The sequence below is a fragment of the Dreissena polymorpha genome, chromosome 1 (assembly GCF_020536995.1).
Source record: "Dreissena polymorpha isolate Duluth1 chromosome 1, UMN_Dpol_1.0, whole genome shotgun sequence".
In the NCBI taxonomy this organism is placed as follows: domain Eukaryota; kingdom Metazoa; phylum Mollusca; class Bivalvia; order Myida; family Dreissenidae; genus Dreissena; species Dreissena polymorpha.
In genome coordinates this window covers 208,479,657-208,551,745 of record NC_068355.1, presented here as the reverse complement: position 1 = coordinate 208,551,745, position 72,089 = coordinate 208,479,657, and the positions used below count along the sequence as shown (strand labels likewise).

At 35.4% G+C, this 72,089-nt stretch overlaps 2 protein-coding genes and 1 long non-coding RNA gene across 3 annotated transcripts; 1 reads left to right on the top strand and 2 right to left on the bottom strand.

Annotated features, from left to right (window-relative positions):
• Positions 1-28,655: 28,655 nt before the first annotated feature.
• On the bottom strand, positions 28,656-40,162 carry LOC127866098 (NAD(P) transhydrogenase, mitochondrial-like). Its single transcript, XM_052406502.1, is given in 12 exon segments — positions 28,656-29,897; positions 30,870-31,081; positions 31,517-31,687; positions 32,134-32,224; positions 32,639-32,790; positions 33,739-33,927; positions 34,750-34,908; positions 34,911-34,994; positions 35,320-35,427; positions 36,885-37,064; positions 38,213-38,331; positions 40,137-40,162. Coding segments are annotated over 12 exon segments (1,641 nt in total). The 3' UTR covers positions 28,656-29,747.
• Positions 40,163-43,492: 3,330 nt separating this feature from the next.
• On the bottom strand, positions 43,493-44,575 carry LOC127866093 (psychosine receptor-like). Its single transcript, XM_052406488.1, has one exon. It carries the CDS (start codon positions 44,573-44,575, stop codon positions 43,493-43,495), a length of 1,083 nt encoding a protein of 360 aa, XP_052262448.1.
• Positions 44,576-46,274: 1,699 nt separating this feature from the next.
• On the top strand, positions 46,275-47,005 carry LOC127864809 (uncharacterized). The gene is made up of 2 exons (XR_008042294.1): positions 46,275-46,700; positions 46,850-47,005. It is a non-coding gene; the product is annotated as an uncharacterized LOC127864809 (long non-coding RNA).
• The last annotated feature ends 25,084 nt before the right edge of the window (positions 47,006-72,089 follow it).

Genomic DNA, 72,089 nt, shown 5'->3' with positions numbered 1-72,089 from the left:
TGGATTTGTGTTGTTCCTCTTCAACAGAGAAATCAAATGCTCAACGATGATTCATGTGTCTAAATCAGAAATTATTTTAAAAAATCCATACATTTTTATGTTGAAGAAATGATGTTACATAAATACATACAGACTATAAGAAACATGACAGTGTTATGTATGCAGACTTACCCAAAGTAACCATTTAGTCATAAGACTTCCATCGAAACTCAAGTAATTAGGCAGATACTTTCTATTTCTAGCAACAGTGACCTTGACAATTTTGTTGACTGGCCCAAGTACTAGCGAATGCTAGGTTTGCATGTAAATAACATTTAAATAACATTGACTTTGACCTTGACGAGCCTCATATTCAGTCTATTCAATCTTACTATTAAGAGTTTCATCAAGACGCGCTCATGCAAACAAGTTTTTTTATCGGAAATCAATTATTAAAAAGCTAGCTACATTATGTTGGCGAATTTGAACCCTATTTTCGTAGTCCATCATGCGGTCTGGCTGGTCGTAGTCCATCATGCGATCTGGCTGGTAAACAGATTTGGCTAAGATATAATGCTCATACAAATTGTATCAATGTTTGTAGATGATAAAATTAAAACTATGTAAAATAGAGAGCGGATAATGTGTATGCTGCGTTTTATGTTATAATTATTGAGTCCTTCATGCAATCTGCCTGGTTATTTAACTTGCCTAGTTTATTTTTACCACACGCATTTTCACCAAATTTCGGGGTTGTACTGTTTGAAATATTGAGCGGGTATTATGTTCCTTGAAGCTGCCGCCCGCCGCGAACTGCCCGACTAAGACCGCAAATGATCCAATAATACGCCCTTTTGAACAGGCGTATTAAGAAACAGTATCAGACATGTATTTAATGATTTATCTACGTATACAAGGTAGTAGGATCTTAAATGGTTTTGAATCAATGCGTAAAACCCATTCAACCATTGCATGACAGATCTATGAAATATTGCAAGACTGTGTTCACAATGACGTAAACCTTTCCTATCATATTGCAATATTTACACCAAAAGCGAACGTATAAGTGAACTACATAACATTACAGGTTTATTTTTAGTGAAACTGTCCAAACAATAACCGAGTGAAAGCGGATATAGTATTGACACCTGTTCAACGAATGGTTTGTAATGTTTGTGAAGCATTTTATGCTTGATATTATTATTAGTATTATTAATTTCTTTATTCAGTGTAACTAGTTCAGATATTGTTTTAATCTAAATAACTTTTCCTGTATAAAAGTGATTGTCGTGTGCTTCATTTCGTGTTCTAAAATCACGGTAATATTTGTAGTACTCTTTACAGTGTACGAATATATATTTAATTCAATATCCTTGAGTTGTTTTGTAAACAATAGCAATACAATTCTGCATACTTTATTGTGCACCTTGCTATGAAAAACAACAACATATTTCATAAAAAATCGTTTTCACTATGTTTGAATGATGGTTATGTGCAGTTTCATCCGTATTGTACATATTACTGTACAGCGGCAGTGTATTTACATGAAATGAACACTTTCTTTACGTAACTTAAATATGTAATTTTAAATTATGTGTTTTCATACAAAGACATTAATGCACCATTTTACATTTTCTTGACTGATATGAGATGTGTTTTGAATTATAGCTGCTGAAATCTGACCTTTCGCTGAGCATTACTTGCCTTAATAGAATATCAATAATATGTATTTAATGCTTTTATTGAGGGGATTGGTGTATGATTCAAGATGCGAACACACAACCTGTTGATTTTTTTTCTTGGTCATAGCTTATGAACAGTACATTGCTAATTAAATTAATTTTAGAATTGCATCGTATGTTTTAATTGGAAATAGTGGGCTTTCGTGAGATTGACATGTTGTGTTCATTGTATGCTACCTCGCTATTTTATATATAGCAAAACAATATTCACGCCTGGTCCGTTTGATCTTTCTGATACAACATGATATGAATTTAACGTCAGTATTATTTGAAATAATGCAATGGCAATTACGTGTTTTATTCGCGCGATAAGGTAAATACTAAGCAGTATAAGTTTAAATATAAAGGTACAAATATGAGTACATGAAACATATATACACACACACATATATAATTGATGTTTAAGATATGAATAGTCTTCATTGTTGTAAATTTATTACATATCAATCTTGAGTAAATATTATTAGTAAAGCAGATAATTTTTGTATACATGGAATCTGTTTGGGTCTTTTAAACACTCAAATGGTTATACATTTCCTATATGTAAAACGCTAACTCGGTAGTGTATAATAGCTTTAATTTATATATAAACCCGATCATAAGTGTGTACTGTGAGTTTTAAACCGTGGTGGTATCCTTCTATATATAGCTACGACAAATATGCATTAAAATAGCATATGGGGTATTTGATTTACGTTTCGCGTTAGTAGTTTCATTAAATGCAATTGAGACCGCTTTAGACTTTACTATTAAGTGATTTACTTCAAAAATGTGAATACTGAATTAAAGAGTCTCGTGTAATGCGTATTTTGAATAGGTCATTTCAAATCATGTGGTATAACAATTGCCCAATATTGAAACTAGTGACCTTATTTTTAACTTCACTTGACCCGGTTTTATAATATGCCGAGATAATATGGTGAAGGAAACCATTCAAACTAAAATTCACTTGATTATATTATTCTTTATCTCACTTAATCCAAATTTTAAGAATACCGTGATACTGCCAATACAAATATTCTTACAAAGTTGTATCATGGTTGAGTCCTGTATGTGGTTTCTTAAGTGGTAACACGTTTTTTTCTATGATGAACTTTGGCCAAGTGTTATCAAGATTGGTTAGAGAATGGATCACACAGAATGTCATCTTCAGCATTCACTGAGCGCCACTCGTCGTCACTCTTTCAACCACAATGTAGAAATGCTGTTGGACTATGTACTTGAACGGCAGAACCCATACACAGGACGGTCAGTGTTCCGTTGACAAAGTGGTTGCTGTACGGCTTCTCAAATGAATTGAAAATGGTAAACGTATTTACCGTGCATACAGGCAGGAGAGAATAGTTGAGAAAGCCAAAAAACTCAGTTCCATTATTTCAAAGAGAAAGCTTCCCAAGTTCACTGACCATCTTAAACAGTTATTATTGACACCAAAGGCTATTATTAAGGAACGGAAAGCCCCGTCATCCAACGAAATGGTAGATGCACAGAGGAGCATGTGCATTGCAAAGGAAGGAGGCATGTCCCTCAAGCAGATATAATATCCCATGTTAATAAGTCAAAACTTATTGAGGAGATTGAATCTAGACTGAACATCACTAAATGGAGTCGGGAATCTCTTCTTCCCACTCATGGCATTGTGGACTTCATGTCTAAGATGCGACATATGCCACTTGCATAATTTTATACTCTGGGTGGTGTCATCAGCTCAGCATTAAGCATATGTGAGGGGCCAGAGTACATTCATCTTGTACAAGACTCATACGTTGAAATGTCTTTAAAGGATGGTGAACGGTTGCAGCACGGAAACGAAGCAAAAGGTATTGCAATTATTGACATGAGCAGAGACACACCAATCCCACAACATCTTAATAATTTATGGGCATCCAAGGAAAATAAGCGTAATCTTCAACTATTGGTTAGGGATGTAATGTGCAATGACGTCTGTTCCAACCCTATCATTGCAAGTTCAGTTGTCTCTGACAATGAAGCTCTTCCAGCAATTGGTAATGAAGTCATTCCTGAACTGTTAAACTGGATTTTGAGGAGGCCGATGCTAGGGTATTGGCTCACGTTGAGTTGGCTGCTCGTATCAAACAGTGCCAAATAGCTGTTGTGATGTCAAACAACACTGACAGCTTTGCATTATTGTTTCACTTCACTTCATATTTTCAGACACCCGGTATGAAAGAAATATGGCAGCAGTATGGTACTGGTAAGAAGCGTCGATTGTTTCTGTTGCATCAGGCAATTTCTCGACTTGGGTCACTGCAGGCAAAGACAATGATAAAGGCTCACATATTGACAGGCGACGACTGCGTGAATAAAGTGGGAACCAAGCATGCAGCTGTGACCTCTGACCCAGAACAATTTTTTATTGAATGTTCGAAAGACTGATACCTTGTCAGAGCAGGATGAAGTATTAGCAGAACAATATCTGGTAAGCGTCTGGGCAGGTGCCAGACTGACGAATACTGCGGAAACATGTGATCATATCCGACAAGAGAACTATACCAGTGCTAGTGCTGGACCTGATTGCCTACCTCCTTCAAGATGTGTAATCAAAGGGCATATTCGTAGAGGAGCCTTTCTAATACATAGGGTATGTAAACTGCTTATAAATAGTGATGGTCCCGAGAAACGGCTGGCAACAGTTAAACATGGTAGATGGGAGGAGCACCTTGGAATTCTGTTGCCCACAAAGTGCCTGAAGCCTTTACCATGAAGCTTGCTGATATTGTGAAAGCGTACTGGAAAGTGCGATACTCGGCATTGTCCGTTCCGTGCTGCTGGGGTGCTTTGCATCACATTTTGTTATGGTAAAGTGGACAATTAACCTTGTGGAAACCTGACTTGAAATGACTAACTGTGGATCTGTATGTAATCTATGTGAAACAAAGTATTTTTATACCTATTTAAATGAGAATGATTTCATGTTGATGAGTTATGTGCGTTTTTGCTATAATACCATATGGAATAAGATGTAAGCTCGTTAGCCTGTCCCTAGGACTGGAGATAACTCAGTGATTACCCAACCAACACATGACATTGGTTCAAAGTCTTCCCGTCATCAAATAGATATTACGTCGGTTAGACTTTGAGCCAACGTTGAACAAATATCACGGGTTTACTTGTTAAGGGGTTTGGTCATTATCACATTTTCATACCATCTGCATATGGGTTTGAGTCCCGCTCACTTTAGTATTTTTCCAACGAATGTGAAAATTTTCAATTTACTAGTCACTTATCTGTGAGTACAACATGCGTAAATTATCTTAATGTGCCAACATTACGTAAAACGTGCACAACAATATTGTAATTGAATTAATTACGTCAAAATTTGTCACATTAAAGTTTATACACTGGCTTTTACTGTCCAAGGTAAACTCAAGGTCGTTGATGTTTCATATGACCTTGTACTTGACCTTTCCGGACCAATTACACTCCATATTTAGCAAGACCTCTTATAACTTACCAAAAATATATAATTTAGAGGTAAAACATTTGATTTTACTCCAAAAGGCAATTTTTTTTTCAACATCACCGTCGGCGGCCATATTGGAGTTTGGTATTTTTAGGCTCCTGGCAGTGTGACGGACAAGCACCTCGGTGATTGATCATGTATAAGGACTAATTAACTCACATCAAGTGAGAAAATCTACCAACCCAATTTTGCAAACGGGACTTCAGACCTAGTCCTGCACTATTAAGGGAAAATAACTCTAATCTACAAGTTGGCAACATATTGTCGAGTTACTGACCTTTGTGTGTCATAATGCATATTTTACTACATACTAAATGTTTTGATATTTTCAATAAACATTCGTACATGTTGTTGTTTTTTAATTAAAATACCGCAGCGATTGCTACACATGACATTCTTGACCCATTTGATTTTTGTAAGTGAACTTTATCTGCATATAATAAGCAATGTAACGAAACATTTAAACATAGTTTCTATTCCATTCCAATTTAATATTAAAAACGCTATATTTATTCTATTTTAATCAAACATGTCATCTATGGAATCTCTTTATATGCAATTAAATACTTTTTTTTCAATACACATGTATATGTGTTGCTATGAATCATTTACTGAATGTAAATCATTTGGGGGAGAGAATGAAATCCATGTACTGTCAATGTGTACAATGCCCCAATTAAATAAATAGAATACTAACAATGTGTTTTAATTATTTTTATTAAATAAAATATCATGAATCAATAATGAATAATCAAAAATATCTGAAAGTAAAATTATGTCTTTTTCCACAGAAATTGTATCAAAATATGTAACTAGTGCAATACTACAAGCATTGCAAATAGATTTGAATGGTATATGAATTTTTTTTAATTTGAACAAAATCTTCAAATATTATCTCTGAAATATCGGACACGTAATGTACACAATCATCATTAAAATGGCAAAATAATACATTATGACTATTTCATTGCAACATTAACTTTTGCTTAAACTCGGAATCAATTTACAACTTCTGGATATTATCAGTACTTAAAGGATTACCAAAAATAATATTAATGGGCAGCTATGACACAACTTAACATCTTCTTGTACGGGAACCGACCTATGACCAGCATCTGAGTAAACCGATGTTCGTCATCTAGCATAGAGGTACACATGGATCCTTGTCATGAAAATGTCGCACGAAATGGATCATAAACACATGGGTATCAACAAATAAGGGATTTGCATTTTATAAACTTACTGTTACTATATATTTATATTTAAATTGAGGCTGCATTTTTTAAGAAAAAAATGATTGCGCCTTTTTCAAGTTTTCCAATAAATGTTATCTGATGAAAAACAGTGTTTAAGTTGTATGCAAATAGCATGAAACAAAATATCGTTATGCATCGAAACAGTATGCATGTTAAATTCCACCATGTGCATACCGTGCCAGCCCTATTGGTGACACCGTATTGTATAGCTTATATTATGGGTCTTGAGAAGTCAGGTAACCGAGCATGATAATGGTAATCTTGAATTATCTCCATCTAAATATGAATGTCAAAGCCGACAGTCTTTACAATACAATTATTGGATAAACGTGTTCATCATTGTACAGAACAAACAACAATTATTTTAACTTGTCAATAATACTCCAATGTAAACGTCTTCCAGCTGTTGATTTTAACGATACTCCCATCTAAACGTCTTCTGGCTGTTGATGTGTAGTCGACTAAGGACATCAGTCTGCAGTCCAGAGGTAGCAGTTGTAGATATAACAACTCGGACTCGGGATTGGTTCCAGCACTCAACAGGATCGAAGATATATAGTTGTGTCTATTTGAAATGTATTGTATATTGTTAAAATATTTCAGTACAAGCTTGAATTCAGTTTGAAAAAAATCACGACAAACCAACTGTTTTTGGTGAACCAAGTCATCTACACATATGTCTATTATATAGCTTATTTTGATATGTTTACACAGATATCCAGCTGTGTTAATTTTTTCATTCTTGCAACTAGACTAATGTACTTTCTACTGTGTTTTCGTAATTGTGTGTGTATTAACATCACATTAGCATAACTATTATGATAATAGATGCCCATGATCATGAATATTGATCTACAGAAAAAATATTGCAATAACATGTGTATTAGTTGTGTCCCTTTTTTATTTTTTACCATGTGTATTTATTACTATAAGTGTGTGACTTCCTTAACGGAAACACACACAATAATCTATCTGACCGTCAAGTAGTGCTGTTATGGGCTTACATATTCACAGCTGATCGTTCCTACAGGAGCTTGTTGTAAAAAGTAGAGTGATAAAGAGTTTTCTACTTTTTAATTTCGAGACTTTTCCACTCAATCTAATCTTTTGGTTAATATTTATTAACTTAACCTTATGAAGCCTTGTTAAATATGTTGATACCTAATTAGTGTCTTCGCATTCAAATGTGTATGATGTTTATTTTAGATGAGTGATAATACATGAATTAAACAGACAATATAATCAAAGTACTCGAAGTATTGGTGGGGCGATTTTGCTCAAATTTTGTTTTCGTTAAAACACTATACATCGTGATGCCAACCAATCAGCTTGTTTAAAGAAAACAGATGTAAGTAAGGAAGGGTGACAGGCTGTCAACATTATATGATTCAACTATGGCGGTTAAATGTAAATGCTGCTTTTGAAAACAAGGCATTGTCGTATTTGCCAATTGATGGCTAAACTGCGATGATATTATACACTTAACCAGTTCCAAACTTGAAATAGATTTGATACGGCAAATGTTAGGTTTTGAGCATTGGATACTAAAGGTCAATTTCAACCAGGGTTCAATGTTAAAAAGCCAATCCAATTCCAAACTAGTAATACATTTGTTAAAGACACGAATTGCAGTAATTTCTATTTAGTACAGTTAGGTTTCTGGTTCGTTCTTGTCTAAGTACACGGGCTTTCGTGTGTGTCAAAGTATAAAGGTAATCCATTCAGTATTCCAATGTTAGTTTTTGAACAATTGGCTACTATAGGTCAATATCAACCAGGGGTTAAGCTACAAAAGTCAACATAAAGGTCTTGTCCACAGGGGTGTTCTGTCCAAGAATTAAGGAAATTATTCATGTCCACACAATGTATTATTCAAAAAGATCCAATTATTTCCCAAAGCTTTGACATCTTATGATTGGTCAATTTTTGCAACGATAAATACCGATGTAATTTGTCAGTGTTTTTGTGGCGCATTAATACCATGCGATAGGAGCTATTTTGTTTGCGAATGTAGAATCTGGGGATGCAAAGGGGTTGGTTGCAGTAACGGACTTATTTCTCCGGTATTGTATATAATGTTACCTAAGGGGCGAATTGAAGAAGGCAATCGCCCAAAACAAAAAGCTTTTTGTATTGACCCGATTTTGAATCAGCGTATTGATTCCAATTAGCATTACATTAATTGCAATAATTGTAGCAACACTTTTAAATAATATGGATTTAATATTAGCATGTGTGCATGGGCAACAGTATTTAATAATAAAAACAGTTTGGTCGAATATAACTTCAATTGTAAGTATATAAAACATATTGCGCACCTCTATGTATAATATCAACTTACTTTTATTGAACCGTTTAAATAATGCATTAGTGAAAATGTCACTTGTTTCAATTGAACTGTCAATATATTAAATCATGTTTAATAATATGACCTTAATACAACGATAATTAAAATTTAGCTTACATGACATTTTTTTACTATTTAAGTACATATTTTCCTTAAACTGCATGCATGTTTTGAACAATGTAAGTTGTATTGAACACAATCAAATAAACGTTTAATTAATCAGGTTATACATTAGAATTTGAGACACGTATCTTAATAAAAACAATTTAAAGCGTTCCTTTCCCTTACACGTCATCTTATATTGAAGTGTGAAAACCTAGAGAATAAACAGTCGAAAATACCTTTTGATCCGACATTCAGTTACGAGTGATTTAAAGATATTTATTAAATCCAACACTTATCTTAGGTTTGTTTGAGCCAGGATATCTTTCCTCGTGTCGTATCGATTTGTGATTCGATAGTCATTGTTTTTTATTTCAGATCTTCCTTGTGTCCCCTCCAGACTTTAAACCCGCGACTGAAGAGAGTGAGTGTTGCTCTGAGTAGCTGATACGTTCTGTTCAACGGTATCAATTTAATTTTATGGTGATAGATTGCCGTCTAAATATAACACTTGCACGCGATTCGTAATCAAATTTTGTGGTTGTATACACGTTAATGCACAGAACCCATGTTACATTTTCCGTAATAGAACAACATGGACTAAAAGATTCGTGTGGGAAGCAGCTTCCAAGAAAAAAAAGTCATATTTCGCCTTTGTTGCATCATGTACACATAGCGATTTTTCTAAATCACCGTTCTTGTTTGATAATTTATACTGAAAGTGCCAATATGTCAGCGTCCAAATGTACACAAGCATGTTCAACGGTGATATAGTCATATTACTTGCACGTGACCATTCATATAGTTAAGCCGGTGTTTTAACTTTCTTTAATGTATGGTGCCCATTTTCCAGCGTGCAAAAGTCAAAACCAAGCGCTTTCTCCAAGCATTTTCATTTTCCGAACTGTCAATAAAAGATATTTACCCATATTCAACAAATGTGTGCATACATCAAGAGAAGCTTGATGTTTCTCTCTAGATGTTTAAAATAGCATTTTGTTATTATTTTAAAAACAGCAAATAGAACAAAATAGTCCATAATGAAGAAGTAAAGTGTTGGTTTTGCCGAGGCAAGTGAAGGTTGATTGGTTTTGTTAAAACTAAACTTGTTTTTTCATTTTTTATTCAATGAAATACAAATTGTTCCTTGTGCGAATACAACATATTTTAAAAACAAAATACTCATAACGTTTTTGTAGGATAGATATCAACATTTTCTTGTGTTGTTTCCTTAATATATTTAATATTAAGCATATGCTGTCATTAATAACTATATTATGCAGTTATGTATACATATAAACAGGTACTTGAACATACTTGCATTTATTATTATATTTTAATAGAAAGTACCTGTACTTCTAAAAATACTTGCTTGAGTGAGTAAAATGAGCTAAGCAATAGCAGCTTTTTATTACCCGATTTCTTACATAAGTTTCAAATACATCTGGTTTGTTCAAGATAAATGTATGGGTACAAATTGCAAACAAATGGCTTCCAAAATGATGTGAGAACAGATATAGGCTTGGTTAGGACGGATATCTGAGATTCCTTAATTTTTCTCCAAAATTTGTGTACACTTTTATTTTGGTTGCAGAATACCAAACAAATAGAAAATATTTGAAAAACGAACAGGAAATCAAAACTTATTACAGTGCTAACACTTAAAAAGTATATTCGGAAATGTACACATACATTACCAACGCATTACTTTACACTTAGATGTTACTTTACACTTGTGATCCTTTAAGACACTTGATGACGAAGTGCATATTTTTATGACGTGTTGATCAATCAATGCGTATATATTAAGAAAGCATGTATAATATTATACATGCGAGTAACATCAATATTAACAATCATTGATGTTATCGGGACTGCATGGTTTAGGAAAAAACAATGATTCTTAACATCCTAATTTAGTTTTAGGCACTGCAAAATAGTTATAGCATATCATAACGAACCAAAAATTAAAATGATTATTTAATATAACAAATGTAGAAATGTTGGAGCTAAAATGAAAAAAAAAAAACTTTGTTAGAGCAAACTTAATTTAGAAATGCTACCATGCAATATGTGTGAATATATTTTTAGTTATGGAATGTGCATTATCTATTCTGAAACGCAAATATTAAAACCATGTAAAACATTCAATATCGCAAATTTGTGCTGTTATTTTCAAATCTATTGATTATTATTATTAATCACGAAATACTTTCGAAAAACATAGAATAACAGAAAATAAGTTACATTTTCCATTACACATAGAACATGATTTAGTCCATTTAATTTCGACAATAAAACGTAATATTTTAAGATAATTTCAATGAAATGTGACATTTGAAGACCTTTCATTATTTTCTTATTGCAAATTAAAATTTACCGGCCAAAAATATGTCCAAATTTTGTTCCGTTGTACCCTAATAAATATTGACCATATTGATCACTTGGGAACCCACATTCTCCGACAAACACTGAGTGACGCCAGTTTGCTGTCCGGATATTTGGCGAGTGTGGACAGTTTACCAGAATCGATCTTCCGACATTTGTTTCGATGGATAACCTGTGTGACATTAACGAAACACACTAATAGTCTCAAATAGTAGAAACATTAAAGTACAGAACGCACAAATAAACGCAAACAATGATTTATGGCCAGATCGTATTTCAACATGGTTTCAACTATGTTACAAGGGATAAAGTTTTCTGACGTAATCCGAGTATTGTCTGATAAGTTTTATTTTCACAATTCGTTGTTGAAATCGAATCGAACGTTTCATTTAAAACGTGTTTTTCTTGGAAATGTAAAACTGTATGTGTTTACTCTCTACAAGGGTACATCAGGCAACTATATTGCCTCAAAATGTTTCTGATAGTGTGTTTGTTTTTTTAATCTGCACAACAATAGGCTATCCACACAATTAATTGTGTGATTTGTCTGTCTTATTTTAATGAGCAAAGTTTGTAAATGATACAATTTGCATAATGCAAACACATCATTAATGTCATGTTCATGTTGTGATGAATACAATTGTGTTTTATCACTGCTTCTTATACAAGCAGTGCATGCACTTAAGTATTACAGGCTGAATCCACACGTAATGGAAGAGTTCTCTTAGTATATATGTCATCAATTCCAACTACAAGTGCAACATCTCCAGCATTTGTTTATGTATATTTGAATAGTTATGTCCTATTGTACATACCCTGTATCCAGTATACATTTTACGTTTTATGTCCTCAAATATGATCGAACAATGACATGTATAGTATATACTATGTTATCAGTACTATCCAATTGAATTTTCCTACTACGATGATTTTATACTTTTAAAGTATGTTCTTTTTTTGGTTTAAACATTATTTATTTAGTTCAAAGGAAAGTACATATAAGCAATACAATACAAACATACATATTATTTTCGAACAATACACTAGGCAGGAAGAAATTGCAGTATTGCTTAATATAAAGGCTGTCGGATACAATTTGACAGAATTAAGAAAAAAGCTCGAGGCTTATGCTTTGTCTCCCTTCTGTCCGTTAGAAGCGCTGCTGATATGGTGTAAACAGCCAAACGTGTAACTACAACTTATAAAAATCACAAAATTATGAAACGTATAGTTCAGTTATTGGTATTTGAATACCGTTTAGAAATGGAGAAAATATATATGTGGTAATACAAATCATATAACATGGTAGTATATATACCAAAAAATGTAATACGTTGAGAAGGAAATGGAAGGAAGTGTAATAGTAGAGTTCGAATAAGAGAAGTTGCGATAAGAAAGGAAGTAGTCGCGGGACGGGGCATCGTTAGCAGAAATGGTTTGTTCCTGAGATGGAGAAGGATTAGAATCTATGACTATCTCGGATGAAAGACTGAACATGTTTGAAAATTAGTGAATTTACTTCGTATGATCCGTCTTTAACACCAAAAAGAAGTAGTTGCAGAGTTATTGGTTGAACACTGGACAGATTGTCAAAAAGGATAACTCTTTTTGCAGTATAAATGGGACAATTGAATAAGAAATGGTATATATCTTCAATCTCACCACATTGACAATATGGACTTTGTACAATATTGTTTGTGTACAAATGTTCATTTAAGCTGCTACAATGCATTCGTAAACGTGCATGTAGAATATTAGACTGCCGCTCTCCATTGTAGTAATGCTGGGGAATTATTTTTTTGTCTTTGTTTAGATTTGCTTTGAAAGCTGAGAGAGAAGGAGCTGTTCTTACAGATTCAGGTAAATTGTTCCATAAGTTTATAGTTGATGGTAGGAAAGATCGTGAAAAAAATTGTGATTTACATTGAATGCTGCGAATATTGTTAGAATTGCGGAGTGAATAAGCCGAACTGTCTCCAACGCTAGAGGGGATCAGAGTACACAAATAGGAGGGTGATATAGAATTGTACATTTTATAGAAATTGGTGAGTTTATGTTTTATTCTCCTATTTTTTAATGGTTCAAGAGCCGTTTCATTATATAGATTCTGCAGAGATACTAAACATGTTCCTCCGCTAATTATTCTTGCCGCTTCCTGTTGAATCTTTTCAAGTTCAATTTCATCTTGTGTAGTAATGTTGTCCCAGACTACATCAGCATATTCGAGAATTGGTCTGATAAATGTTGTGTATATCAATAGAAGGGACTTTCTATCGAGCGTAAACTTGAACGTTCGCATTATATTAATTCTCTGCCATGCTTTCTTCTTGATTGATTCAACATGCTCGTGCCAGGAACATGAATCAGAAAAAAGTAAGCCGAGATGTTTATGAGACGAAACCTCAGTGATTTGGCAGTCGTTGAGAAAACGAGGGGGATGGATTGGGCGGTTGACTTTTCTAGACATTACTAAGGATTCGGTTTTGGATGGAATGAAGGTAACCAACCACTTATCAGCCCAAGAATGGATTTTTGCAAGATAAGAGTTAAGATGGTTAGCTGCATCAATCGGGTTGTCGACGATTATATATAACGCAGTATCGTCTGCAAATAGGCGAATTGGACAGTGTATATCTCGTACAATATCGTTGATGTATATAAGAAAGAGGAGGGACCCTAATATAGACCCTTGAGGAACACCAGCATTTATGGGTAATGGGTCAGATTGGCAGCCGGAAATTACAACACACTGGATCCTCTCCTGTAGGTAGTCTTTTAACCAAGATAGAAGATATCCAGAGATACCACATAGTCGGAGCTTGTGAATAAGTCCTTCGTGCCATACTCTATCAAATGCCTTAGAAATGTCACAAAATACGGCTCTAACCTCTTTACCTTCGTCGACAGCTTTAATAAAGGTATGATATACCGAGACTAATTGGTTGACAGTGGAATCTTTTGGTATGAAACCTGATTGAAATGGGGTTATAAAATCGGTAGCCCTTAAATGGTTAAAACTGTATTTGTGGAGAATTCTCTCAAGACATTTACTTAACACGCGTAAAAGTGAGATCGGTCTATAATTTCCAACATCCTGAGGATCAGACTTTTTGTGAAGTGCACAAACAATTGCTTCTTTCCAACTCCGAGGGACTCTACCAGTACTGATGGAACAATTGAAAAGATTTTGTAGTGGACCTGCAATCTCAGATGCAATTTGCTTTAAAACTTGGCTATTTATTTTGTCTGGTCCTGATGCCTTTCCCGTTTTCATTACTTTTATGGAATCTAAAACATCTTGACGGGAAATGATGAGATCTTGAAAGACTGGACAATCTGGCTCGTAGGAATGTAAGTTGTGCATGTGCGTACTGGGTATAGTTAAAGACGATTGAGATTGGAAAAAGGAATTTAGGATATTTGCTTTGTCAAGAGGTGACTCATATATTGTACCATTGTGAATTAAGGGAGGCAACTCGTTATGTGAGGTGTTTTTATTCGTGATTCTTTTAATTATCTTCCAGAAGTCGGATGAGGAGTATTGATTTTCACGTATTTGATTAGCAAGATTATCAAAGTGAACTTTTTTTGCTGATTTTACAAGATAATTGACCATATTACGTTGTTTGCGATAAATGTGCCAATGATGATCTGAATTGGTAGCCTTGGCCTTTTTGTATGCTCTTTTGCGGCGTCGGATTTCTTTTCGAATATTATTATGTAGCCATGGAGGATCAGCTGTTCTTATAGTAACTGTTTTGGATGGGATAGTAGCTTCGCAGAAACAGATTAGTTGAAGTGTGAAATTTGAGGTACATATGTCAATGTTATTATCGCAGCAGTTGTTCCAATCAAAGTTCTGCACAAGTTGTCTTAGTTTAGTGTAGTCCCCATCTTTGTATTTCCATATTTTACGTTTAAAATTTGACCAAACTTTTCTGTCGAAGTTTATGACGCAGTAGACTGGACAATGAAACCGAACTTGTTGGTCAAGAAAAGGTTCTCCGACGCCACTTTTTAGCACTGTCAATGATGATGTTAACATAAAAAGGTCAAGAAGAGAATTCGAGGTTTCAGTGAAATGCGAAGGTTCCTTAAAAGCCTGTGTGAGATTGTACTGTAAATGAAGGGAGTCTATTTTGATCCTACACTGTGGTTTATTCATGTCGAGGTTGAAATCACCTGTGATAACAATGTTTTCAATACCTGTGTCAACGGCTAGTGAGATTGAATCGTTTATGCATTCTAGTATATAAGGACAAGAGTTAGGTGGTCTATAGAAAGATCCAAATAAAAGACGCCTTCCCTTGATACGTAATTCAACCCAAAGACATTCTAGATCGTCTATTTGTAGGTCAGGTCGCTCAATGGCAAAGAGATCAGATTTTATGTACACTAGAATGCCTCCATGGGGATCGTTACGTCTGTCGCGTCTAAACGGCGCATGATAGAAAGGGAAAAGTAAGTCGGCAGTGTCAACTGTTGAGCTGAGCCAAGTTTCAGTAAAAACTATTATGTCAAAATTATTAAGGTCGGAATATAAAATATCTTTCTTGGCGAGGAAGCTCTGAACGTTGTAATGGACAATTTTAAGATTATGCGCAAATGCATCAGATATGGAAGATGAAAAAGATGTACCCGTAGATGAGGAAAACATATCAAAGGAGTCGTCGTGTCCAGGATTTTGGTGGACATCGCCTCCTCTAAGAAGAAGAATTGCCAGCCAGCAAACTAACTCGAACATATTCATTTGTTGATGCCCTTTACTTTTCATTGTGAGGAAGTAGAACAAACTAATCCTCATCCTGTAAACACCTATGTCAGTGTACATTATGTAATGCCCGAGTTTAAGAGATAATTGGATGAGGATACGCTATCGTGCGCCCGGCCCGCGAGAAGTGGAAGATAGAATGGAGAAATTATGACAAGAGAAGAATAACAAAAATAAACAAAAAGTTTGGTCATGTCGATGTTTTAAGGAAGTTTAAAACCTCATTTGATAAATTAATATGTTGCCCTGTCTAAAGGATACAAAAAGTCGAAATTGTAGTCGATGAGCGCGTGTTAACATAGAAGTACAATAATCTACGCAACAGGGGCTTAATAATCATGCCGAAAATTGGCGAGCTTTTTACAAAGCTTGTAGTATATACCAATGAGGCGTGTAAATGAACGCCGAACGGAAGAGTCCGTGTTTGTACAGTGTGCACGATTTCCGCAAGCTGAAAATAAGATACATGTGCAATGGGAGTGTGTCAAAGAATTGAAGATTACAGTTTAGGCACAAGTTAGAGGTGATAGAACGTGTTAAATATATGTAATGAAGTTAGGCCTTTGCAAATATTTTCGGGTGAAATGGATTATTGAAAGTGCATCTTAATGGATCATTTTAAGTAAGAAGTGTGCAGTTGCATTGAAAAAAAAAATGGATGTGTTGTTCACCAAAGTGTAGATATTCATATTTCAAGCTAGTGGATTTATTCATTCGAGGATTAGTTACCAGCTGTTATCGGCGTAATTGCACACCACACTTGAAAGAAACATTCGGACAGACATGTACAAGCAATGAGTCTGGTAAGATTTTTAAAATCATAGTAGAAGGTAGAATGCCACAAAGCAGTAGAATGAGTGTCTAGAAATCTAGTTATTTATCGTAGGATATTATAAAGTAATAAGAAAGAAGAATATACCAAACGAAAGAATACATAGTTGTTTTGGGGAGTGATAAATATAAGAAATGTATGCAACTATGTGTTTGTGTAAATAAAACATAAAACATGTATGCAACTTAGTGCATGTGTAATTGTTGGGTATAGATTGTACATTTAACGTTTTTATATATGCAATGCTAGTGTGTACTTGACGTTATTTGTTTGAGCACTTATATATGTTCTTTTTTTCAATGAACGTTTGTCTTCAAATGTTCTAGATTTGCAAAACTAAATGCAATATTTAAACTATAATATTGACTTTTCATGAACTACAGAGTCGTTTGCCACATTCCACATCATTCCATTTTGTATGTTAAAATTGCTCATAAATTTAACATAGATTTAACCTTTTATTAAAGCCGTATACCTATGCATTTTATATGATATTAACCTGATCTTTAGACATACGTATTACTACTCAATTTCGAAATCAGGTTACAAAGATCCAAGAGTGAGGGTTGTGTGATTTATATCGACAGATGTTTGTTGTATGCTACCATTCTTATCTTTTGCATGTATAACCTGTTATGCATAGGTACTCCTTACGTGTGCTACTTTGTTAAAGTCACCTGTTTATTTCAAAAACTGTATCGTATTTGCACATTAAAGTATATACATGTACCGACATACTTACTGCGTTTACACGAGTAACTATGTATCATGTTGTTTTTTAACACAAGCTGTTTGTGTATGTGTGGGTATAATAATTGTGAATTAAATATATAACGGTATAGTATAGCACATACTTAATATCTTTCTTGCCTGGGCCCGTATTCACCAACCGATTCTTAGACTTAAGAATAAAGAATAGACTTAGAACCAAGAAAAATGTGTTCAGTGTTTGAATATATGCAGGCCTCCACTGGTGGATATGTCATTAACAAAATGTTCTACATCAAGAATAATATAGATAGAGATGTTTACTGCAGAGTTTGACTCAAAATTTAAGAAATTCTTGAATGTTCTACTTTAAAGAATTTTCTTTATTCTTAGACTTAAGTCTAAGAATTGTTTGGTGAATACGGGCCCTGACCATGGACTGTAGAACAGATAAGTCAAATGAACGCACTACAAAAGGCTCCAATTTTAATATTACATGAATGATACAAATAGGCTAAATAGGCTAAACGTATCTGAGGTAAAGAATATATAGGAATAATGAAACATTATCGTGTACAACATTCTTATTATCAATCGTAAGTCTTTAATGTAAGGCATTTGATAATTTTCTTTACAATGCATACATACAGCCCGAAATCAAACAAAATGCATAAATAACATGGGTTTTTGCCTCGAAACGATAAAGACAAAGCATTTGAAACTTAAACGTGTTTAGACATCTTAAATTCATCCTTTTATGAAGCACTTTACATAGTAGGTACACAATTGACTACTCAGACTTTAAATACAGACACCAACTACATTATCATGGTCGGTAATGTGGTTAACGCTTTAAAACTATACTACTTGTTGCTTATATAAAATAAATAGTGTTGCATACGAACCGTGTTGTTTACGTATTTTATCTGACAGCTCGTATAATCCGAAGAATTCCGAATAATTAAGAACCGCGTCAACATCGTCGCCTTTTGGCAGAATTTCCAATCTAAGGAACTCCAGAATATGTCCAAATATCTTACTATCGCAGTCGATCTCGTATCTTCCATCCTTGTCTTTGTCAATATCTGGACTTCCGCTAAACATTGCCGCCAACTGGCTTCAAGGGTATTTGGTCAGTGTGGACAATGTTGTTGTTACATATCGACCGCCAACATTTAAATCGATGACATTTGGAAACTGAAATACAACCTCAGTGGAAACGCCATTGAGTGAGGCATTTCGTTATATTTATGTTAAATCATGCGCACGTGTTGCATGTCATTAATGCAATATTCTTCATACAAATCAGACTACAGCCCTGATCTTAATATGTTTAAGAATTGTTTGCATGTCTATACGTATACCCCATACATTAATCGATAGTAACAACAGATTCATGTAATCGCAAGCGGGATACTTAAAACTACTGCTAATGTGTATTTGTAATTTGAGTTTAATGACAGCGGGATGTATAAGGACCTATGGCTCAATATCAAGCACACTTCATTACGTTATGAAACTTGTAGTTTGAGAGAAATCTACACAACGCAACTATGACCAAATAATATATGCTTTTGATTGTATTAATATACATTTTGATAAACGTTACACGTTAATGTCGCGTCAAATACAACTTTAACATAGTTTGCGGTACACATTGTTAAAGGTAAATACAACGTCAATGTGTGTCATAAGAAAATATTTACGCACGATCTTCATAAATAATACGAAATCGATAGTCCACTGCCAATAACTTCGTCATAAATCAATCAACCGGAACGAAACTCACACTTCATCTGTTAATAATGCTGGTAGGCTCGCGTGCTTGAGGACAGCTCTATATATGAAAGCGATGCGCAAAACACTTCCGGATCACGGTTATAATAAAATGCATGAACAATGCCATAAACTTCGCACAAAACAATGGACCTGCACAAAACACACACTTCATCTGTAAGTTATCTATGGTGAAAAACACGCAGGCCAATATCTGAAAGCGAGTAAGAAAAAAGTCCTGAAAATGGAATGGACAGTGCGACTGCGATATGCCACCATACCGTTTTACATTGTGTGTATTTGACAACGGCGTTATGCCTTTTATTAAGAAAGTCCATCGTCTGCTACAGAACCGGGAGCCAAAGAACTCTCAACGTCACGGGTTATTAGAGACATTGGAATACACGCATTGCATCATTTATACAATTAAATATATTTTTGCAATAATGGCTTCGTCCGGTGAGTTAAAGATGGCGGGTTCACTCGATCTTCTGCTGTGCAGAACAACTAATAAAGCGGCGCACTATATATAATATGTAGAGGAGTCGCGCAGTGCATTTGTTTCCAGGACGAGCGAATTTAACTACTAATGCAAATATTACGTCTTAGCTTTCATACTTAATATTACTAAAATGATAACCAGCGTGGTAACATGAATTAAAAAAAAATAAAGTAACAATTATATATCGCATGTATGAAATAAACAAACGTTATCATACCCTTTTGTCCATATTCGTATGCTTTCCAATGCCGCTTATATCGGATCGTTATACCAAAGTGAAGATTAAATTTGACTGATATTAATATTTGCAAAGATTACAAGCACGTGTTTGCCACTTATCGTGTTTTAATTTAATTGAATATAATTTATCTACTCATTATGAGCACACACATACCATACCATACCATACCATACCCTATATCGCAAATATGAAATAAACAAACGTTAACATTCCCTTTTGTCCATATTCTTATGCTTTCCAATGCCGCTTATATCGGATCGTTATACCAATGTGAAGATTAAATTTGACTGATATTAATATTTGCAAAGATTACAAGCACGTGTTTGCTACTTATCGTGTTTTAATTTAATTTTATATAACTTAACTACTCATTATGAACACACACATACCATACCATACCATACCATACCATATATCGCAAATATGAAATAAACAAACGTTAACATACCCTTTTGTCCATATTCTTATGCTTTCCAATGCCGCTTATATCGGATCGTTATACCAATGTGAAGATTAAATTTGACTGATATTAATATTTGCAAAGATAACAAGCACGTGTTTGCCTCTTATCGTGTTCTAATTTAATTTTATATAATTTATCTACTCATTATGAACACAAGCATACCACTGATTGTATTCTGACGTCAGCAACGCCATTGTTGAATGCGTGTGGGCAGTTTACACAAAGGTTTAGTATATATTGACATTTATTTTGTACTTATCACGTGATACTTAGAAGTTCATTGAAAAAAAGTTATGTATATTCATTTCAAGAACAAACTATGACTCGTTTAAGAGGTATTAACATATATTGGAACCATTAGGTTAACACGTATCTATCTTATGTATATACATCGTGATATGTATCCGATAAAATGTATCGTGATATTATTGATAATTAAGCAGTTGTTACCTCAATGTTCCGTTATACCTTCAACACTGTTTATGCGGGTTTTGTTCATTGCTGTGGTATTGTTAATAAACTTCTTAGGTATATACTTTCATATTATAAGTCATGTTAATGTATACGTGTCTTTCGATACATATCGATTGTTCATTTACAATATAAAATAGTACACGTTCATATCCGTTCTAACCCCTTTATTGCTGTTTTAGTGCTAAGTGACACAAAATCTCGATCTTTGTTTTTGTACTTTAGGGCAAGTTTTAAGTTAATCAGATATAGTTTATGCAGAAAAGCATACACAATGTTTTTCCAGGATTGTTCTCGACATTATTCCTACACCCATTTAGCCATTACCTTTCATTCTAAAGTATCGCTATACAGTTTTAAACCGTTGTACCTGTAGGACGTGTGGCTGATGCCAGACCTTGTCTTATGTATTGTAAAGTAAGGCTCGAATACCCGAGTTCACTTTTTAACGATACCTTATTATATCGAGAATTCACAAGCTTAGTAAAACTCGTGTGAACAATCACTGCAAACTCATGTACCAAGGTTTTATTTCCGAAATTCCGAAATTCAAAACAATAGGAAGTAAAGAGAAAGTGCGTAATCTTAAGACAGGAACATCTCCGGGAGGGTAAAAGTTCCCTCCCGAGCTGAAGAAGCACGGAGGAGAGACGCCGCCTGCAGAAAAGACGAAACTAGTTGACATGAATCAACACAGATTGATTGTAAGGTCGTCCACCGGAAGTTTTGGGTTATCGTCAACATTAACATTGAACGTGTCTATGGTCAGATTGTTATCATTATATATGTATATTCAACTAAGAAAGTTACAATACAGATATATATCTTTCGTAAATGTATTGTTAAAGTTTTGTCTGTTTTATATGCCACTGACAATTTACCATATTCTATATTATGATCGAATACTGATACTATGTTTTGTAATCCTTTGTTATGACTGAACTGCGCATTATTTCCTTTAACTGTCGGGGTTTGAACGATAGTAGAAAGAGATTTGATGTAATGAATTATTTAAAAAAGCTTAATGCTGATATCTATTGTTTACAAGATGTTCACTGGAATGCACAAGTGGAAAAAATATATTCTCACAATGGGGTGGGGATTGCTTCATTAGCTTTGGGTCAACTAATTCGAGAGGTATTGCCATATAATTTAAAAATAAATTACAAATTACAGTAAATTCAGTCGAAAAAGATGATTATGGAAATATGATAGCCCTTGATCTGTTCCAAACAGTTCACATTACTAAACTTATATGGCCCAAATACAGACAACCCGTCCTTTTATAAACAAGTATTTGATACAATTGATAAATTTGGCAATATAATGTATATTATATGTGGAGACTTTAATTTAGTGCTTGACCCACTGTTGGACTATATTAACAATAAGCATTTAAATAGTAATAGGAAAGCTGGAGACTTGTTATTGGGGGAAATAGTTCAAAGGGAAATGAAGGACACATTTAGATATATAAACGGTGAGGGAAAAGGTTACACGTGGAGACGTACTAACCCATTGCAACAGGGCCGTCTGGACCATTCCTTATTACAAATAATATGATTGAATATTTATTAAATGCTCAAATACAATTAAGCTACAGATCTGATCATTCTATTATTGACATGGTTATAAGATTCGAAAAAAATATACACGGTAAAGGTTTATGGAAATTTAATAACTCGTAACTATCCGATATTGAATTTTTGCCAGTAATTAATACTGTGATAGACGATATTAAACGGCAATATTGTATTCCTATATATAATTTAGACACATTAAACGAGATTGAAGAAAGCCAAATACAGTTTGTCATAAATGCTCAACTTTTCTTAGAAACACTTTAAATGGAGATTAGAGGCAAGACCATCTCTTATTCAAGTCACAGAGCAAAATTAAGAAGAACACACGAAAGTATATTAATATCAAAAATTGAAATATTAGAGCAATCACTGACTGAAGAAAATAAGGAATTATTAATAACACTAAAAAATGAACTAGAAACTATTAGACAAGAAACTATTAAGGGTTGCTTTATACGGTCCCGTTTAGACTGGATAGATAATGGAGAAAAACCTACTAAAACGTTTTGTAACTTGGAAAAACGTAATTTTCTTTCCAAAAATATATCTTGTATTCAGAGAGAAGATGGAACATTTATATATGAACCTGAAAATATTCTTAAGGACGCAAACTGCTTTTACAAAATTTTATATTCAGAACAACCCACAACCAAAATGATCTCAAAAATGAATTTAAAAATGATGAATTGCCCAAATTAACAAATTTAGAGACGGACATGCGAGAGGGTATTCTTTTCTTACAAGAGGTGTCAGTTACGCTTAAACACATGAAAAATGACAAAAGTCCAGGCTCCGATGGATTCTCTGCAAATTTCTTTAAAGTTTTTTGGAAAAAAATTGGGGGTATTTGTTGTAAGAAGCATTAATTATTCATAAAATATAGGGTCACTTTCAATAACTCAAAAGCAGAAAATTATAACTTGTATTCCAAAGGAGGGTAAGCCTAAACAATTTTTTAAAAATTAGAGATCAATTTGCCTGTTGAACACAGTTTATAAATTAGCATCAGGAACGATAGCTAACAGACTTAAGTAAACCTTAAACAAATTAGTGAATAATGACCAAACTGGTTTCATTAAAGACAGGTACATGGGAGATAACACACGATTATTATATGACATTATGAGCTATACTGAGTGCAACCAAATCCCTGGCCTATTGATGCTTATTGATTTCGAAAAAGCGTTCGATACTTTATCATTCAGTTTTATAAAACAAGTGTTTGATTTTTTTTTAACTTTGGGCCAATGTTTAAGAACTGGATAGCGCTTTTTTTAATAATATGGAAAATGCGGTCTAGTTGAATGGGTTTTTGTCAGACTTCTTTATAATAGGACGAGATTGTCGACAGGGAGACCCTATTTCAGCATATATATTTATCCTTTGTGCAGAAATACTAGCTATTAAAATAAGAAAATGTAAGCAAATGAAGGGAATAACAATTGACAATGAAGAATATAAGATATCACAATTTGCTGATAATACCTTTTTATTAATGGACGGGTCGGAAGAAACCTTGAATATTGCATTACAATTGTTTCACTCCTTCTCACAATATTCAGGTATGAATGTTAATTTTGATAAAAACTCATGTTGTCTGGATAGGAGCCTTAAAATACAGCACACGATCCATAAAATAAGATGGAAACAAGTGTGGGGATGTACCCAATTTAAATTATTAGGTTTAACTTTCGATGTTGATCTACCTAAAATGATTGAGCTAAATTATAATGACAAATTAGTTAAATTAGAAAATATCATTGCACATTGGAAAAGAAGAGAGCTAACTCCCTAAGGTAGGATAACTGTTGTTAAGACCTTGATACTTCCAATGTTTATTCACCTGTTTGTCTCTTTGCCACAACCCAGAGAGGCTATTTGTAAAGTTTTAAATGATAAAGTACTCAAATTTGTGTGGCAATGGCCTTCAAAAATCAAAGCAAAGTCATAACAAAAGATTTTGATGAAGGGGGACTCAAAATGATGGACATAAATGCATTTATGAAAAGTTTAAAATTATCATGGATAAGAAAAGTTATTCAACGCCAGAACAAATTTACATCCTTGGCTAAAAAGTTAATAGATTTTAATATACTATGTAATACAGGCAGTTTATACGCAATTTCAGCTGTTAAAAATATAACCAACGCTTTTTGGATAGATGTTTTAACAATATATTCTGACTTAGTTAAGAGTATTAATATTGACTCTGTTGATAAACTTATAGATATGCCTTTGTTTTTTAATAACTGTTTATTAATCTACAATAAATACATTTTTTGGAAATATTGGTATTGGTTTGTTAAAAATATTATTAAAGACAGTGGGCAGATTTTGTCACTGCAAGAGCTACAAGCCAAAATGAATAAACCGGTAAACTTTTTACATTATAAAGGTATAAAAAAGATTCTTTGCACTACATGGTCTCGGTGCAAAATGTAAAATTAAAAGATTATAAAGTACATTCATATCCCATTTAGTCGACATATATAAAACCTATCATTCTGAATTCTTGTAATAAGTTACAATATTTTAAAAGAGAACTCTGAAATCCCCACATGCCAAACAAAATGGAAAGAATACTTTGCAGATGATTCCATACAATGGAAAAATGTCCATGGACAAGTCTTTAAAAAAAACGAATAATACATATATTCAATGGTTACAAACTAGAATTATCCACAAATTATTGGGAACAAACTCATTCCTTTTTAAAATGGGCTTGTCCGATAGTAAAACATGCACTTTTTGCAAAATGTCAGAAGAATCAATTACCCATTTATTCTGGGATTGTAACACAGTAAAAATACTTATTAAAGATATCTCGGATAGCTTAAAAACCGCAAATATACAAATGGTAATAAACAGCAAAATGTTCCTTCTTGGTGATACAAACGTAAATGACAACTGCTTTATTTTTTTCATGGAAGTTAAAAAGTACATTTTTGAATGCAAAAGGAAAGAAAGAAATTCCAAATTTTCAGGGATTTAAGGCTAGCCTAAAATTATCTTTAAATATATATGCAAACACAACAAATGAATCAAATAAAGGAATTTTTTGGATAGTTATAAGATTAATATGTAATTCATAAATGCATGAATAACAAAAATAAATGTTATTAACTCGCATTATATATGAAACTTGCAAAATGTGTTTTCGTAATCAAGCGTCACTATGTTGTTTGCATATTGATCATAAAGTTTATAATGATTGTGTTGTAAACTGCACTCTAAGTGTAAAATCAAACTTTGTTAAAAAGGTCCATTTTTAATGAAACAAGCAAATGTACTAGGTTTTATCTTTTTGAACACTGTAACCATAGTAGTTGTAAATCTGACTCTTTTCTTGTGTTACTATATTGTTTGCATATTGATCATACAGTTTATATCGATTGTGTTGTAAACTGCACTATAAGTGTAAAATCAAACTTTGTTAAAAAGGTCCATTTTTAATGACAGTAGCAAATGTACTAGGTTTTATCTCTTTAAACACTGTAGCCATAGTTGTTGTAAATCTGATCCTTTTCTTGTTTAAGAATTAACACTTAATATTACTGTGCTATACATAAATAATTATTTAAGTTAAGTAAAAAAAGGTAAAAAGGTTGAAGGAAGTATGATCCTTATTCAGCTTGAGTAATGAATGTATTAATATAGCGAAAACACATTACATATGGTTATTTAAGTATATGAACGAACATGCCTTTGACAAGTGTTTGTATATGTATATATTATGAATGAATAAAAGCATTTAAACAGAAAAAAAAGATTGTAATTTAATAGCTTAGTTATATTGTTTTTTGACTATGATTGTCCTTACTCTGCACTGAATGTGGTGCGAATGTCTTCGGTATAATTACAATTCCGGGGCAGTAAATGTTTTATAGAATGTTTAGTTTTATCAACACAATTCGAACGAATTGCTTTCAGCTCCATTGCAGCCCTAGCCAACTCCTTTAGAAATTATTTGAAATGAATCACTATCTGATAACAGTTCCATGACTGACGCTCACTTGTGCACATACAAACTTAAAATATTCACATAGCACACATTAAATGTTACGAATAAACAATCAGAAGTCCTGACTAAAAGGTTACATGATTTCAGTTCATTAATGGTTGAGCGAATATTTTAAACTTCAGGTAAAATGACATATTTTGGAATAAACGTGCTCGTATATATGTACGAAATAGTAAAACAAACGCTAGCTTTGCATTGGATTGTTATACTGGTTTATAGCCTCTCCTTTTTTGGATTGGTTGTGTTCTCCCAAAATGGCAGCCGCTATGTCACATAATGCCGGTAATTTCTAAGAGAAGTAGTTTGTATTACAAAACTCATAGTTTGTCTTAATCGTATTTTCTTCAAATGATAATGTCTTTGTCTATCAAACCATGCATGTTGGTGTATTGCACATTATATTGAAATTTGTATATTCTAGCATTAAAGAATCGTCCCGGAGGCATTTCGGTGAACTGTGGATTTAACTTTTATGATGCTTCTTTCTCCCATCTTTAAACAATATTTAATTCAGTAAATATATTTTTTTTACTTTGACAATAACACACGATATGACCAGAGGACCATTATGCGGCTAGGGCCAATTATACACGTACGGCCCATCTCTGACGTGTGTTAATGCTTGAATTGTTTAAACTTAATTTGATGTTTTAAATGTAGCTTACTTGAGAAAGAAAGGCTCATTTTGACCTATCTCCGTAAATAATACATTTACGTACATTTCTTAATGAACAAGATAAGAGTTCAACAAGAGATTGCCAAACAATATTGTCCGCTACCGGTGAAACTCCAACATTGTCAGTATTTCTTATATTTAATGCCATAGCAACCAGAATTCTTGACGTAGGAGCACAATGAAATGACGTGCATAATATCCATATCGTCATCTATTCATGTGTCAAGTTTCATGAAAAAATATGAAGAACTTATAAAGTTATCGCGGATCCAAAAAAGTGTGACGGACAGACAGAGCGAAAACCATATTGTCCATCCGTTAACAATTGAACTTTTGCGTAACATCATGCTCTCAAGCCATCCTCAATTCATAGTTTACAACCTTAGACAACAGACGTTTCACATGACCAGCGTTTTTTTTTCTCCATTTCCCATCTTTTTGTTTTGGAAATTAGTAGTGTTCATTTTTTTAATCAAATGCTGTAAATTTAGAATAAATGTGAAAAAATATTTTATTTACGAAGGTTTAAACTTTTAGAGCTGGATTTAAGATTAATTAAAGGGGCCTTTTCACAGATTTTGGCATTTTTTAACTTATTCATTAAATGCTTTATATCGATAAATGTAAACATTGGAACGTAAAAGCTCCACTAAAAAATCAAGAATAAAATTAAAAAAAGGAAAAGAACATTGGCCGGACCAGGTTTCGAACCAGTGACCCCTGGAGTCCTGCCAGAGTCCTGAAGTAAAAACGCTTTAGCCTACTGAGCTATTCCGCCGATTACACTAGTTGATGTATTTTATACGTTATATAAGCAATCTTCGTAGTTTCACAAAATTTAACGACAAAAACAGAACTCTCCAAATTATTCAATCGTTTCGCGTTGCAACGCTTTATAATTTTTAGGTTTTAAAATCGTCATAAGATGCATATAATGGCTATATTAGACCATGGTAAATGTTCAGTATTACTGTTTCCTCACAAATATCATAACTAAATCGAAAATTTGCGAATCTGAAACAACTTTTTTCAATTTTGTCAATTTACCAAAACGTGAAAAGATCCCTTTAAACGTTGAGACTTATTGAAAAAAAAGTTTTTAAAAATCTTCAATTGTGAATTATCATTTACCATTTGGGAAAAATATAAACTTTTTCCATTGGTCATCCTACAGAACCCGAATTTTAACCACTGGACCAGCAGTAGCAACATGGAAAATGATTTTGAAAGTATCGCGATTAATTCGGTAACCAATTACCAATAAAAACAGTTATGTCTGAGACAGGATACATATACGAAAAGACCGCGGCAAATCTGAGGAAACTGTTAATTCAGTCTCTTAGCACATCATAGTGTTTCCTAAATAAATATTTCAACACAGCACAAAATGGAAACATTTGTATCACCAGAACATGTCTAGCCAACCTTTTACAAATAGTAGTTACCATGAAACTACGAAATGCTATAATCATAAATGCGACAAAAGCAAGTTTTTATTCCCCCATCACTTTTGTGTTGTTTCAAATTGATATTTATTAGCGTTCCAAATATCACACAAATATTGGTTCAACACCAGATTAAAGTAATTACCTCAATTTGTAAGAAACGGCACAAAATTATTCCAATCTCAGTTAACCGATGACTTTAACAAGTTATTATTTCTTAACAGCAAATATCATTAAATGTATGTTTTACTAACTTAGTATTTAGAAATGTTTTATTTTGGGGAAAAAAATATGACAAATAATACTTCCGAAAATAAAAATAAACAAACAACTAAGTTCCTGTATACACTATTATAAGCATATATATGGCCTAATCTCTCCAATAATTAGGTATAAAAATAATATTTTACAGAAAATTCATCATGATCACAAATCTTAAAACTAATCCAATATAAAGAAGTGAAGGCACTGCCTTCACAAAAACTATATAAACAAACATCTCATTTTTTAAATTTTATCTTCTCTAATTATTTATAAGGTTATTAAATATAACTTATCAAGAGTAACTGACCACTTATTTTTTTCTATTTAAACAATGATTTATTGAAAAACACGTTTTGTAAACCAATCATTCATCAAATTTTAAATATTGATCTAAAAATTCAAAGTCAATGGAAAAGGCATGTCAATTATTATTCAAATTAAAATCATAAACTAAATGTCCAGAATCGGAGACAACACCTGAATTAACAAACACTGTTCCTTGCAATAAATCTATGCTCTTAATATATATTAAATTTCACATGTAAAGCATATTTACCAAACACAGAGTTTTGTTCACATATATATCAAAACATAGTATCTATCCACCACTTTATTCAATTCAAAGCATGACATATAAAAAAGTTATCACTGGCAATGTCGATAAAAAATTTCATAACTCCTATTCCAATGCAATCGTTAGTCTCCGTAGTGCGCCTTTACACTAGTCAGTAGCGCGTCGCACGTTTTCTTGGCATCTCCAAGCAGCATGTTGGTGTTCTCTTTGAAGAAGATTGGGTTGTCAACAGCTGCATATCCTACACCCAGAGACCTCTTCATTACGACAACCTGGATTAAAACACATTTCAAATATGAAATAGGTATACTGTAAAACACAAATTATTCCTTGGACACTAATGTTTGTGCATCCTCTCTGCACCAAAATCAAATGTTGAAATGAGGTTGAAGTCGGAAGTTGTATATCAGACATTTTCAATTACAAATTTTAGAATCAAGTGAAAATACCAGAAGAAACAAGCAAATTCATTGAATTGATATCCCCCGCAAATATACTTCTGGACAAAAAAGTGTTATATTTGACACTCAAAAAAGCATTTTTTCAAGATACAAAGGGCTATTACTCTGTTATTAACAGATGATGTACAATGCCATTTGGCGTGCATCATTCTAGTATCCATATATATACTCATACAAAGTCTCAATGAAATCCGTCAAAGCACTTCCAAGATATGGCTCGGGATGGACGGAAAGGGAGACAGAAGGATGGAAAGATGGACGGACGGAGGGACAAGGCTAAAACAATATCCCTCCGCCGATGGCGGGGGATAACAAAAGTACATGTGTGGAAAATACATGAATCTAATCAACAGATTTCTTTATGTCTCAGGGCTCGACAAGATGCAATAGTGTTATCATTGATTGGTTTGATATGTGTAAATGTACACAATGTGTTGCTTTAGAAAACAGCATTACCTCAAATTCAGTTACTTATACACATTGGGAAAACTACAGTGACACCTTTTGAGGACTAAATCGCTGATATATCAAATAGGACAGAAAAAGCTCTTATAATTCGTCAAAATGTGTTTTTCTCTGCACAGACATACGCATCTCCTTTGCCTATTCAATATGCACCCTTCTACTTTGTTGCGTGAACTAATTTAGAGATCAGTAATCAAGTCAGTCGTTAATGAACGCATTTCATTCTCTCAACATTTGTGTATAATATAAAAATGCTGTGACAAGTAACAAACACTAGCATTGTTGGAAGATATGAATGCCAACAAAATACCTACGCACCTGTTTCGCAACCCAAACACGCAGCACGGGCATTCTAGCAATGATTGAGTTGGGGTCTTCCTCCGCAGCCGAGTTTACCGTGTCGTTGGCGCCGATGACAAGAACTAGGTCAGTATCCGGGAACTCATGGTTGAGTTCGTCCATCTCCTGTACAATGTCGTACGGCACACCAGCCTTAGCCAGGAGTACATTCAGTTGTCCAGGCATACGACCTGTGTAGGGAGAAGTTGTGGTTAAAGACCAATCGAACATTTCCATAAGGCACAATGTTGTGCAATGCTGTTCCAATGCGAAGATCTACAAAGATCTAGTGTGTTGAGTTTGTTGTGGTCTTGTGTTGCATTGTTCATTATCATTAATAAAGGTCCATATGCTAAAAGAAGGTTTCTCTCCTAAGGTTTTAGTTGAAGTTCCACTTTGTGAATATAAGGAAAGATTAGGAATTTCATCACCATTCAACAAAAACAAACAACCAAATAACTTGAATAAGACATTGTTGTTTGTTTGAATATTTTTTGGCTTTTAACAGTACTAATGTCAAAACACACCTGGAAGGTAACTTATGCAAGTTATTGATAACTCACCCACAATCATACAAACAAGAATCATATCAGAATATATATATATACCATACTGTTAAAACTCACAAGCAACTGGGTGAATTCCGAAGCGCACGTGCTTTCCCTTCTTCTTCAGGTTGTCAACCATCTCTGCAATCGGGTACTGGGCCTTTGCAACGCACAGTCCGTAACCAGGGACAATGATGATGTTCTTGGCGTTCGCAATGTACTCTGTCACATCTACCTCAGTGTGGGTGCCTGCGTTGGATTGTATAATACTTTAATTGCCAAATGAACAACCATTTGGAGTCTATCTACATCAAATCATACACCTAGCAAGATGTATCTTAATTGTTGTCATCACTGAAACACAATTCATCAAAAAAAGATGCAAGTGCTTTTAATTTAAGTTCATTCTGTTGATTTAGAAGACATTATATCAAGACATGCGTTACAAAGAGGACCCCTGTACGAGAGGCCCAGTCAGTGTAACAAACAACTTAAAACTGACATCCTACTTTATGACTCTCTGAACTCTTTGAACACAGAATTTAAATTGCATTTCAGATTAAATCTAGATGAACCAAACCTGCATACTGGTATGTATAATATATATTTTTTATTTGACGTGGCTTTTTAGCAGAGGCCCCCTAGCTAATAGACGATGAAACTAGATTGTTTAACGACGAATCACATTCCCTCACCTGTGATCTCCATTGGTTTACCACCAGCGTGGGACTTGGTTCAAATGTTGTAGCCTCCAAGAATGACGTTAGCCAAGGACCGGTTCATGGCCTGAAATTATAACCAATCATGTCTTGCTAAACATTATATCACACATTCAAGCCACAATTTCAAAGTAATATGTTTTTTTCGATAATATTTTAGGCAACAGAACAAATTTCTGCAACATAAAACTCAAATTAAAAAAAACAAACTAAATATTTAAACATATTTGGAGCCAAACACTTTTCAACAAAAAAATTATGAGATTTTTGTCCTGAAAATATTTTTGTGTTAGCTCTAAATTTGTTGTTGTTTTAACAAGAATTTAAGCCCATTATGCATGAAAAGAACACATTTACAGGCCAATATTGTTCACACATAATCTACAAGACTTTGTACATCAGACAAGTGTGTATTTTCTAAATAACCATGAAGATTCCTGTATAATCACACTTTCTGTAGTGTTCTGCAATCACAACGCACCTTGCACATGATATAGGACAGGATGGCTCCAGAGGACCCGATGAGGGCGCCGACGATCGTCATCAGGTTGTTGTTCAACATGAAGCCTTCAGCGCAGAGTGCCCATCCAGAGTAGCTGTTGAGAACGGTGATCACCACCGGCATGTCGGCACCTGTAAAAATACCAGACACAGACAGAGTTAAAGTTGTGTTTTGTTACGGTCAAATTTTAAACTAAGATCTCAATCTTCACTGTGGTACAAAGAATTCATACAAAAATCAATAAACTAACTTTCTATGCAGATGTCGCGATGCTGTAAATGTTCAGCATAATTTACATGTGATTTTATCGGGACAAAGAATCAACAGGAAATACATTCACACACTTAATTTGAAGCAATAATTTGTTAATGTCGCTTTTACATTGAACTAAGAAAGTATGTTTTGGATTACAAATTTGTGTGTAATCAATGATAAATTATAACAAGAATATTGCCAAGATATAAAAGTCCCCTACCAGCTCCACCATTGTCAGAAATTTCACCATTTTCAGATTTCTTGTTTTTGTTTCCATAGCAACCACAATTTTGACAAAGGAACACAATGTAATGACATGCATAATATCCATATTTCCACCTAAATGTTGCAAGTTTCATGAAAAAATATTAAGAACTTTAAAAGTTATCGCAGGATCCAGAAAAAAAACACCATTTTCAGCACTATTTCTAGCCTATTTGTTGCCATAGCAACCACAATTTTTGACGTAGGAACAAAATGAAATGACGCGCATAATGTCCATATTGCCATCTATCCATGCTCCAAGTTTCATGAAAAAATATTAAGAACATTTAAAGTTATCGCAGGATCCAGAAAAGTGTGACGGATGGACAGACGGAGACAAAACCATAAGTCCCCTCCAGTGAAACCAGTAGGGGACTAAAAACACTTTACCTGATGAATCACATGCTTTTACAATATTATACACCAAATGCACAATGTCCATGAGGATTGCACCCGATTGCATCATCAGTCTCCGAAATAACTTTCAACGATTTTATTGTGGAAGAGTACACCAAGGGGACAGATTAGTAAGGTAGGTGTAACAAAGCTGCCCCTCTTACCTCCGATAGCCATGGTCAGTGTAACACCCATCACGCTGGATAGAATTGTAGTTGACGCAAGCATGGTCAGCCCGCTCATGTAGGCGCCATGCATCATGAAGTAGCCATAGGCACCAACGTTGGCCAGCAGCATGCCACGGTTTAGTGGGTGTCGCCCAAACAGTAGTAAGGGGTTGGACTTAAGAGCCCCTGCAACATTAAACAAACAATTCAGGGTCTTAAGTTGAACTCTTAATTTTGCCCTTTGCAGATTAAGGCCAGGGCAGACCAAAGGCTACATTAATCAAACTTTTTGGAATACCCAGTTTTTAATGCTCTTTTTCTTTGCACTATTACATGTTTATTGCTTATTTGGAAGTAATTCACTCCGCATACTTGAAATGACAACCATGACATTGTTTACGGGCTCTTACAATTGGTTGTTATTTGGTAATATAGGAGACGATTGAGTTTAAGAGGAAAACAGCCACATAATAAGGTAAACAAAAACGCTTCTTTGTAAATCCTGCACAATTGAGCCTTGTTCTGAGAAAACTGGGCTTAATGCATGTGCGTTAAGTGTCGTCCAAGATTAGCCTGTGCAGTCTGCACAGGCTAATCAGGGACGACACTTTCCGCTTTTATGGTATTTTAAGTTTCAAGAAAGTCCCACCTTACCGATATATCAAGTTTAGGCGGAAAAAGTTGTCCCTGATTAGCCGGTGCGGACTGCACAGGTTAATCTGGGACGACACTTTACGCACATGAATTAAGCCCAGTTTTCTCAGAACAAGACATAATTTAGAGCTAGCTTCTGACAAATGTTGGCTTTGGAATAGAAATCAACATCTTACTTCTTCGAAACTGCGTACCTTGAAGTTTTCCAAAGGCCACAAGTGACCCAGTAAACGTCAGTTTACGCACATGAATTAAACACAGTTTTCTCAGAACAAGACACAATTTAGAGCTAGCTTCTGACAAATGTTGGCTTTGAAATAGAAATCAACATCTCACTTCTTTAAAACTACGTACCTTGAAGTTTTCCAAAGGCCACAAGTGACCCAGTAAACGTCACACCACCGATGTGCGTTCCAAGGAACAGGGCTGTCTTATGAACGCCAGCAGCAGGTTCCGTGGCGAAATGTGGGTTCTCTGCCATGAAGTTTGCGATACACGTCACCACTGCTGCATACCGACAAGGCTGTGGAACAGCGCCATTATCTGAGGAAGGTCAGTGACCTCAACTTTCTTGCCCGCAACAACTCCGAGGAGACCACCTAAAAAGGTTTAACAAATTATGGCATTATTGCTTTAACATATTGCAATCATCAGGGAAGGGTCTGGTGTTATCAATGCTCTTTCATGGTTATGATCAAATGTTTTGAAAGTTTAATAACTTTGTTCCTACATAAAATATCTGGTCACAGTGTAAGACACATAGCGTCAATTTTTTACCAAAGAGATCCAAGTTTCGTAAATCAGTCTCAGAACCTTCTTAAAGACACCAAGTACTGTTTTTTCCAGAACAAAAAACTGGAGTGTCTATATTAGCCATTTTTTGTTTAGTCAAGCCAAATACAAAGGTTTAAGAATACAGCCTACCAGCTCCAACACATGCAGCCATCTGTGCGAATGATTCAGGGGTGGGCGCGAGTATCCCCACTGTGGCAGCAAGACCCGAGGATACACCGATCATTCCCAGAGAGTTACCTGAAAATAATACAAAATAATAAGAAATCAAGACCAAGGATTACAATAACAGAGTAACATGTATACGTGAAGACTAACTGACCTTTCTTATGGAATTTTACCAGCAATATGAACATAAAAAGTCTAAGTGGATCCCGTTATAGCATACTTAAAGGGAGCTAATCCAAGACTTGTGTGTTTTTGAAAATGTCAGTAAATACATTTCCTAACATAACTGTAATATTTTTTTTATTTTTTAAGTACATCAATCATTCCTAGAGCGTTACCTTAAAATATTACAACAATACCTCATGCGTAACAAAGAGCAGGGACAAATAGTTGTGTTGTTTCAACTAGCTGGATAACCCTAATTTATGAGCTTGTTCTACCAATATAAAAATAAAACCCAAAGAAAATACTAGTTAATAATTGCAAACAACAAGAGACACAATTGTCACAAAAGCAGGTGTTCAATGTGAAAAAAGTCTGATAAAGGGAGACAACTCAAACTGAACTGATTGTTTATAATTTACCCCCTTTGTTTAAAAAAAAATCTATTGTTTGTCTTGGTGACCTTGATCTTGGAGATATTGACGTAAATCTTTCGTGCGACACACCCGTCCCATGATGGTGAACAAATGTGCCAAATGATTTAAAAATCTCGCAATTAATGACATAGTTATGGCCCGGACAAGCTCATTTATGGCCATTTTTACCTTTTAACGCAAAGTGCGACCTTGACCTTGGAGATATTGACGTAATTCTTTCGTGCGACACACCGTCTAATGATGGTGAACAAAGGTGCCAAATGATTTTAAAATCTCACAATGAACGACAAAATTATGGTCCGGACAAGCTTGTTCCGCCCGCCGACATTCGCCAATCTAATAACCAGTTTTTTCCTTCGGAAAACCTGGTTAAAAAGGGACTTGATCCAAGATATTCAAGTGTTTGAAAATTAAATGAATAAACAAACACAATTGTGTCATTTTAAATAGTTTAAAACGATCACAATTTCAAGAACAAAGATAAAAGAATGAAAATCAGGCCACTATTAGGGTTCGCAATCGGGACCTCGTTAAGAACCAGAAGATTTGTTAAATTAATATCCACCGCCAAATTTGAAATTTTGTGACAGATGGACAGACATAATGATGGACAGATAACAACAATTCTATATCCCTCCGCCTTTGGCTAACTTATGATCAATACAAAACAAAGGAATTAAACTTGTATTCCTAACCACTAAGGTTGTGATAGAGAGATAATTAAATCCGTTTAAAACTGAATTTGGTAAATTCTGCTCATGAAAATCTCCAAACTGTGACTCACCAAGTTTTAAGTAAGCAAGTGCATGCTGGATTATAAGTTACACAGATTCTTACTGACCACTTACGCAGTGATACAGGGTCATTTATGTCAGGTAAAATGTAAATAAAGGAAATTCGGCTAGCGAAAATCTCCAAACTGTGACTCACCGAGCCTGCAGGTGGTCTGAGACGAGAGTCCAGTGAGGGCATCCACGCAGCACAGTAACGCGGCTAGGTAGGTCATCTGATGGATATCGGGATACGCGCCCGAGACCGCCAAGGTCCCGTAGCCACCCACGAACCCTAGAGCCGGCACCCCGTACATCCAGTTATGCTCTGGTGGGTCTCCTGTTGACAAAACATCAAAACATGAATGAAATAAAATTATCTTAGTCTATAAAAAAGGTCACGTTCAGAAAGAGACGAACTAAGTCAACTTAGTCACCCCCCTGTTTATTAACATGTGTAAGATTTTATATGTGAAAGTCAGATAACCACCCGTATTATTTTCTATTTCACTTTAAGATAGTGGTATTATATTGCATACATTAATATTGATAGTTTCAATGTTACATCTCTAATTTATAACTGTTTGCATTTTGCCTGCCTTGGGGCCATTATGAAAACAATCATGGGTAGTGTGATGATTTTCATAGTGACTTCAGAATTTAGAAAATTGGTTTGACCGAAAGCCATAAATTAAAATCATATCAAAGCGCTAAAGGCACTGAATTTGTTCGCTGTTGTAAAATCTTAGACGCAGTTTTCAAAATTATGTTATAGCTTTTTATATCGCAAGTTTGAAATTACCACAACCAATTCAAATTTATAAAGAGTGTGTCTTAAAGCACAGGTTGAGATGTGTTGTTTTTTCAAATCATTGATACATGGTACACAGGCTAATCTTATTTGACATGCATTAAGCCCTGTTTTCCCTGAAAGCAGCCAATATGTACAGAGTTCAATGATAAACACTAGACTGGCCAATGTTGTCTTACAAGCTGAAATACTTTTGAATACATACACACTATGTAGTGTACCAGTGGGAACTATAAACAGGCAGATGCAGTGGTTTGAGCAGACGCTTTTAGCATTCGTCGTCTGCTTAATTTTACTGCAGTTATCCACACCGGCAGTCACGGGTTATGGTTCCTAGCGTAGTTAAGCCCATACTGATTTGCAAAATTTCCTCTACATTATTTGTGAGCTAACGCTCACAAATAAAAACTGCAAACAAAATGACCTACTCAATTTTTTTTGTTTTATTATGACTTTTAAATTTTTTAAATTCTTTTACTTAATTATTGTGAATTCATAAGGCGTATTGGAGTACGAGACATTGGCAACTTTTGTCAGGAAAAAAGTTGTGTCTTATAACCCCGATTAATATAGTTATAACATTACGTTAAGATATATATATATATATATATATATATATATATATATATATATATATATATATATATATATATATATATATATATATATATATGTACCTGGTCGTCTAAACATGTCCAACATACGCTGGTTCACAGTGAAACCACCACCAATGTTGATACTGGAGATAAAGCAAGCCACTGCGGCCAGAGTCTCCAATGTGTTGGTGGGCATGTACCTGTGATGAGGACAAAACTCCAGATAACTCGTCTTTACATTTGATCAGGTACAGAGAAAACTCGGCGTTTTTAAAGAGCATGTTGTAGGATTGACACCTTAACCCCCTACCCCTTAGATACGTATATTGACATATTTGTAGTCCACATAGAAAGCTTGATTTAATTGAATACTATTCTTACTAAATTCAAGTTTTATAGGTCTATTTCAAACCCTAAGATACTGATGAGCAGCAAACACCATACAACCTGAAAAGACTGCCAATTACTCGCATAATGTTTTGGTTTTATGCTGGTTGCAGAAGCCATTTTCACTTTGCTTCTTACAGGGGAAAGGGTAAACATACACATGCATAGGGAAAGACATCACAAGATCGCTTGTTGTAGAGTTTTGTAAAAGGGCAATCTTGGTCAGATCTCAAGAAATTGTTTTATGACTGCTTTATTCAAGGAATTGAGTGTTAAAATTTTAATTTTAATTTTCCTTTGAATATTTGCAATAGGCGGGAGCCGTGCTCTGACAACAGGGGGCCTAATGCATGTGCTTAAAGTGCCAGCCCAGATGAGCCTGTGCAGTCAAGTGGGGCAATTAGAAACAAAAACAGTGATTGTTTTGCCCTATTAGGAAATGCTTAAATACCTTTTACTTAGTGTTGTAGGTTGTGAATATTATATCAACTCAGGTCCAACCCATAGAGCTGCATAGGTAAACTAACTAAATTTTACATTTTATTTAAAAAAAACAACAATATAAACAAGAGCCGTCACCATAGGATGACTTATGCCCCCTATACACGCTTGATAGAAGGTATGAGCTTTTTTCGAAACCTAAACACAGATTTTGAAACCTAAACGCGGACCCTAAGTTCAAGGTCAAGGTCAAAGGGGTCAAAATGTGTGTGCGTATGGAAAGGCTTTGTTCATATACACAAGCATGCCAAATACGAAATTGCTATCTGAAGCGACATAGAAGTTATGAGCATTTTTCGAAACCTAAACGCAAAGTGACGGACAAACGGATGGACAGTCTGATCACCATATGCCCTCCTTCGGGGGCATGAAAATGTGAAATATTTAATTGGGAAATTTTTTGACAGCAATATGGAAATTAGTATTTTTTCATAATTTGGAAAGTGCTGCTTTCCTGCACTAAAGAAAAACAAGAAATGTGTTTGTCAGAAACACTATGTCCCCTTCTGCGCCGCTTTGACTTAGTATTTTCGACCTTTGACCTTGAAGGATGACCTTGACCTTGACATTCCACCACTCAAAATGTGCAGCTCCATGAGATACACATGCATGCCAAATATGAAATAGCTATCTTCAATATAGCAAAAGTTATTGCAAATATATCGTTGAGGCGGTCTTTGGGAAAACAGGGCTTAATGCCTGTGTGAAATGTGTCGTCCCAGATAAGCCAGCGCAGTCATCACAGACTATTCAGGGACGACACCTTCCGCCTAGACTGGATTTTTGTTTAAAGGCGTTCCTTTTCAACAAAAAATTCCATTCCATAAAATCGGAAAGTTTCGTCCCTGAATAGCCTATGCGCAATTATGTAAAATATGTTTAATGATAACGGTTTTCGTCGGCATTTTGCTGCTTGTGGCATTAATATTTCGTCTGCATCGGCCCCTAGCTTTCGAAAAGGATTGTGCCTTGTTTTTCCTTACAACAAAGCAGGCTCCTCAGTTCTCCGCGGAATTTCGAGCCGCTGAACACGTAGATGGCAAAGTTGAAGGTGGCGTTGAAGGAGCTGACCAGGGTGGCAATATCGTAAAGGAACTACAAGTACTGGGTGTCATACCTGGCCGTGTAAAAATCTACTGACATGAGCGCCTGGAGTTTCTCATACTTTTAGGGGACGTACACACTACAGACTAACACTGGTGTCATCCTGACGAGGAACAGCACCAACAGCACAATCAATAGAATCAAAACTGCATGATTCAGTTCGAAGTCATATATTCGTTAAGTTATAAATCCTTATGTCTTGAATTCCATCGGAATTTTAAAAATGTGCATGTATCAGTTTGATCCCCCCTTTAATTAATTCGTTGAATTCCAGAAGCGGTACGGCGAGGTTGAATACTTCAGAATGTGTGAACGATAGTTCATATGTAGAGCTCTGAAAATGATGCCGTTTGTGAGCGAAAACGAGGTAATGCGCCTTTTGGACGCCGTGATATGAATGAATTGATGTTTACAGACGATGGTGCCCTTAATTGGCAGTTAATCTTATGTAAATATAAATGAGCCGTTCTCTGTGAAAAAGGGGTAAAATGCATGTGCGTTAAGTGTCGTCCCATATTAACCTGTTCAGTGTGCACAGGTTATTCAGGGATGACACCTTCCGCTTAAATGATATTTTTCATTTAAATCAAGATCTTCGTTGCAACAAAACAGTTGAGGCGGAAAGTGTCTTCCTTGATTAGCCTGTGCGTACTAAACAGGCTAATCTGGGACAATACTTTACGCACACGCATTTAAGCACCTTTTCACAGATGGCGACTAAATTAGAAATTTACTTACTACAAAATGGCGTATGCACAAAATACGGTGACGATATTGTAGAATCGGAACAATTGGGGGGGGGGGACATAATAGCGCATACGCAGTATGCTACCAGAGAATCACCGTAACATTTATTTACATTTAGCTGGTCGTTTATTTTTATAAAAAAGGTTAAGGTTTTTAAATAATCGCAGGTTCAATACTCAACATTATCAGTGTTTTTTATTGTATCGTCTGTATTGATCAAGACCAACAAAACATCCCGATTTTAATGCTAATCTTGATGGTTTGGCGGATTTAAGTTAGACGTAGAAATGGTTGTCAGCACTAAGTTACTATAGGGGTTAATCCGGGAGGACAATTTACGCACATGCGTCAAGCCCAGTTTTCCCTTAACGAGGTCCTCTTAGATTATCAGCGACATGATGTTTTTGAAAATTATATAGAGGGCATTTTTTTTATTTGATAGAATATCGTCTTTAAATCACGAGCGATCATAGAAAATACTTTTTTCACGAGTGACGCGACCACGAGTGAAAAAAAAAGATTTCAGGAAAATTAAAATCGATATTAAAACGAATCCAGCATATATTTTTGTCATTTAATGCTTCCAAATGATTATTTCTGTATTTAAACTGTATACTTTTGCGAAAATAATGACGTCATGACACTAAAACAACGGTATTTCACAGTTAAACAATGACAGTAATCAATATTTTTTTTACTGTTAATTTCCACTGTTTGAAACATTGAATTATAAGTTTGAATTCACTTACATTTCTCTATAAACCACCGAAAAGCATTAAATAAATTGTGTTACAAATAATTATTATCCAACGATTTGTAATGTGACTGCTCATAGTTTTAAAGTCATAGAGTTAGATTCAGCTTACTTGAACATAATAAGAGTGGATTCCAAATATGTGTCAGTCTTGAAAAACGGGGCTTAATGCATGTGCGTAAAGTGTCGTCCCAGATTAGCCTGTGAAAGTTATCATTTAAAGGAAGTATGTTCTAAACATAAATTCAATTAAGGCGAAAACGTTTCGTCAATGATTAGCCTGTGCGCAATGCACAGGCTAATCAGGGAGGATACTCTACGCACATGCAATAGATCTAAACATATTTATTTATAGATCTTCGTCTTGAGTGTTGCAGAGTCATATATATCCCAACTGACCAGAGGCCTTACATACAGGGTGCAGAATCCCGTAACTTTGTTGGGTTCCCATTTAAACGTAAATCAAACTTGAAACTTGGAACTTGCTAATTTGATGAAACGCCTATTTATATAATTATATTCAATGGCGTTGTACAAAACATATATATGTACATAATATTGATAAAAATAAGAGGTATTGATAATAGTATGCAGCATTAATTAAATGATTAATGATCTAAATATGTGTGATATAAATAATTATGCTGTAAGAAACTTAAGCAATAAAACAATACCGGCTAAACTATTAAAACACAGTAAAAGTAAAATATTATGTAATAAATTGATAGAACTAGGGTTAAGACAACAATTATAATGATTTTATGAGCAAATATTTGGCAACATAAAGACACTGTTTTTCATTAACAAAAAGGATACGTTAAAGGATATTTCTGCACTCTGGCTGTCGGATCCCACAGCTTTTAGTCACCTGTCATCCGTAAGGACACTTCTTTTGGGTTTTAACCTTATTTGAGCTATCGTGACTACAAGTCACAAATAGACTGACCAAGTGTGACTACAAGACACAACTTGAAGGTTAAAATTACAGTGTGATTATAAGACACAATTAGAGGACCTAAGCGTGACTAAAAGACAGCTGGTTGATGTAACTCAAAGAAGCCCTAATGATTCTTGGTTATCAGTCACTTGTACAATAAATACCCTTTTCGAGCAAAGAAGCCCGCACAATTCTTTAATTTCTTGGTCCTGTGAGTCCTAGTGACAATCAACTGAGTCTCGATTTTTTTAAATCACAGGTATTCAAATTAAAATAGGTTGTAAAAGTTTCTTAATGGATGTAAACACACCGGTAAATGCTGCTTTTTTTTCAAAATTACTTTTTAAAACAATTTTTCTTAAGAATTTCAACTTGTGCAGAAAAGACATATTTTTATGCTGCTTATGGCAATTTGTAATACATCAGAATTACGTTATTTGATAAGAATGTGTTCGTGTTAAAAAATCCTATGTGTACTGCATTCATTCAAACGGTAATGCAATGTGAAATTTGTTCAACGATTTCAGACATATTCAATGATTTATTCTTATACCTAAGGTATCTGCACAAACTGCAAGAAATACTGTCTTTTATGCACTAACGATTTTTGCAAATGTATTTCAACAACTTGAGAACTACAAAATAACGTTCTTAACGGTGTATTTACACTCTGTCTAGCCCATGTAAAATCCGGGAAACCCTGTTGATTCTGCACCCTGTATACGTACAACACCGCGTCACCTTATTTTCAGAATCACACATTTATTAAAGGTGTAGAACAATTCTAATATTTATTACAAATATACAAAATCAATCCAGCATATGTGTTTAATATTATGAAATAAGCAATTATGTCAAATAGTGTTAACGATAACAGTTTTCGTCGGCATTTTTGCTGCTGGTGGCATTAATATTTCGTCTGCATCGGCCCCTAGCTTCCAAACAATCTGGTGCCTTGTGTTGCATTACAACAAAGCAGGCTCCTCGGCTCTGCGCGAAATTCCGAGCCGCTAAATACGTAGATGTCAGAGTTGAAGGTGTAGTTGAAGTAGCTGACCAGAATGGCAACAGCGTGAAGGAACTGAAAGTACTGGGCCTCGTACATGGCCTTGTAAGGATCATTTGACACGAGCGCCAGGAGTTTCTCCTTCTGGTAGGGGGTGTAAAAAACAAAGACTGACACCGGTGTCATCGTGAGGAGGAACATCACGCACAGCCCGATCATTAGAATCGACACTGGACGCGTGTCGCGTGCCTGACCGGAAATGTTCATCCGCTGACGTATTGAACGGGAGCGCGCGAGCTGCACAACGATGATGACGTTGCCAATGAGTAGCAGCGGGAAAGGCGCGCCGAAAGTTAACGTGAAGTCGATCCATCCATAAACGTAGTGAAATAGGTCTCGATACTCCTTCCTGGACACAGAACACATCCAGCCCGTGTATTCATTGACATCATTTATCACGAGTAGTATTATATTAATTCCGAACACAGCTAGCACAATGGAGATGATGATCATACCAGCGTTGTGTGCGGAACAGCACAGTCTCACTTTATGCGGGAACAGCACGCAAGCTTTTCTCTCGAACTTGACGACCACGATCAGCCACGATGAGAGGTGGATGCTGCAGTAGGCAAGGTAGGCTAGCGCTTTACACCCAGGGCTACTCAGCAACAGGACGTCAATGTCCCAGGTATAACCCACCCAGTTTGGCAGAAGTGCGCTCAACAAAATGAGCGTATCTGAAAGTGCCAGAGCAAACAGGAACACCGCCGTTGACGTCATCTTCTTCTGACGAAGCAGCACGATAATAGTCAGAGCGTTTCCGATCGTTCCAATGGAAACAAGAATCGGCGGCATCACCCTCCAGAGCAGCACTTTCGTGTCTCTATAGTAACTGACTATAGAGTAAGGCTCCCATCCGGAAACGTTTGATGACGTTGCGTTGAACGTTTCCTGTTCTGTAACGTTTATCAATGTCACATTACTAGAAAACTTTGTAGTTGCATCCATATGTTCCTAAGTTTCGATTTTTTTGTTACAAACTCCTTTTCTTTAACAAGTAATATGATTTTATTATTATCGCGGCACTTTTTATTTTCCGTCAGGCCTCTGTGTTATTCTATATCTGATCTGAGGGGACTCCTCTGAGCAAGTACTGGTGAGTTTTCATAAATTCTCAGCAAATAGTGGATCTGGTTCTGCCTAGATAATTTGTTTAGGTGAAATTCGCCTGATGGCTATGTCAAATATGTTAAGGTTGCTAATATAATGGGGCAAGGCTTAATCATCTCAAACTGTTATGTTTGTGTCCGAAATGTTAAAACATTACATTAGAAATAATTGCGTGAACAACTGATTTATAATGCAGGAATGATACTTCGAATCGAATCAGAAGCAAACCAGAAGGGAATGTAGTTTGTCACAAATTAACAATTATCACTTATTTTTGAGCGGCACATATAAAGTGGTGATAATGGAAGCTTTCAGTAAAATTACTAGGCTGTTTGTCACCGCCACCAAGGAAATTTTCAGTTCTGTGCGTTACTGAGTATATCACAGAACGTATGTCTAAACATAACGCACCACACAAAACAGGTATATGTGCGGTTCGTTCATGCGTGTGGTGGTCACGTGAGTGATGGTCACTCAGGTGGACATAGGCGCGAATTTGCACGGGGTGTACATTGTTTGGTCAGTTCTACGCTAGACTTCGATCAGTAAACTTGTGTTCGTGAACAAATCCTACATCGTGATGTCGACTTTAGCAGAACACAGGGTGTCCATGCTGCAAGATTTTGAACGCATCATAGAAAAGATAAGTGCTAAAAGTAACGTAAATCTGTTAAATCCAATATACTGAATCTCGAGCATAGTACGAGTGTTACGAAGTAGTAACAGAGTTGAAACGATGTATATTTCAATTAACAATTTCAGCACTAGAGAAAGCCGATCAATTTACAAACAGAAATATTGATGGCACGTGACCGAAAATTCACAGGTCATTAATGGTAGAACACGACAAAAGCTTTCGAACTTACTGGGGAATAAATTGCTATTCTTTGTGGTGTTGTATACATTCTATATGTATATGTGTACATGTTTTACGAGTTTGATGACGTGATGTTATTTGCAGAAAAATACAAGGTAATGGCGATGGCATATAAAAAGGCGGAAACATAACGCAACGCGGCGCTCTTGACGGGCCATATCAGAAGCCGGAAGCTTCATCTAACATCGCAACACAAGGGGCTGAAACTCAATTACCATTGAGACGCACAGGATTATGTTACGCATGTGGCGAACCGGGCCATCGAAAAGGAGCAGCTGGATGTTCAGCAAACAGCTCGACCAATAAGTTAATTTAATTATGTATAGAACCCCGTTATCAGAAAATGGGTAGTTTCGTGTTCGTCGGAAACCGTTACGTACAGAAAGTTCCTAAAGTCGAACGTGATCAAAAGGATCCAAGTATAGTTCGCCGGTAACTTGAAGGATGGCCCACGCGGTTAAGTAGCAGGAGACTACTTATAGTAAGTACATTTTCAATGTAGTAAATGGCGATTATAAGTTTATTTTTTCCGTCGGAAAACGGTAACGTACAAAAAGATCTGTCTCAATGTATCAAAAGGATCTTAGTATAAAACTGGATCAAAAGGGTCATAGTATAGAAATTGATGCTAAAAGCTCGCCGGTAAAAAGAACGAAACCCCATGTAGCCAAGCTGTAGCAGGCTACGGATGGTTGTTACATTTTAGATGTAGTAAATTGCGGTTATATGTTTCCTTTTCGTCGGAAAACGTTAACGTACAGAAAGAGATAAAAGGAGCAATTGATCAAAAGGATCATAGTATAGAAATTGATCAAAAAGAAAAAAAATCATAGAAGAAAAAAATAAAAATTGTTACCGGAAGTTTGTCGGTAAGTAGACTAAAAACCCACGTGACATTTATCATGTTGTTAATACGCCCGTTAATACGTTTATAGTCGTATTTAATAAGAATGGGAGGCCTCGATATATTTAAAATTATTATTTATTTATTTGTTCTACTTTCGATATTAGAGGAGCGTATCATGATATTGATACATTCACGAAAGGTGTGGTTTGAGCTATCAAGAGATTAGCAGGCAGTGTTAGGTTGTTATAAGCTTAGATTTGGCACGATAACGGCCGATCATATATTTATTTATTTGTTCTACTTTCGATATTAGAGGAGCGTATCATGATATTGATACAATCACGAACGGTGTGGTTTGAGCTATCAAGAGAATAGCAGGAAGTGTTAGGTTGTTATAAGCTTATATTTGGCACGATAACGGCCGATCATATATTTACTAAAACTCGTTAAAACTAAAATGAGGTGTACTAGCATTCTTACGTCAAATTGACTTAAAATAGTTATTTGCTTTTGTGATGATGGCATACATCACAGTGTAGAATATGAAAAATACATTATATGCTAGTGACTAGACAAGTTTGGATGTTAACTGGCTGATGAAACAGTATTTTGATTCCTTCTCAAAGAGTACAATGGCTCGGGCAGGTGATCGATATGCAAAAAAATACAGTTTTTCATAATTAAAAATTGAGTAGCTAGGCTAGAAAAAAGTATTGATTCGATGATCTATCTAATTTATCAAACGAAAGAAAAAGTAGTACCAAAAGAAAAATTAATAGCTAGTCTTGTAGGGCAGATAATTTCCTTTCAGAGTGTGATTGTAAATAAAGTTTGGTGATAACAATGCATATATACAATTGCATAAATACCAGAGCTAGTTGGAAAGCTCCCGTTATTGTAACGTTGCAAGCTATTTCCAAACTTAGATTATGGAATGAAAGCACTAGGCAGTTAATCAACGGTGGAAAAGATTTCAAACACAATCAGTTGTTTTTGTGTAATATATTTGCTGATGCAAGTACCACAAGTTATGGTTTATGGAGGTTTTATAGAAAGTTGTAGCTTTAATGTAGATATAGGCTGAATGACTGTCAAACTAACGATTTTTATAAAAATAAAAAAGCAAATTTATTTTCAATTTGTTTTATTCCATTGACGAAGAGAGAAAAGGTATGTACTCGTGGTCTTTGAGACCCGAAAATGAGAAAATTGGAATGTACATGATCTTAATAAAAAGAGCAACCTGTTCCCGGAAGTGAACAGATTATTGACGAAAAGAGAAAAGTTATTCCTGGAAGTGATTACTATATTACACTGTTAAAATGAAGGAGGTACACTGCCAGTATTTCTATAAACAAAACAGGTAATGCATATTGTGATTTAATATGAAGTCAATACATTAAGCCACCGGAAGTTGGTTTTCAAGATAAACCGGATAAGTATTCCGTCGTTCAACATGACGTAAGTAAAATTTCTTATGATCAAGAAAATGCCTTGAATACGGCTAGAAAAGGTATGTTATTGCTCCCGGAAGTGAGCAGAAAGAGTTTGCTATGGTCCCCGGAAGTGGACATAGAGCCCAGTACATTGCTCCCGGGAGTGAGCATAAATTGTAGGCTATAGTCCCCGGAAGTGGACATAGAGCCCAGTAGATTGCTCCCGGAAGTGAGCAGAGATGCTCCATGAAGAGAGCAGAGAGTATGCTATGGTCCCCGGATGTTATGTTATATGAAATGTTTTAAATGCTTTGCAAAATTCGTACATCAAAGTGTATTCAGACAATAAAATGTAAAATCTATATTATTGAATGGTAGTCAAAAGAAATAACTTTAGATTTAAATATGTTTTGCGGATACTGGATTCAATGAAAAGAGGCAGTGGGTGCCTTAGTTCAATATGAGGAAACAATGTAAACTGGTTAGTTCAGAAACTAGGTTGGTATCAATCTGTATCAATAAGATAATATCGGAGAAAGCAAAATGCATCCTTGTTGTTCCAAAAAGGGGCAGTTCGCCTTATTGGCTAATGTTGATTTGTTATACGGACATTTTAGAGATATTGTGAAATATTGCAAAAAGTTTGGTAGAGACTGTATGATTCCAAGTTTTTTTGGTAACACTAGATTATCATTAAATAAGATAGCGTTAAGATGCATATCACAATACAGTTATTGATGTATAGTACATATGTTTGACAGGAAATGTTTTGAGAGGTACTCTGAAGGACCGATTAGAGGGCTGGGGCTTGCATGGGCTTCGAAGAGATTAGATGGCGGACAGAATGGCTAAGTAAATATTTAGAACAATCAAGAGCAGACAATACGGTGAAGAAAATCATTCTTCATGTGCACATTTCAAATACTGTGAAGAAAATGAAGTCGCCATGCCAGCCTTACATATATCAGAAGTAATGTACATGGCTCAATTGATGGATCGAGGAAATCTAAAAACATTTTTTACATCTGTGTTTTACAGTATTAAATGGATCCATTCTATTAATAGTGTGAATGATCCAAAGAAAGATTTAACAAACTATTATACGAAGCTTCAAATCGTGTGTGTTTCAAACCATCTCACAAGAAAATGTATCATGTACATGTGCATTCATTAGAGATGATACAAACATTGTGTTTGATATAAGGAGATTCCACTGTTTTCATTGATTTATAATTTTTGGGTTATGCATGTACATGTATCATGCATATTAACACATTAAGTGAGTTTCATTGTAATCACCTACAATTGAAATCTGATCACTTTGTTATTAATGTACGCCATTATAATACTGGCATGTATACGAATGGTTCGGATATTATAATTGCAAAATGTACAACTACAACTTTCCATATGGCGTTTTATTTACAAATATGTAATTAGCAAATTGGTCAGATGAATCAAATGATTTTTTGTTCAAACCAGTTATTGGTTATATATATGTAATTATTTAAACTAGCTAACGCTGAGGGCGTGTTTTAGAGATGTTTGAAGCGACATGGTCGATGGAAGTCTGATAGGGCTAAAGATGGGTACATTGATGATTCTCTAGACAAAAAGCTTTTTATCACTAGACAATTGAAATTATAATTGATTTGCGGTTCGAATTTAAAGCCTTACTAAACTTTGTTTTTGTTCTATCGCAAGCCTTGACCAATGCAAAACGTGTTGTGTTTTGTGCTTAGTTGTGTGAATACTTTTTAGTTCTGTGCGTTACGGAGTATAGCACGGAACGTATGTCTAAACATAACGCACCGCACAAAACAGGTATATGTGCGGTTCGTTCATGCGTGTAGTTGTCACGTGAGTGATGGTCACTCAGGTTGACATAGGCGGGAATTTGCACGGGGTGTTCATTGTTTGGTCAGTTCTACGCTAGACTTCGATCAGTTAACTTTTACTTTTTTAAATTCGAACCGCATTAGTAGTAAATTGGCTCAAATGACATGTTATGTTTGTGTTACATAATGTTTAGTTACATGTTAATATTGGTTGTTTTCAGGTACAGTTTTCCAGAGTTATTTAACATGGGGCTTCTGATGAATTTTTATCTCTGGTTGTTTACCCTGGTCTTGAAAAAACCTATTAAGGACACAATACTAGAAGTGATGTATACAAATTATAGTTATAATTTGATATATAATGTATAGATCGAAAATTGTCCTGTCAAAGTTGTACTACGATTGTACTTGATTGCTATATGATACGAATATGTAATATTCGTGGATGTGTGTTGTCAATAAGCTGATCGCAAGCCTAGCCCAATGTAAAACGTGTTGTGTTCTATGCTTAGTTGTGTGAAGACACGCATATTCGCATTCTATACATAGATGGTGACGTCACTACGTTATAATAAGACCGGTGTGTACACAATGCATATTTATGAGAACTACGTCGTGCTTCATCAGCTATCTCCCGACTCCTCCGTAAGCAATACATCGTCTGCTGATCAAGAGTGGAGAACTACGTCGTGATTCCGAAGCTGCCCAAGCCAATCTCGCCTTTGCTCGTAAATATTTGGATATCGTAGCCGTTCCGTAGTACTGTCTTAGTCGGGTATATAAAGTAACTTCTCAATGCGTTTTATTGTATCTTTATTTTCCAGTGAAATCAGTGACGACGCAGCGTCCGGTGAAATGTCTACGTCTACGTTTGAAAATGATTGACTGACATAAACAACATTGTCTTTCAGTTCTAGAAATTCTCAATATTGCAATACTTTTACAATGTACATGTTCATGTAAATTGGACATGTGACAATGTAATTAATAAATTGTAAACAATATTTTGGTTTGTTTTAGTTATAATCTGTTGCTGCTTGCCAAATAAATCACAAAGTTTCTTAAATAAGTTGCCTTTTTTCTAAGGGAAGCAAATACTACAAACATTGCCACATTTCCAAACATCGATTATCTATCTTGATCACAGCCTAGGAGATAAGTATACCAGCAACTGGCAAAAAAATATAAATTCCATGCTTGAAATATATTTTCTTCAATAATCCAATGTGGTGACTATTCATTGGAATTAGAAAAGAGACGATTCCAGTTAGTGACACAACATGTGACTCTTGTAAAGAAAGAATTGCATATACAATATAAAGAAATCATTAGGCAATAGAAAATAAATAAATAGATTCTCATCCAAAGTTTGGGGAAAATTGGGACGGGTGTTTTTATTTTTTATTTTTCATATTATGTGTCGGACATATATATAAGTAATGAAATGTTAACGAATGTGTTGGTTTATATGCATAACGCCTATATGTATGTATGAATGTAAAATTATATAGTATACACGAAATACATTACCAAAATTTGACTATTGTGTTTTATTTTACCCTTTTATTATCAAGTTTAACAATTTCTGAAATGCAATAAAACATTGACTAGACAAAGTTTTAAAGAAAATACAATTCTGTTACAGAACTCTTTACATTATTGTTTCAGTATGACTAGATATTATTGATTAAATCATGGTATGCGTTCAATAGACAGCATTTTCTATTTAAAGTGTGTGAATGTGCAGTTAAGCTGTTGCTTGCTATATGAGTATAATGTTTATAGTCGACGCTTACTTAAGGAATGTTGGTTCCGCCAGATAAAAACATCGCTGTGATTATTACGAAACTACTGTGGACACTACGAAACTACTGTGAACACTACGAAACTCATGAGAACAATACGAAACTACTGTGCACACTCCAAATATGCAGTGAACAATACAAAACTGACGTGAACACTACGAAACTGCTGTAAACAATACAAAACTGTTGTGAACAACACATAATTGTTGTGAAAACTACGCAACTGCAATGAAACCTTCGAAACTGCTGTGAACAATACGGAACTGCTGTAAACAATACAAAACTGCTATGAAAACTTAGAAACTACAATGACACTGCAGTGAATACTACGCAAATGCCGTAAATACTACGAAACTGCTGTGATCACTATGAAACTGATGTGAACACTACGCAACTGATATAAATACAACGAAACTGTTGTGAAACACTACGTATTTGATGTGAACACTATGAAACTGTTGTGAACACTACAAAACTGATGTGAACAATACGAAACTTCTGTGAACACTACGAAACTGCTAAAAAACACAAAACTGCAGTGAAACTACGAAACTGCTGTGGAACATTATGAAACTGATGTTAACACTATGTAACTGATGTAAACACTTTGAAACTTCTGTGAACACTACGAAACTGTTGTAAACAATACTAAACTGATATGAACACTTCAAAACTCTAGTGATAACTACGAAACTGCTGTGAACACTACACAACTGCTGTGAATAATACAAAACAGCCGTGAACACTACGAAACTGTAATGTGCTGCTGAAAGTGATTTATCCATTAACAGGGATGTCCACTTAAACATTATCCAGCCAGCTTTTTTCTTTGACGGCATCGATGTCGTCTTCCCTATAGCGTGCCCTAGAGAACTGTCTTACATTGCATGTGGTTGTAAAATCGTATATATTGAACCTTGATAGGATTATTCTACTTTATATTGACTACTGTTTTTATTCAGCCTTCAAAAAGCAATTGGTTATGAGAGTGTTGCAATATATATTTATATACTTCTGAATGTTTGTACGATAGTTCGTGTGTAGAGCTCTGAAAATGGTGCCGTTTGTGTGCGAAAACAAAGTAATTCGCCTTTTGGAAGCCGAAATATCAATTAATTGATGATTACAAACGAAGGTGCCTTTAATTGGCAGTTTATCTTTTGTAAATATAAATGGGCCGTGCTCTGTGAAAAAGGGGTTAAATGCATGTGCGTAACGTGTCGTCACAGATTAGCCTGTGCAGTCTGCACATGCTTATCAGGGGTAACACTTTCCACTTTTATGATATTTTTCATTTCAAGAAAGTATCTTCTTGTAAAAATCCAGTTTAGGCGGAAAGTGCCTTCCACGATTAGCCTGTGTGAACTAAACATGCTTATCTGGCAGGACACTTTACGCATATGCATTAAATCCCATTTTCACAGAGTGCGGCTCAATAAGAAATTTACTTACTACAAAAATAGCGTATGCGCATAACACGGTTACGCTGTTGTTGCATCGGCACAACAAGGGGGGGGGGCATATAATAGCGCATAATACGGTGACGCTCTTGTACCATCGGCACAATGAGGGGGCGCACATAATAGCGCATAATACAGTAATGCTGTTGTGGCATCGGCAGAGTATGGGGGGCATAATATCGCATAACACGGTGACGCTGTTGTAGCATTGGCCCAGTGAGGAGGTGCACATAATAGCGCATAACACGGTGACGCTGTTGTACCATCGACACAGTGAGGGTGGGGGTGGACACATAATAGCGCATAACACGGTGACGCTGTTGTAGCATCGGCACAGTGAGGGGGGAGGGGGCACAAACATGTGCATAACAACGGTGACGCTGTTGTAGCATCGGCACAGTGAGGGGCACATAATAGCGCATAATACGATGACGCTGTTGTAGCATCGGCACAACGAAGAGGGGCATATAATAGCGCATTACACGGTGACGCTGTTGTAGCATCGGCACAACAAGGAGGAGGGGCATATAAAAGCGCATAACACGGTGACGCTGTTGTAGCATCGGCACAGTGAGGGGGGAGGGGGCACAAACATGTGCATAACAACGGTGACGCTGTTGTAGCATCGGCACAGTGAGGGGCACATAATAGCGCATAATACGATGACGCTGTTGTAGCATCGGCACAACGAAGAGGGGCACATAATAGCGCATAACACGGTGACGCTGTTGTAGCATCGGCGCAGTGAGGGGGGCATTATAGCGCATGCGCAGTATGCTACTGAGAATTCCCGTAACATATTTACATTTATTTGTTCGTATATTTACATGTTTATAAAAAATATTTCGATATTGAAATAATCGCATGTTCAATACTCGACATTATCAGTGTTCCTAATTATATCGTCTGTATTTATCTAGACGAACAAAACACCCCGATTTCAATGCTTATCTTCATGGTGTGGCGGATATAAGGCAGTTGTGGAAATTGACGTCAGCAATAAGTTAATATAGGGGCTAATCTGGGACGACAATTTACGCACATGCGTCAAGGCTAGTTTTTACCAGGCGTGGCTAAAATAAATCCTCAGGAGACTTATATTTTTTGCAAGGATCTATAAATAAACCTTTGTTTTTCATTTAATAATGTTTATTTATAGATATTTGTCTTGAGTGTTGCAGAGTCATATAACAAAACTGACCAAAGGCCTTACCAATCTCAGCGCAGAGTTAACGTTACTTTCTATTACATACAATATCTGCCATCACAACAAAATACTACCAGATTTGGTAGGATTTAATTTTATTGGTTAGGTATTATAGTATTAAAAGTTTTTTATAACATTTTGAAAATAGTGTCTAAGTTTAGTTTCATTATAAGAAATTAATAACCTAAATTTAAAATTATTGTACCACGTGGCTAGGCTATCATCGCGTGGTTGGTTATGAAGGCAGTGATTTGATACAGCTATGCTGGTTTCCGTCAAATCTTTGCGCGGAGGCCCCGTCAAATCTCTGCGCGGAAGTTGAGGCCTTTCATAGAGTTAAAAGCCTGTACACTTACAACAACGAGTCACCTTATTTTCAAAATCATACACTTATTAAAGGTATAGAACAATTCCAATATGTATTAACAATATCCAAACTCAGATCCAGCGTATGTTTTAAATATTATTAAATACATGTTTGCAATTATGTCAAATATTGTTAATGATAACGGTTTTCGTCGGCATTTTGCGGTTGAGGGCATTAATAATTTGTCTGTATCGGCCCCTAGCTTCCAAACAGTCTGGTGCCATGTGTTGCCTTACAGCAAAGCAGGCTCCTCAGATCTGCGCGGAACTTCGAGCCGCTGAACACGAAGATGACAAAGTTGAAGGTGTAGTTCAAGTAGCTGACCAGAGTGGCAACACCGAAAAGGACATCAATGTAAGCGGCATCGTATAAGGACGTGTAAGGATCAACTGACTCGAGCGCCAGGAACTACTCTCTCAGGTAGAGGAAGTACACAAAACAGACTGACACCGGTGTCATCGTGACGAGGAACAGCACGCACAGTGCAATCATGAGAATCGACACTGGGCACATGTCGCGTGCCTTACCGGAAATGTTCATCCGCTGACGTCTTGAATGGGAGCGCGCGAGCTGCACTACGATGATGACTTTCCAATTACTAGCAACGGGAACGGTGCGCCGAACGTTAACGTGAAGTCGATCCATCCGTAAACGTAAACAAATAAGTCGTAGTATTCCTTAGTGGACGGACCGCACCTCCCACCATTGTATCCATTCACATCAAATATCACTAGTAGTATTATTTTAATTCCGAACACGGCTAGCACAATGGTGACGATGATCAACCCAGCGTTTCGTGGGGAACAGCCCAGTCTCACTTTATGCGGGAAGAGCACGCAAGCTGTTCTCTAGAGCGTGACAGCCACAATCTGAATAAAACCGAGCTGAATAAGATGAGCGTATCTGTAAGCGCCAGAGCAAAGAGGAACACCGCCGTTGACGTCATCTTCTTCTGACGAAGCAGCACGAAAATAGTCATAGCGTTTCCGATCGTGCAAATGAAAATAAAAATCAGATTGATCACCATCCATAGCAGCACCCTCGTGTTTCCATAGTAACCGACCGGCGGATCATCCCATTCAGAAACGTTTGATGGCGTCGCGTTGAACGTCTTCTGTTCTGTAACGTTTATCAAAGTAACATTACTAGCAAACTTTGTAGTTGCATCCATAGTTTCCTAAGTTTCGATTGTTTTTTTCTTTTGATTGAACAAGTTTTAACAATTATTTGTATCGCGCCACTTTTCATTTTCGGTCGGGCACCTATGCCATTCGTGATCTCTGATCTGAGATTTCTCTTCTATGAAAGTACTGGTAGTTGTTCATAAATTCTCAGCAAATAGCGGATCTGGTTCTGCATAGATAATTCCTTTAAGTGTAATTTGCCTGATGGCTGTGTCATCTATGTTTAGGTGTTTAATCTAGTGGGTAAAGAATTAATCATCCCATACGGTTATGGTTGTGATCGAAAGGTTAAAGGTGCCTTTTCACGCTTTGGTAAATTGACAAAATTTATATAAAAAACTGATTCAGATTCGCAGAATTTTGTTGTAGTTATATTTGTGAGGAAACGGTCAAACTGAACATTTACTATGCTCTAAAATATCCATTATATGCATCTTTTGACGATTTAAAAACCTGACAATGATAATGCGTTGCAACGCGAAAATATTGAATAATATGGAGAGTTCTGAAGTTGTCGTTATATTTTGTGAGACTACGAGGATTGCTTATATAAAGTATAAAATGCATCACTCATTGCTTTATCACGGATGGCCGAGTGGTCTAAGCGATAGACTTTTACTCCAGAGGTCAGTGGTTCGAGCCAAGTTCAAGGTTACTTTATTTTCTTTCTTTAATTTTAGTTTTCTTTTTACTGGTGTTTTTTTAGATCCAATGTTAACATGATCAATATAAAGCATTTAATGAAAAACTTCAATACATGACAACATCTGTAAAAAAAAACAACCTTTAAAACATTATTTTATAATTAATTACGTGAATAATTGATGGATAATGCAGGAATTATAATTGGATTCTAGTCAGAAGCGAACCAAATGGGAATGCTGTTAGGAAAACATTAACAGTTATCAATAATTTTGCAGCGGTCGATAAAATAGACTGATTATGGAAGCTATTAGTAAAATTACTAGGTTGTTTGTCGCTGTCATCAAGGAAACCCCTAATTATTGTGATGTTTAACTTTTTGCTTTCAGGTACATTCAGGAACTTACTGGCCTTTGCAGATTTATTTCGAATGATTGGTAATTTACATCAAAAGATGTTGTATAATGTTAATTATTACCTTTATCGCTGCAATTATGATATGGAATTTCAAAACAACATTATATTTCGTACATTAACACGAACACAGTCATTAGTAAAAACTATTTCGGATGTGTAGGACTATCCGGATTTTGGTTATAAATCGACTTAATTTAATTTAAATTGTTTGGTTGTGTTGTTGTTTATTTGTTAACAACAAAGCAAAGAGATATGACAGAGACTGGAGTAGCAATATTTGTTAAACAGGGTATACCTTTTACTAAAATAGACATTTATTAAGAGCATTTGTATAGCGATTGTTTTTCCTTCTTTATAAATTACCGGAAAAAGGCACTTTCAGGGGCGTACATAACCTCCCAACATCGGGGGGGGGGGGCGGTCCAGTTTCTGTACTGGGAACATAAAGAGGTTCGTTTGAGAGGGTTGTCCTCTCCCGTGGTTCTGAAAAAAATACAATTACAATTAATATGGTGCGTTTTGGGGGAACTTTCATGTTGATATAAATGTTATCTCCGAGTCTTTGGTCTGCTCGTAGCAGGTGTCCCACAAGGTCTGTAACACAGTGTAGTTGTCTAAGACACTACACAGGCTTGCTGCACGCACTGTCCATCTCGTGAGGCACGGTACACGGAACCCAGTGGTATCGGGGCTCATCTCCTCCTTCAGGGTCTGTAAGGTACTGTCCCTCTTTGGTGAATACTTAATCAGTTTGAAGACTTCATGCACTGTATCCATGGTGTCGCGGAAGAGCTTGCACTGACGTACACAGTCCCCAACCGCCAGATTGAGCGCATGTCCGTAGCAGTGCGTGAACACAGCTCGCTCCTCCTTTGCTAAGATGTTGGTCGCCACACCACGCTTCGCCCCGGTCATGTTGCTGGCCCCGTCATAACACTGCCCTCTGCACTGGCTCAAGGATAGGTTCATTCTTAGAAGAGTGTCTTCTATGACCGACGTCAGTGTAGTGGCGTCATGGAATTTTCTAGGTGAAACCCAACAAAGTCCACGTGCACATTTAAGTCCTCGTACACGTGTCTGAAAACTACCACCACTTGTTCTTGGTTGGACTTGTCTTTTGTCTCGTCAGCCATAATTGTGTAGAACTCGTTTGTCTTGATGTCGCTGGCCACTTTACGGAGGATGCGCAGTGCCATGAGCTGGAGTATTTCATTCTGGATATCAGGGACGACGAACTTGTCCCGAGTCCGTTCCAGCTACGCGAGGAAAGAGCTGTCCGTCTCCCCGTGGTGTTGTAGCAGCTGCATGAAGTTCCCCTCATCGTTGTCGTGCCCACAAAGCGCGATGCCCTGGCGTGCGAGGAACCGTATGTTGCGTAGGATTTGCAGCAGCTACTTTCGGTTGTCGGCCTTCTCCTTAGCGTGCCCCGCTGACAGCATCTCTCCAACGTCATGCGTCGTGGCGGGAAGCGTCACCAGTCGCTCGACCGCCTCCTTGTGGCACTCGCTTTCGGCGTGCTTCCGGAACTTCTCGGTACCCGCTTTCCAGTTGGAGAAGCCGTCACTGATGAAGCTACCGTCCACATTCGTGTTGCCGATCTTGCCCAACTTCTTGGCCGCCATGCAGAGATGGCAGAACGCAAGGTCACGGCTCTGAAAAGAATAACATTGTAATACATGTTGTGTAATATATTAATGATAATAATAAGAAACATTATTAAGCAACAATTTTTTTTACAATACGTGTATTGTGTGTATGTTGTGTCTTTTTTTTCTAAATTGCGTTTGTATTTAGATCAACGTCAGGTTCATTAAAGATAAGAACGATCGCAAATTAAAATTTAATACTAATATACATACCTCATCGTAGTGGAGCCATGTGAAGGAATCAAACCAACAAGATTGGAATGAACGCTGTTCTGGCTTTTTCTTCCCGAATGTACGCTTAGGAAACGCAAAATTTCGAGGCTGATTAGGAATACTCATTTTGAACATTAAACAATTACATATATTATAATGCTTCAATGATTTCTAATAAAAAAATAACTGATGTACTTAGAGAACAAAAATATTTTCAAACTCATTACTGTTTTTCACGCGTATATTTACTCAAAATTGTTTTAAGTGGCAGTTACCTTTGAATTAAAGCGATCAATTATAATTAAAAGAATCGCCTGTCCCTAATCAAAACACCGACAGTGCAATCACGGAAAAGAACAATAAAACAATTTACGCAATGACATTTACCCCGGCCCCTAGTTTATGACACCTAACAAGGAATATTGACACATCACTATTGGCAACCTCAGAGCAGACGGAGAGGGGACACATGGCTTCTGCACTGACGGCGCGTGATAACAAAAATACTGGTTTTGGGGCGGCGATTTTTTGGGGATTTTACGTTTATTTATATAACGATGACTAGCCGAAATATTGGGGGTGGGCCGCCCCCCCCCCCTGCCCCCCCCCCATTATTCACGCCCCTGACTTTCCTATTCGGGATTCAACAACAAATTTCCCAATGGCTTTCAAAAAAATCTTTATTTAAGTTTTATTATTTATTTTTTTAATAACCTGTAACATTTAGTTTGTTTCAATATGCAGCTCTATGGCTTGAGCCTAGGGAAATATACTATTGAAAACTTGACAACATTTAGTTATCAATTTTACAGTAGTTTGGAGCAATTTTTTTACTTAATTGTGCGCCATTACGCTATACGTGTCACACACATCGATCCATATACTGTGCGTATATGCTCCTAATAATTATAATGATACGACTAGAAACTACTCTGAAATTTCCAGAACGTATTATTTAGAATTAATGTGATTGATAATGATTTTAACCTTAAAACAGCCCTGCTGGAATCCCGGCGAGTTATGAACGATGAGGCGATAATACCGAAACGTTTTGCACGAGCAGCCATTAACAACCGCGAAACCTATAGAATAAATTGTACTAATAATAACAAGGCAGAACCTAAATACAAATAAAAGCGTCGAGAGCACTGAAAGGCCGTTTTCGAGATAAATGTAAGTTTCTTCTTCAAGGAACAGTTAACCGAATGAATATTTGAATTGGCATCAGCATAAAACACATTATATTGTTATAACATCTAAAAGTACCCTTATATGTTCTTAGCGAAGGCCGGAAAAGGGTACACGCGCTTTACACATCCTTTTGTTAGGTTGGTATAGGTTACAGTATACTAAATATTGTTGGTGTTCAATGCTATACTCTGTAAAAAAATATCAACAGCATTTATTTGAAATCACAATTCTCTGTATTGGCACTTCCCATGACTATATTTTTGAATATTTCTGTGGGCATATGATAGGCAAAACATTATTGTTTACTTGAACTTCACTGTTTAGTTTAAGGTTGGAGACTTTGACTGATGGCGGGAAACAATACTGAACAGGAGAGAAGCCGGTAAAAAGACGACCATTAAACAGCGACCGTTGATTCGCATTAAGTTCTTTCTTACATACTACATGAACTATCTTTTTTATTGTTTAATTCACTTCAGCTTGGACTGCTCTTTAACAAACGTTATGTGTATGAGGGTCTCTACGCACACAAGTTTGACTTTATTTTGTGTTTAAGTTATTGCTTTTCCATTGAATTTATAAGGGAATATTTTAGTATATTCTGACCTACAAGAGGTGAAGTGCTCATTGTCATATACCAGTGGCATCGGTTCCGGCAACGAATTATATAAAATCCGTTTTTGTAAGAGCGCCTTGTTGTTCTCCTTGTTGTTCTTGTTTATGTGGTTGATATCTGTTGAGATTGCTGATTGTGTAGCATATTTTTGTTTCGACGTAGCTAATCCTGCTGTCTGACAGCAGATTTTTGAAGCTGTTATTGGGTTGCTGTTGCTGCTGTGATGATAATGGCGGTTGCTTTGTTGTTGCTTCTTCTTTTTTTCAGGGATTTATGAACTACCAGTCATGCTTGGCCTAAGGGAACCCAGAATGAGAATTTAATGGTAGGTCGGCCTTTTTTCGTTAAGGGGTGTTGCGGCAGTATCTTTGATTTTTTCCCAATAAAAGATATTTTTGAAAATGTGTCTGCTAATAATACATACAAATACTATATGAAGAAATGAAAAAAATAGGATCACAGGCTTTTTCGGATTTTATTTCCAAGATTGCAACAGGCACATTTGCATTTAAACTGCACAATTTCTTCTTATGAGACATACATATTACACATACAACAATGAAATTATAATTATTTAGTTTTGTTGTTATTGTTTTTGTTTTTTTAAATATTATAATACCATCAAAAACTATGATATGTATTCAAAATGTGTTAACAAGTTCCTGAAATTTTGAATGTGAGTAGGCGGAATTATGGTACTGTGTAAAATATGACTTGAGGGTAGAGCATTTTTTTTATGCCTAAAGGGAATTAAACACGTATATGTGTTGATAACGTGTATTTTGTCATCAAAGCGGTATTTGTGGCATGAATGTCGATCTAACGTCGATTGTGTGTATTAATTAATATGTAGCCTTGCAGCGTTTTCGGTTCATCAACGTAATTGTTCATCAACCTACTTCAATCCATTATCTCGGTCTATTTAGGCTGAGATCTATTAATTGTTTGTTGATAAATCGTTGGTTAAGGTCTTCTTTTCTAACGTAGGCTGACGAATTGTTTATTACATTGTATTTTTATCTAAAGGAATAAATTCAAGAACTATTCATACATTTCAATTGCGGTTTAAGAACTTTACGGAGGAGTTAAGATTGTTTGGTTTTGCTAATATTATATTTAAGACACTTTTTTACAGATCGTTGAAATGACACTTTTTCATCATTTCATTACAGATTCAAAAAAATGAAAGAACATTAGAACATCAGGGAGTTAAGTAATGACAAACTAATGACGTAGATTATTATTAAAATTACTGCTGCGTTCGTGACTTATTGGAAATTGGAAATTGCTTCATTGGATATTGTGAAAATTTTAAAGCGTTACAAACGCGAAACTATATAGTGATGTGGAGTTTCTCTGGCTTTTTTTTCGTTATATTTTATGAATATACATGGATCATTTACATGCACAAGTTTAAGATTTAACATATAATCTAAGAGTCCGGATATTTAAGTGGTAGGCGATAGCTTTTAATACCTCGTGCACAGCTGGCATACTCACACCGGACCAATCTCCATTCAAAGTTGTCGTCCCTTGCAATCTCCACGCAGAGTTTTCATCCATTGCAATCTCGACGCAGAGTTGTCGTTCCATGTTCTCACATGAATATCTGCCATCTCAAGAAAATCCTTCCAGATCTGGAAGTTTATATAAGTATTATATAATGAAAAGTAGTATCATTATCTTTTATATTTTAACAATAGTTTATAATTATTAGCTCATAGTACAAAATTAAGTATATAAAGTTAAAAAAAGAGTAAAAATAGCAACGGGAAAATTATTGCACCACGTGGCTTGACTATAATCACGTGTATGGTTGTTACGTAGGGATTGAATCGAGCTATGTAGGTTCCAGTCAAATCTCTGCGCGGAGGTTGACGTTGGAGTCACCAGTAAACTTCTGCAACGTAATTTAAATAGAGGACATCGACCCGAAGCGCAGTTTGACAATTATTTCAAAATACTTTTTCTAAGTAATGACGGGTCTTATAGAGAACCTAAATACAAAGAAAGGAAAAAGCTGAGACAAAGTAGTAAGTGAAAACAGTCTTTTCAAGAAAAAGGTCATTTCGCTGCAATTTATACCTGAAAATATATGAGAAATAGTAAAAGTATTTGTTTTATTATTGTCAAACAACAGCAGTGGCTTTGTGTACATGAATGTGGCACAAACTCATGTTGAACAATCTAATATTTAAATACAATGTTATCTGTTCTTTCAAATGATAGTAAGGGTGGTAAGTGTGTACGGATCTTGTTCGACTACTTTGTACTTTTTATTTCGCCATGCACATCTATAACAAACAACACATTATAAAACATATAACAATTCAAGTGTGTTCATGTACAGTTTAGCAGTGGCGTGTTATATTAGTATACTGTTCTAACGACTCGGTACCAAAACAGTCGACGCTTACTTATGGAATGTTGGATCAGACTGATAAAAAAATCGCTGTGAACACTAAGAAACTGCTGTGAACAGTACACAACTGCTGTGAACACTACGAAACTCATGTGAAAAATACGAAACTGCAGTGAACAATACGAACCTGCTGTCAACAATACAAAACTGCTGTGAACACTACGAAACAGCTGCGAAAACTGCTTAACTTTCTGTGAACAATGAAAAAACGGCTGCGAACACTAAAAATCAGCAATGGAACCAACAAAACTGCTGTGAACAATACGAGACTGCTGTGAACAATATAAAACTGCTGTTAAAACTGCGAAACTGCAATGGACACTTCAAAACTGCTGCAAGCAATACACCACTGTTGTTAACAATGCAAAACTTCTGTGAACAAAACGAAACTGCTGCAAACACTACCTAACTGTTGTGAACAATACAAAACTGCAGTGAACACTCCGAAACAGCAGTAGAACATACGAAACACGTGTGAACTATATAAAACTAATGTGAACAATACAAAACTGCTGTGAACACTACTGAACTACAATGAAACCTACGAAACTGCTGTGGGCAATACAAAACTGCTATGAACAATTCGAAACTGCCGTGAAAACTACGAAACTTCTATGAACACTACGAAACTGCTGAAAAAAAATATGAAACTGATGTGAAAACTACGAAACTGCAATGAAAACTACACAACTGCTGTGGACACTACGAATCTGATGTGAATACTACAAAACTGCTGCGAACCTACGAAACCGAAATGAAACCTACGAAACTGCTGTGAACAATACGAAACTCTTGAAATAATTTACATATCGTTTATTCGACCTCTTATCGAATATTTAGATGTGATATGGGACAATTGCACCCAAGCGGAAAAAAACGAAATTGATAAAATTCAAAATGAAGCAGCGCGAATCGGTTGTTGATAGTCTAAACTAGTTTCATTAACTGACCTGCATAATGAAATTAACTGGGAACCGTTTCAGGACTCGCCGTGACAAACATAAATTAACATTATTCTACAAAATGCAAAATTCGATTACCCCACAGTATTTATCCGACCTTGTACCCCAACATGTTGGATCTGTTGCTAGGTATAATCTTCGCAATGCTAATGCCTTACGTACTTCTGAATCTAGAACAACCCTTTTCCACAATTCATTCGTACCCGCAAGGGTTGTTGCGGCAGTTTCGGTGATTTTTCGAAATAAAAAATATTTTTGAAAATGTGTTTTCTTATAATACATACAAATACAATATGAACAAATGAAATACAAATATAGGATCACCGGCATTTTTGGATTTTATAGGCACTTTTTCTTTAAAACTGATACATGTCTTCCAATTAAAATGCAAAGATTAAAATCGGCAAATGTTGGTAGTTTTTTTAGCTTTCGTACGCTAATTTAGCTTAAATGCAACCTACACATTACACCCACAACATTGTAATTATAATACTTTACTTGTATTGTATTATTTTCTTGTTAAAAAGTATAATACCGTCAAAAAGTGTGATATGTATTGACCATGTGTTAATTAGTTCCGGGAACTTCCCGAAATGTTGCATTTTAGTAGGCGGAAAGTGGTATTTTGTAAAATACGACTTGAGGGAAGTGCTTATTTTGTAATTATTACCTAAAATGAATTAAACATCTGTTGATACAGAGTATGTTGTCATCAAAGCGGTAGCTGTGGCTTGAATATTGATCTAACGTCAATCTTGGTTATTTATTAATGTGTATGCTTGCAGCGTTTTTTATCAATGTATTTGTTCATCAACATACTTTAATCCATTATCTCGGTCTATTTATGCTGACATCTATTAATTGTTTGTTGATACATCTTTGGTTAAGGCCTTCGTTTCTAACGTAGGCTGACGATTTGTTAGTAAAATTGTATTTCAAAGGAAATAAGTTAAAGAACTAATCACACATTTAACTTGCGATATAAGAATTTTACCGAGGAGTTAAGGTTGTTCGGTTTATATTATATTCGATTCAAGAGACTGTTTCACAAATTGTCGTGATGACACTTGTTCAACATTTCGTCACATTTTCTAAAAAAAGAACATTACACATCAGGGGGTAAAATACGCTTATGACGTAGAAACTTCTTCGTTGACGAGTTATCATCATATGAAATCATGAAAACTATTAAGCGTTACAAACGCGACACTATATAGTTATATACAATGTTTCCGTTCTTTGTTTGTGTTTTTTTCGTTATAGTTTGTGAAAATACACGGATCACCTACGTACATAAAGTATAAACTTAAACGTATAATGTAAGAGTAAGGGCATTTAAGAGGTTAAGGCGATAGCTTTTAATCCATCGTACACAGCTGGCATGCGCACACAGGACCAATCTCCTTGCAGAGTTGTCGTCCCTTGCAATATACATGCAGAGTTGTCATTACATTTCCTCCTTTACAATCTCTGCATCACAAGAAAATCCTTCCAGATCAGGATCAGTAGTATCATTTGCTTTTATATTTTGAAAAGAGTGTATACGTTAAGGTTCATCACAAATAGAATAACCTTAATTTAAAAAAAATCGTAAACATAACAACGGCCAAATTATAGCAACACGTGGCTCGGCTATCATCACGTGGTTGGTAATACTGGCAGTGTTTAGATCGAGCTATGCTGGGTGCAGACAAATCTCTAAGCGGAGGTTGACATTGGACTCACCTGTAAACTTCTACAACATTATTAAAATAAAGCACAACGACCTGTGGTGCAGTCTGACAATTTCAAGTTACTTCTTTCTAAGTAATCACGGGTCCAGTAGGGAACCCAAGTACAAAGAGAAAACAAGAGCCGAAGATAAGTAGTTTGTAAGAACAGTCTTTTTTAAGCAAAACAGTTATTTGAAGCATTCGATTTCTGAAAATAAATTCGAAATAGTAAACGTATTATGTATATTTGTGTCAAGAAACAGCAGTGGCTTTGTCTACGAAAATGTAGCCCAAACTCATGTTGAACAATCTAATGTTTAAAAACAATGTTCCTCGTTCTTTTCATATGATGGTGAGGGTGTACGTATCTTGTTCGACTTCTGCGTACTTCTTATTTCGCTAAGCATATATATAATAACCAAAACATTATAAAAATATAAACACTGCAAGTGTATGTGTATACAGTTGAGCTGTTGCGTGTTACATGTTTATAATTTTGAACGATTCGGTACCAAATAGTTGGCGTTTTCGTATGGAATGTTGGTTCCGCCAGATAAATAAATCGATGTGAACACTGTGAAACTGTTGTGAACACTACAAAAATATTGTGAACACTACGACACTCATGTGAACAATATGAAACTTTTATGAAAAATATGAAACTGTGTACATAATACTTAACTGCTGTGAACTCAAGAAAATTGCTGTGAGTACTACTAAACTGTTGTGAACAATACAACATTGCTGTTAACAATACGAAACAGCAGTGAAACCTACGAAACTGTTGTGAAAAATACGAAACTGCTGTGAACAATACAAAACTGATGTGTACACTACGAAACAGCAACGAAACCTACGAAACTTCCGTGAAAACTACGCATCTGCTGTGAACAATACGAAACTACGCAACTGGTTTGAACATTATGAAACTGCAATGAAACCTACAAAAAAAACATAAATAGGATTATTCAACAAACTTCCCGTTTGGTCATAAAAAAGTAAACGTCACGACGTTACCTATTTTTATATTGTTTACATTTCTTACGGCACATAATGAAACATGTTGCCGTTGGAATTTTGGATCCGAGGAAATGCATACATTTCCAATATTATACATTGCTATCAAACGTACAAAACTTCTAATGGGTTGTCGATATTATATTTGCCATCATGAACCTTTGGTGATTATCGAGTTAATTAAATAATAAAACATAATTAAAAGATAAACACAAAGATATTTCACGAAAGAATGTGACGTATTGTCATATATGGCATATGGAAAACACTTCACGAAAAAATGTGACATATTGTCATATATGGCATTTGAAAAACACTTCACGAAAGAATGTGACGTATTGTCATATATGGCATTTGGAAAGCACTTCACAAAATAATTTGACGTATTGTCATATACTGCCTTGGAAAGCACTTCGTGAAAGAATGTGACGTATTGTCATGTATGGCATTTGGAAAACACTTCACGAAAGAAATATACATATTGTCATATATGTTATTTGGAAAGCACTTCACGAAAAATGTGACGTATCGTCATATATGACATTTGGAAAGCACTTCACTTAAGAATGTGACGTATTTTCATGTATGGCATTTGGAGAGCACTTCAAGAAATAATTGAACGTATTGTCATATATGGCATTTGAAAAGCACTTCACGAAAGAATGTGACGTATTGTCATATATGGCATTTGGAAAGCATTTCACGAAAGAAAATGACATATTGTCAAATATGGCATTTGGAAAGCACTCCACTAAAGAATGTGACGTATTTTCATATATGGCATGATTTGGAGAGCAGTTCACGAAAGAATGTGACGTATTGTCCTTTATAGCATTTGGAAAACACTTCCCGAAAGAATGTGACGTATTTTCATATTTTCATTGCATTTCGAAAGCACTTCACTAAAGAATGTGACGTATTGTCATATATGGCATTTGTAAAGCACTTCAGGAAAAAATGTGACGTATTGTCATATATGGCATTTGGAAAGCACTTCACTAAAGAATGTGACGTTTTGTCATATATGGCATTTGGAAAGCACTTCACGAAATAATGTGACGTATTGTCATATATGGCATTTGTAAAGCACTCCACTAAAGAATGTGACGTATTGTCATATATGTCATTATTTGGAGAGCACTTCACGAAAGAATGTAACGTATTGTTTTATATGGCATTTGGAGAGCACTTCACGATATAATGTGACGTATTGTCATATATGACATATGGAAAGCACTTCACGAAAGAATGTGACGTATTGTTATATAAAGCATTTGAAAAACACTTCACGAAATATTATGACGTATTGTCATATACGGCATTTGGAAAGCACTTGACGAAAGAATGTGACGTATTATCAAATATGTCATTTGGAAAGCATTTCACGAAATAATGTGACGTATTGTCATATATGGCATTTGGAAAGCGCACACGGAAGAATGTGATGTATTGTCATATATGGCATTTGGAGAGCACGTCACGAAAGAATGTGACGTATTGCCAAATATGGCATTTGGTAAGCATTTCACGAAAGAATGTGACGTATTGTCAAACATGGCATTTGGAAAGCGCTCCACTAAAGAATGTGACGTATTTTCATATTTAGCATTATTTGGAGAGCAGTTCACAAACGAATGTGACGTATTGTCATATATGGCATTTTGAAATCACTTCACGAAATAATGTGACGTATTTTCATATGTTCATTGCATTTGGATAGCACTCAAAAAATAATGTGACGTATTGCAAAATATGGCATTTGGAAAGCACTTCACGAAAGAATCTGACGTATTGTCATATATGGCATTTGAAAAGCACTTCAGGAAAGAATGTGACGTGTAGTCATATATGGCATTTGAAAACAACTTCGCGAAAGAATGTGACCTATTGTCATATATGGTATTTGGAAAGCACTCTACGTAATAATGTGACGTATTGTCATATATGACATTTGGAAAGCAGTCCACGAAAGAATGTGACGTATTGTCACGTATGGCATTTGAAAAGCACATGATGAACTAATTTGACGTATTGTCATATATGGAATTTGTAGAGCACTTCAACGAAAGAATATGAAGTATTTTCATATAAGACATTTGTCAAACACTTCAGGAAATAATGTGACGTAGTGTTATATATGGCATTTGGAAAGCACTTCACTGATGAATGTGACGTAGTGTCATATAAGGCATTTGAAAAGCACTTCACTAAATAATGTGACGTACTTTAATATATGGCATTTGAAAAACACTGTACAAAAGAATGTGACGTATTGTCAGATATGGCATTTTGAAAGCACTTCACGAAAGAATGTGACGTATTGTCATATATGGTATTTGGAAAGCACTTCACGAAAAAATGTGACGTATTGTCAAATATGGCATTTGGAAAGCACTTCACGAAAGAATGTGACGTATTGTCAAATATGGTATTTTGAAAGCACACATTCGCAAATGCATCGAGGCCTAGCTTTTACAACGGATATCATAACATTTTTACGCGTAATATGCAAACGCAATATTAGTCATGCTAAACAACTTTACATACTGCAAACCATGTTCTTTAGCAAATAATACCAATTTATTGGAAAAAAAATCGACACAATATTTAACCAAATACTACTCTCGACGACATCTTAATATTAACTTTAATTGCAGTCATTGTTTTGTCTTCCAGGTATAAACTGCTCAAGTTATATGATACATGTTTCATGTACTTGGCATTGAGGTGGCTTTTCCTCGCAGGTTATGAAATGATTGATTATCTAAAATAGTATTAAACAAAACAGCTTTTTGGCGCTGTATTAATTATCGACGCAAGGCATGATGGATATCCCCAAACCATGTTTGTATTTATTTGATATTTTTGCATTTACGATCAGCAATAATACTAGTTACATCGTTAATAACTGACGGTGAATGGGATATACACCCTCAGTAATTTTATACCATACGAGTGCGAAGCTGTGAAGTAGAGGTAGTGAAGTAGTTTGTGGCAATTATCACACGTTTCATAGCGATCATAAAGTGTTCAAATCAACATTTTTTTGAACGGTTATCATCAAACACGTATGCCGTCCATACAATATGTGATACTAAAAAGAAACCGACGTTTCATAATGAAAATGAGTTTATGCATTACACGCAGACAAGTCATGTACCTTAAGTGTTAATCTGTTTCAATAATCTCGATGCCAAATAACACACAGATCGAATCATATAACACACATCAATTATGTACAATGTAATGCAAGGAATGGACGTTGCGTGCTATTCACCTAGTGTTGTCTAGACGTAAATTACAAATACTATGTGATGACATTTGACGATGAAAAGCATAATTGCGTCCGAAAGTTCATATAGCGATGTTATCAATATTTTTTTTTAACCCATTCATGCCTAGCGTCCTGAAAAAAGAACATTGCAAACAGCGTAAACCCAGATGAGACGCCGCATCATGCGGCGTCTCATCTGGGTCTACGCTGTTTGCTTAAATGAATTTCTTTATGAAATATTATAAATATAGAAATAAATATACTTGACACCCCTTATTTTGGAAATAAATTGAACCAATTGAGAAGGATGGGAGAGTCCACTGGGTATACATGGGTTAAATATGTCTCAACAATCAACTAACTACTGGCTTGATATTTAGAAAATAACTGACGGAATTGTTAAACTTTAGGAATGGGACCATAAGTGGCGTGACATACCCGATGTTAATATGAATGTGTCTGTGGGGAATTTCAGATGATATTTTATTGTTACATAATCAATCATTAATAGATGCTTTATATACTCGAGGCGAGGTACAGTATCGACATTGTCTCGTCCAGTTCGCAACGATATCAATTCATTTGACGATCATATTGATTTGTTTGTTAATCGTTTCCAAGTTTTTTTTCTAACCAGTTCATTCACATATATTGAATATATACACACAGATGCAGTTTGTCAGAAAAATAATAAAGAAAACATATACTTTTATTCTAAATGTGTTTCGGTATTTTTCTAAAGTTTCATCCTTTTATGAAGTGTAAACAGATCACTAGTAATAATAGCCGTCTGTGTTAAAAAAACTGCACAGGCTAATATGGGACGACACTGTACGCATATGTATTAAACCCCCTATTCACAGAGTCCGGTTTATATGTGTATGAATAGTCAAACATTTTCTTATACATTTGGTATCGTCACATATAATAACTAACTAATATTCATAACTTGAAAATTATCACTTTTAAATCGGATTTCAAAAACATGTTTAACTTCATAAACACCATCGCCGGAACTCAAATACAATATGTTTATTGATTGACAGTGGGAGGTTATGGTAGAATTAGTTTGTAGAGTGACATGACTGCTAATGATAAAGGTTATTCACTTGCGTATCAGATTAAGAAGAAAAATTCACTTGATCGAATCCAAAACATGTCGCTTTGACATACTTAACATAATTCGTTCGCTCGATTTATGTTTACTCGTATCTACTAAAATTATAACAATAGTTATTTCATACTGTATGGTTAGCTATTATCTATACGTAAAGTAGCCTTGTATCTTGCTATTACTGATAACGCCCGTAGTGATATAAGCCACACATATGTGGCCGCGATTCTTCATATGCACCTTGGCATTTAACCCTTTGCATGTTAGGATATGTGTCGTCTGCTAAAATGTCGTCTGCTGAATTTCTAAAATTAGCATTTTCTTCGATTTTTTTGTCAAAGAATATTATCAGAATACGTTCTCTGGCATCTCATCTGGATCCAAACTGTTTGCAAAGGCATTCAAAATTCGGTTCCCGCACTGAAAGGGTTAATAAACAAAAAGACATTAACCAACACAACAAACAGTCGTACACAATCAAATATACCTTTGATGCTATTAAACGAAGCGTATGTTCAACAGATATCCGCTTTATGATTAAATCGAGAGGATCGACATTACAGAATTTTTGCTGCATGTCAATCGAGCTTGAATATTGACTATATACTTTTTCTAGGACTCTATTTAGTTTTGCAGAAATATTTTTTGCGGATCTGTGACCGACAGTTTTAGATGAAAAAATTGTTATTGACACAGTTGCAAAAAAAGACAGTTAGTTTGCTTTGTTTTCACCTTGTGGCCGTCATATTTCAATATTTTAATATTATAATCATAACAAATTCAACCCATTGTTAGTCTATACATATTCTGGTTTTATATTAATATAAGTCATTCAATATGACACATGCTTTACACATATCAAAAGTAATATGATATTCTCGTTAAAGTTATATAACTGTGTTTACTTAATGATCATTAATCCTATTTAATAATATATTGATAACTGCGAGAACTGTAACTGCTATTCCGAGATTTAGAAATCGTTCTTTTTTCATATTTTGGTTAGATGAATCTGCAGTAAAGTAACATATACACTTAATCTTATGGTGTTTTTGTGGTAAAACGAGAGGTATAGTTAAGAAATAATCCACGGGTAATCGTTGGT

Bases quoted from the DNA above. Each gene is read 5' to 3' on its own strand.
- LOC127866093 (XM_052406488.1), bottom strand. From the start codon at position 44,575: ATGGATGCAACTACAAAGTTTTCTAGTAATGTGACATTGATAAACGTT.